At 38.5% G+C, this 71,508-nt stretch overlaps 4 protein-coding genes and 1 long non-coding RNA gene across 10 annotated transcripts in view; 4 read left to right on the forward strand and 1 right to left on the reverse strand.

The window, feature by feature from the left end:
- Positions 1-934: 934 nt before the first annotated feature.
- On the reverse strand, positions 935-10,440 carry LOC103448420 (phosphatidylinositol/phosphatidylcholine transfer protein SFH10-like). Of its 4 annotated transcripts, XM_008387686.4 has the most exons (15): positions 10,284-10,440; positions 9,888-10,045; positions 4,644-4,872; positions 4,440-4,539; positions 4,071-4,337; positions 3,832-3,909; positions 3,608-3,709; positions 3,474-3,523; positions 3,236-3,335; positions 2,726-2,923; positions 2,502-2,579; positions 2,175-2,318; positions 1,960-2,043; positions 1,794-1,859; positions 935-1,693 (listed from the first exon to the last, which is right to left on the reverse strand). In XM_008387686.4, exons 2-15 carry the CDS (start codon positions 9,922-9,924, stop codon positions 1,676-1,678), a joined length of 1,551 nt encoding a protein of 516 aa, XP_008385908.1. In that variant the 5' UTR covers positions 9,925-10,045; positions 10,284-10,440; the 3' UTR covers positions 935-1,675. The 4 variants fall into 4 exon arrangements, 3 of the variants coding, with proteins under 3 accessions (XP_008385908.1, XP_008385906.1, XP_017191467.1); XR_011581221.1 differs by lacking the exons at positions 9,888-10,045; positions 10,284-10,440 and adding an exon at positions 5,279-5,748 and having other exon boundaries at positions 2,689-2,923; XM_008387684.4 differs by lacking the exons at positions 9,888-10,045; positions 10,284-10,440 and adding an exon at positions 5,279-5,748.
- Positions 10,441-45,262: 34,822 nt separating this feature from the next.
- On the forward strand, positions 45,263-47,750 carry LOC139196384 (uncharacterized). Its single transcript, XR_011581222.1, has 5 exons — positions 45,263-45,469; positions 45,553-45,712; positions 45,818-45,886; positions 46,585-46,643; positions 47,633-47,750. It is a non-coding gene; the product is annotated as an uncharacterized lncRNA (long non-coding RNA).
- Positions 47,751-51,288: 3,538 nt separating this feature from the next.
- Positions 51,289-54,275, forward strand: LOC139196054 (uncharacterized). Its single transcript, XM_070821719.1, has 5 exons — positions 51,289-51,315; positions 52,169-52,289; positions 52,395-52,463; positions 53,162-53,220; positions 54,158-54,275. Exons 1-5 carry the CDS (start codon positions 51,289-51,291, stop codon positions 54,254-54,256), a joined length of 375 nt encoding a protein of 124 aa, XP_070677820.1. The 3' UTR covers positions 54,257-54,275.
- An 8,471-nt stretch (positions 54,276-62,746) lies between these two features.
- On the forward strand, positions 62,747-67,630 carry LOC103448417 (diaminopimelate decarboxylase 1, chloroplastic-like). 2 transcript variants are annotated; one of them, XR_001791533.3, is made up of 9 exons: positions 62,747-63,479; positions 63,590-63,764; positions 64,742-64,891; positions 65,361-65,522; positions 66,124-66,309; positions 66,811-66,933; positions 67,092-67,181; positions 67,280-67,419; positions 67,509-67,630. XR_001791533.3 is itself a non-coding variant. In XM_008387682.4 (8 exons), the coding sequence occupies exons 1-8, from the start codon at positions 62,980-62,982 to the stop codon at positions 67,358-67,360; spliced, it is 1,467 nt and encodes a 488-aa protein (XP_008385904.1). In that variant the 5' UTR covers positions 62,747-62,979; the 3' UTR covers positions 67,361-67,630. The 2 variants fall into 2 exon arrangements, 1 of the variants encoding a protein (XP_008385904.1); XM_008387682.4 differs by having other exon boundaries at positions 67,280-67,630.
- A 1,011-nt stretch (positions 67,631-68,641) lies between these two features.
- Positions 68,642-71,508, forward strand: part of LOC103448418 (bifunctional dihydrofolate reductase-thymidylate synthase-like) — a 4,824-nt gene continuing 1,957 nt past the window's right edge. Inside the window, exons 1-5 of one of the 2 annotated variants that reach the window (XM_008387683.4) lie at positions 68,642-68,967; positions 69,707-70,203; positions 70,286-70,685; positions 70,793-70,837; positions 71,033-71,098. In XM_008387683.4, coding sequence (XP_008385905.1) covers positions 69,767-70,203; positions 70,286-70,685; positions 70,793-70,837; positions 71,033-71,098 — 948 coding nt within the window. In that variant the 5' untranslated portion in view covers positions 68,642-68,967; positions 69,707-69,766. The remainder of the gene's footprint in view (positions 68,968-69,706; positions 70,204-70,285; positions 70,686-70,792; positions 70,838-71,032; positions 71,099-71,508) is intronic. The other variant, XM_070822258.1, reaches the window with a different exon arrangement.

The following is a 71,508-nucleotide window of genomic DNA, read 5'->3' on the forward strand; positions in this document are numbered from 1 at the left end:
TCCAGATACTTTCATTTAATTTTTTAAATAATAACACCAATCTTTATTGCGACAACAAATGCAGACAAATAAACGATATATACAATTTTCCTTTATTTTGTTAAACGAATACAACATGTGCATCCAGTCTCAACATTTCCCAGAGTTCTTGTGGGTTTTAGTTCTTATTTGGTATCGTCTGGGGTTAGATATACAATTTGTTACTTGCTGGAGCACTGTATGGTGGATGTCTTGGTCACAACTGCTCGTGGTATAGAGGAAGATCTCGTAAAATGCCTCGCAGCCTCCTTGTTACCGTGTCATTGCAGCACCTGATTATCACCTTCAGAAATGAAATCACAAATACAAAGCATGCTGTCATTAATTTGAACATATATTTTGGCTATGAACGGTGAAGTTCTGCATGTAACTCCACGAAAGACGGGAATAATCATCCTCGGAACGTCACATTTGCAGCGCCAATTGATTTCCTGATGGCATGGATTATGCTGTCTTTATCAATACATAGTGCAAATTCGATGACAGTTATTCTGGAGCTCAGCCTGATGAGGCTGTATCATATGGAAAAATAAAAGCTTCTGCATTAGGCGTTTAAGGTATACTAAATGATTTCCTCTTGCTTGGTTGAACCAGGTACATTCCGATGTTACTTAATTCAAGTTGGATGTATTTTGGGTTAGTACTTCATCACATAGCTTGAGAAAGACGTTTGCAGAATCATTCGCCGTCAACATCGAAGGATTTGCAGCTGGTACAGTGAACCTCTGAACTTAGACACCCAATTTTGTTCATAGCACCGAAGAAGCTCCAATGCCAATTCCGGTTCACTTTCTTGGCAACCAAGGAAGCGAGAACTGTTGAGGGAAGCGAGGAATCAAGAGGTTATGTACAAACAGCATGTCAAACCAAGCAAGCAAGAACAAAAACGCCAGCGTAGAGAAACTAAAAACCGCATCTAATCAAATATTTGATACAAGTTTTTCCTTTTTTACAAAAGATGAGTGGAAACTGTGCGCTAGATCCTAATTATTAGTTTTCTTTCATCTCAAAACTGAAATTCTGTTTATATGAAGACATTACAATTGCCGAAGAATTACTTGAAATGTACGGAAAGAGCCACAGAGGACTCTCCTCCATCCATATGTTCTCCATAATCACATACAATTGCAAACCAAATTAAACTAAATCCTGTTCCGCAGCCAAATCCTGCGATATCCTCTGCGAATTGTATTGTTTCCCTTTCCAAATAGCCCTGTAGTTCTATAGTTATCTTGTTTGTTTGTTGAAAAGTATACCCTTCTAATGGTTTTTCGTTAGCTGCCAACCCCGCGTCCTGTGAGTCTCTAATAGTTCTTCCAACTCCTAGGTGCATGTTTTTCCTTTCCTTGATAGCTGCATCTATATACATTGATCTTATAAAACAACCCGGGAGGAGGCTCTTACTTTTTTCTAGGAGTACTCTGCATATTCCGGAGGATGGTTTTCAGTTGCTAATTTGGAACACCTCAACTAATGACAATGCCTGCTGTTATAAACCATAGGCAAGGTAGAATTCCCGTCATTCCAAATAGTGAAACACACATAACATGCATTTCTATTTCATCCCTCCTGAGAACCACACAAGCCGGAGCCATTCAATCCACCACACTAGATAAATGCTTTTAGATCGATCATGTCACCAACAGAATAAGCTCTGCAATTAGAGTCCAAAACGCAAGATGGTCTAAATATAAACTTGCAATAGATCTGAGATACAAATAAGCTAAGCAAGTATTAGATATTTAGTTACATACAAATTTCTTTTCCTTGTCGACAGAGGCTAGAAGCTCCTCTTGTTTAAGACGGGCTTCCTCCAGTGCCTAAAAAAAAAAAAACAAACAACAAAAAAACGTATAAGTTTTCCTTTTCTTGCTTCAATTTTAACTGCAATAATAGAATTGAATAATATCAAGACATTACCTTCTTGGCTTCTGTCAGCTCTTGTTCCAAAGCATTGATGCGGTCAAGAGCAGCCTTTAGCTTTTCTTCTTTCTGCGTCTCAACCTTGAAAACCATTCGCACAAAAAGAAATGGATATGATTACATTTATTGTTGTCTTGATTTGGATCTTTGGATCTTTCTTTTTCTGGTATGCACACTTCAATAAAAGAATTCAAGAATATCAAGATGATTACTTGCTTGGTTGAAGACAGCTCTTTTTCCAAGGCACTGAGTCGATTGAGAGCAGCGTTCAGCCTTTCTGCCTCTCTCTCAGTTCCCTTGCAAACCATTGAATCAACATCGTCATATCCCATCGGATACATTCTCGGAGTTAAAAGCTGCACAAGATGAAGCAAATGAGCATATCATATAATAAGGCCCGGCAAGTGCCATGTCCAGAATTTTCTCCCTATGGAGGCAAAGTTGAACTATAATAAGACTAAATATTTCAAAAAAGACAGTTAGAGAGTTAGTGTTAACTGATTGATAAATATGCAAAAAAGATAAAGGGCCCTGCTTACTTCTTCAGGCAAAGAAGAGAGATGGTCTGAGTGCGTTTCAGCCTCTAAAAACGTATCTGAGCAGAAAGAATCCATTCTCTTCATGTGGTAGCATACCAAGAGAAAATAGCAACAAAATCAACATCAGGAAACTGAGAATTTTATAAAATCTGAGACAAGAAGGTTTGAAGATAGGCCATAAACACACAAAAATGAAAAGGCAACTTGAGCCAAGGTCTGAGTACGTTTGTGCAAGCCTTCGCGTCTTCGGGGATTAACTTCTCTTCAGAAACTTTTGTCTCCTCCTCATAGACTTTAGTCTCCTCTTCAGAGACTTTCGTCTCGTCTTCAGATATTTTCTTCTCCTCTTCCAATATTTTCTCCTCCAGATCGCCTGATGATTTGTTGCTTGCGCATTTGGCCTCATGAATACTCTGAACCATCTGCCTCATCAAAATAACAGATTTGGAGATCATTTTTCACATTACAATACAAATTAGGATAAAAAAAAATTCAATTACTTGCTGATAAAGTCAGTTGGTTTACCACTATCCCCAAAGGCTAAGCTGTTATACTGTTGGACAACATATATTTAATTCCAAAACTCTCCCTCACATATGGCCTCTCTCCAACACTAATATTGAAAGGTTGTAATTGCAGGCGTTCAAACTAAGGCTGTTGATTTTCCATTTTCCTAAAAGCTCAAGTTGTTAACGGGTCAAGAATTATTTCATATTCGAACTGTAGAAAATCACCTTGATTATTTCTGTATCGTTCCATGGGCCCTTATCAGAGAGCATGCAACCACCCTTATCAGCACAAGTGCAACTACCACCCAAAAACTCTGGTAGCTCACTGCAGGTTCAACATAACGAAGAGTATTATAACAGGAAGCTTGGTTAGCTCAGACTGAACAAGATACAGACGAAGAAATGTAAAGCAAGACGAAGAAGTGGATAGAAGAAAAAATAGTTTTCCTAGAACGATACTTACGTGGCCTCAATTATTTCAAGCAACTTGCTCTGATATTGATTTCCCAGAACCTGATGCAAAATATCAACAACTTTAGCACCAGTACTAGATAAAAAATTTCACTAGTTTAGAGTGAAGAAGGGATGAAAGCTTACATTGATTTTTGCAGTGGTCTTGGGATCAAGGAAAGATTTGACAGTGTTCCATAAGAGCCTAAATCCAGAACCAGCATTGATGATGAACATACGGTTCAGGGTCTACGTTAAAAAAAAGTTCAATCAGCACCACAGAACATGAAAACTACCTTTCATGACAGGAAAACAATCCAAGAATCTTGTTTCACGCAAAACTTGAAATCATACAGCTTTTTACAGGATACCTCAGGATAATTGTCACCATCAACCTTCTGAAGGCGCTGGATGAGTTCCCTTGCAGATTTATTTAAACTTGTAAGCCCCTGCGGATCAAGTAAACATATAAATATAACCCATCATGTTTGACACCACAATAGTTAGATCTAACAAGAAGATCTCCTTAATAAATGACTTAGAATACAAGTTTCTCCATAGAATAATTGGATATCTCCAATTAATCAATATTAAGAGAGTTTTCACATACCACTCCTTGGACATCAAGAATAGTGGTACTCTGATCGATGTGCTTTTTTGCTGCAACGGAACAGGCAGGGAATTTACAGATAAAGGTCCTCTCAAACTCCCGTACGTGGTACCTTACATACCGGTCCATTGTTGTTGCTTGCATCAGCTTATTAGAATCGACTTGACCCAGTTTCTCAATGTAGACAGGCCGTCCATCCTTATCAACTCCATGATGCCCTTGTGGATAGTATTTCAAGACTTCATCGACTTCCTTGAACTCAAAGTCCTTAGCGAAAAAACAAAAGGAAAAATTTCAGACAAACAATAGCTATTCCAACAAAACCAATCTCCACCGTATTCCAAGTTCAACATAAGCATTGAAAACTACCTCCATAATAGTGTCAGCACCGTATTCCTGCCTCCATTGGAGCATGTCAGACCACATTTGCTTTGTTTTCTCAACATCAAATTTCCGGGCCCTTAAAAATCTGCACCATCATACAACAGTATAACAAACAACCTATTCATAACCGGATATAGCAACTCGGGCATAAAAAATTGTTATGGCCAATCAAAACAGAGAATAGGTAACCTTAGCAACATATGAGTATCGTCATGTTTCGAGGGCAGTAGTTCTTCCGAAAGAAGTTTTTGCCGGAATTCCTGAGCTGCCTTGAGCTCCTCGGCATCAATGTCGTCCTCCATAGGGAAAGACATTACTTTACTGTTCCTTCGACCCTTATTGAAGGAGTTTGTAATCATGTTTGCTGCCTTCTTGAAAGACCCAAGCCTTGTTTTCCTCTCGTCCTCAGAGTTCCCATCTGCACACCGAAGTAATCAAAATAAATTGACCCACAAACACAAATGGGTCTTTCTCTCTCTTTTCCATCTTCTGGTAGACAGTTAATCTTCGCTATATCGTTCCAATTTTATCGGATTTCCGAACAAAATGCAAACAAAATTCACATAGAAAACACAAAATTCATATGAATTGGGAGAAACCAAACCAATATGTTCCTCTGGCAAATCAAATCAATCAAACTAAAACTATGAAATTATGAATATAACCCAAAACAATTTCAACAAAAAGAATATCTTTTTTTAGATTCCATTGTACTATTTTTGGCTAAAGAAGAAAATATCAACTTGTAAAGTAAAAGGTTTATTCTTGAACAATTTTCTCTATAAATATCTAAAGAAAATAGTGACTTTCAGGTTTCAACTCACCCAGCTGCTTTGAGTTTTTTTTATCAAGGACATCAAATCTTGATATTCTTCTGTCAAAAATGTATGGGACTGAAACCAAAAATCTGAATCCATGACCTCCAAACATGGTGGTTGATGGATCCCAAACTGCACTCCTCCCCTCCTCAGCCACAATAAGGAGACCAAGGCATGGAGGAAGGTACATTTTCCTACGTTACAGGTGGTCTGAATGCCACAAGGTGGCGCGTGGATTTCACAGGCCGCTCCTGGCGCATGGAAACGAGATCAAAGCGGCGTCAACGCAGCCCCACGCGCGCGAAATCTGTTGTTCTTTTGTTTTTTGCTATGATCTAGTCGTAAGTTATATTCTTCAAATTATTGTATTTTTATTACATCTTTTGTGATGCATTGTTTCGAATTAGCCAAATTATTACAAGATTTAAATGTCAAAATGGTCCTTGACTCCTTGTGTTATGGTTATATGACTAATTTAGTTTCTATGTTTTTGATTTGGTTAATTTAGTCCATGTTTTTATCTCTGTTAACCAATTAAGGTCATTTCATTCAATCTTTATTAAAAAATTTATAAGAAAAGCTATAAGAGATATAATTATCCTTTTTACTTTACATAAAAATGCGAATTAATGAGAAATAAAACATCCCATTTGAAAAATTATTAAGGTTGTGACATAGAAAAGATAGGAGGTAATGTTAGGGAGGAGGCCGGGCGAGTTGGGTGGAGAATAATTTTTCTTTTAGTTTTTAATTGTATTTCATTTTTAAATATTTTAAATCAAGTAAATATAATATTATAAATAAGTTTATAGTAATTTATAAATTTTTACAGAAATTAGATGGAAATGTCGTTAATTGGCTAATCGAGATCAACTCAAGGACTAAATTGGCCAAATTGAAAACAAATGGACTAAATTGACCTACTGACTAAAACAAATGGACCATTTTACCATTTAAGCCTTATTACAATGATGATGTTGTCATGTGATAATTTGAGACTGTTATTTGAATAGCTAACAACGCTTTTAGATAATTAAATGTGTTATTGATCCAATTTGATAGTAAATCTTAAAAGTGTTTTTGCATCGTAAAGCACGTTTTGGAAGCACATAAATATTAGGCAATACTTTAAATGCTTTCTTAAGAAGCACTAGGATTTCTACGAAATAAATTATGAGAAAAAAAAAAGTACTTCTCATAAAAGCAGTACCAAACAGGCCCTAACAAAATGAGAAATTTAAGTTTTGAACACCAAGATAGTAAAGTAGGACATGTATACCTCTAGTGTTGGACGAAAACAACACGTAAATTCTTAATGTGTCATTTCGTCAAAGAGCTAGTGGGCCATAATCCCCTGACAAGCTATTGTGGATGTCGACAAATGCCAACAACTTTCGAACGAGTCTGTCAACAGATGTCAACATACTCAAGAAAGTCTATCACTAGATACCGACAGCAATGCATGCAAAGACGATGCCAAGGCTCTCAGGCACTTTGTCGAACAACTTATGTGAACGAAGTAGTTACCACCCCGATGAACACTGTGGCCAGTCAACAAGCATTTTACTTAACATGAAATGTCTCATCATAGTATATGCTAAGACCAATTTCAAGGGAGAGACGCAAATTCAAATATTTGGGTTTAATCCCAAAAAATGCAATTCAATGGGGAGACCTAGCCCCAAAAGGTTAGACCTAGTTTGGGAGTGAGGTGCTTAAAAAAAAAGCACTCATGAAAAAAAGTTGTGAGGGTTTTAGGTGTTTGGTAAACTGAAAAAAAAGGCTTATTTTGGAAGCTGCTGTGAGAATAAGCTGAAATCAAAGAAAAAAGCTGAAGCTGCTATTTGCAGCTTTGGAAAACTGGCTTTTTTTCAAAGCACACGGAGCTACAGTGCTTCTTTAATGAAAATACCCACTATTAGACTGTTTTTTTTTTTTTTCCAAAAGCACTTTTATAAAAAAGTTTATCAAACACTCTGTTAATTTATTTCATAGCCGCTTATTCTCACAGCACAGTCACTTATTCTCACAGCAGTTTTTTTTCAAAACACAGCAATACCAAACCAGCCCTTAGGCGTTGGACCCAAACTAAAACCCAACAAATTTTTTGGGGGCCACACACTTTTTAAAAAAACAATGCTGATGATGAACTATATTAGCCGATAGATGGGCCCCAACTGGCAAGGGGACCCAGTTACAAAACGTTAACATTTTATGGGCCTCAATGGCCGTTCGATTTTTGTCCGTTGGTGTTCAACGGTCCAGATTGAAATCCTTTTTTTTTTTTTGCATCTAACGGGTCATGTTTTTTATCAAATCCAACTGTAAAAGTAAAAATCCAACTGTCAAAATAATAAAATAATCTTTTATAGCAGATCCACTTTAAAATAAATTGGTTGATTGGTTGAGTGTTGTGGTTTGTTTGGTTTTGATAAATTTTGTCAGAATTTAGTTTCTTTTAGTTTAAAACATTCGTAAAATTAAATTAAAATTACATTTCTCAAAGCTACAAATAAAAAATCCTTCCCAAAAAAAAAGTAGGATTATAACCACTATTCTAAAAATTCCCACGTAGCGCCGTTTAGGCTTCACCTAAGTGCTAGGCAGATGACCGCTGCACCAATTAACCCCTAGGCATTTGAAAATTAAGAAAGGGGCGCCTAGGCCTGCTTAGGCACCCACCTAGACAACCTAGGCGCTTGCCTAAACCGTGTAGACCACCTAACCACCCGCCTAGCCCGCCCAAACTTGCATAGGTCACAACTCTCACTTATACAAAAATCGATAACTTTCATTTTGCATTTTAATTTTTTCAATAAATTGTAGGAGACTTGTTGAATACTTAGGTGAACATGAATTATATGCTTGTTTCTAATGCTTTCATTATGTTTTAATACTTTACAATCTAAGTCATTCAATTTTGCAGTTTATTACGATATATAATTAATTTACTTAAATTCACCTAGTCCACCTAGGCCCTTGCCTTGGCCCCGCCTAGGTGCTAGTCCGAGGGTCTTTTAGAACCTTGGTTAAAACCATTCCACCACAACTAATACATTTTGGGTCCTTAATTTTAGATCTTGAAGGTTACGTGACATTCACTTTTCAAAGACCTAAATTGTGTCTTTTTGTGAACCTAAATATTTAGGTTTAGGTTCAAGGGTTGGGGCTGGTCTAAGAAGAGACTAGAAGAGAGCTAATCATAGAGAATGTTCACACTTATGAGACACAAGTCAAAAATTAAAATTAATTTCCAAAACAAATTTGTCATTATTTGGATATATTAAGACTTACCTTGGAAATTGAAGATTGTCGACGAAGAAAGTAATGGAAAAAAGGAAACAAGAATTGGGATGTGGGGAAGAGAAAGTTTTGGAGTTTGTAGGATAGAAAGGTTTGGAGTTTGGGGGAGAAGAAAATGAGGGGGTTTGGGGAAAAAGATGAGGAAGAGATTAATGAGGAGAAAAGAGTGGATTTGGATTTTTTAAGAATCCTAGTGAACCCTTTGCACAACGAAGTATTTGTCACCTAAAGTTTGCATTTACTTGTTGGCTTAAATGTCTCACTAACCATTTCAAACACTTTGCACGACGAAGACTATTGTTCGTCATGCAAGAACCACACTGCGACGAAGCTTTCCCTCATGCAAGAAAAGGTTTGTCACACGATAAATTGCCGCCAAATCTTCATTTTATTTCATTTCCCCCCACATATTGGGCGACGCATTATCCAGTTCATCGTGCAAAATCCTCTTGCACGACGAATATCTTTGTCGCCTAAAGTTTTCAATTTTTTTTTTGCCGGGACGATTGCGCACAACAATGGCCTTATTGTATTGTGCGACGAAAACTACTTCAACACCTAGAGTTTTGTCGCGCAAGTAGTTTTTCTACTAATGTAGCTTGAAACTTGGGTATTACACTTGCATATTGGACTAGAATTCGTATAGCGTATGTTTACCTCATGCCCTGTGAGATATAGTTATATTATTGACCCTAATATTTAACTTAAATTATGCCATCAATATGGTACTTGATATCTTTACTTTAGCATGTTTACTGAGAAAAATATATATGTTAAACAAGAGAACTGCAAGATCTTTTGTGACTCACGTAGCTAGTAGCATTTTTATCAACATAACCTGTAATTTATTGTGAGATTATCTCTTAATTTAACTAAAAGGAAGATATTAATTAAGTAGATGAAGAATGAGGAATTACAGTTTCTTCTCTGGAACCTTCATGCCATTCTAGTACCGTTTACTAGTTTGGATTCAAACGTATGCGAATACTATTTGTGTGTGTATTGACAGGCTCTTACCCTGCATGCAAACGAATCTATTCTATATATCCATTTGCAATTGCTCCACGCAAACTCTAACCTAAACATAAAGATAAACCCTAACCTAAATATGTATTGTATGTACTATTTGAATATTTATATTCAAATCCCTAATATATACAAGATGAAACCCTAATTAAAAGAACTCAAAAATTACTGTGTGTAATTCAACGTCCAGAAGATCACAGATATACATAAACATCGATCAAAATATATATCCATTTAAGTATTAGATGAAGATCATGTCAAATATTAATTGGATTGTCGTAATTACCAGGTTTAAGGTTTTGGTCAACATCAGCTCCAGACATAGTGCCACACGGGATTGATCAAGTGTTTGAGACCGCCAAGGGGTAGTAGATCCGTCAAGCACTTGTGTATATATATCACAAGGTGCTCAAAACTAGCCCCCCTCGGGGGATATACCTCTACCTATAACGTAATTGTACACCAAAACAAAACACAGATTAAAAAACTACAAAAATCAAAACAATTGTGTCATTAATATGCATTCAAATCATTTAGAATGAAACTAAGCACGCATGAAAATCATTTAGAATGAAACTAACATGATCGTTACTGAAAGAAAAAAAGGGTAATTAACCATGGAGGTTGAAGATTTTGAGGATTAATCTAAAGCAAGAATTCGAGAATATGAGAGAATTAATACCGTTTGACAAGAATGTAGGGGGTTAAGTGGGGCTAACAACTTCAGTGATGGAGCACTACGTACACCCCCACATTCATGGTCAGAGTTCGACTATCGCCCTTCCCCGCCCTTGTTCCTGCTTTAGACCTTCTTTGTATCCCCCCCCCGAAAAAAAAAGGGAAATGTAGAGGGTAAGAGATCAACGTGGTAGGCATATATATGATCCGGATTAATCTCTGAAGTTGTACGGCCAGAGAGGAGCAATGAGGATAACATGACTGATATAGAAAAGAAAGAGTTAAACAAGAATGGAGCTTTTTTGTTTCATTTTTCCATTGACATGTGGTCTCTTCTCTGTGCCATGCATTTGCATGCCCGCTTTGGGTTTCTGTTGGCAAAGAAAGAGAGCATGCGAAATGCAAGCCACCCCATTCAATCTCATTCTTTAGCTTTCCACGCTAGCTAGTTAACCAACTTTTTACAAATGGAAACTGCATCTCCCTATTTCCACGCAAAATTACTATAAATTCCCTCTAATTTTATCAAAAAAAATGTCAATTGTGACCATATTAACTGACTACGTGACATGGAATGTGTTAACTTTTGATCTGCACTTAGTGCTGTAACTGTTTGACCGTAGGAACCTTTCACCTGCTCTCCCGCTCTCCCATGATCCTCAGAAAAAGAAAAGTTTAATTCTTTGAGTATCTTGTACCATATGCCTGTAAATCGATAAAAATAAAACGCCTTCTTCTTCCTTTCATGTAATAAGAATTTCCAAGAAAAAAAATCTTCAACTTTAAGTTTTTAATTTAATTTCGGCCATGGACAACAAAGAAACTAAGAGCACTCATGTTATATCGATCTAAACAGGGCCGGTCCTGAGTTTTTGGGTGCCCAGTGCGAAAACTCAAAATGTGCCATTTTTTAATATGGAAACATATGCTTAAAAAAAAATATTTAACAAGAGCTGGAACCTAGTCGAAGCTGGGGGGGCTAGACCCTCATGTGCAAATTATATTACTTGAGAAAATATACAACGGGGGGACATAATACCTAAACACCGACAATAAAAAATACAATCATATATAACCACTCCTAGCAAAGCTCCTTGAAATTTCAACCTTTAAGAAATTGTCTTCTGGCATTTTTTGAAGCAAAATCATCAATTATATCATCATTCTCCATGTCTTCAATCTCATCATTTTCAATGTATAAGATTGCTAATCCATTTAGCCTATCTTGAGTCATAGTGGCTAATATGGCTTGTCTTCATGTTCCACCGGCACCAACGATGATTGTGTGGCACTCATCATCTGCATAGCTTGTCTTGTTCCATTTATTGGTGTGCAGTCCTCCTCCCGTGCCATTAGAGTAACTAGATCTATAGTTGTGATCATAACCGGCCATTATTCAACCCAAAGTTTTAAACTATATGATTTACTTGGATCTCTAGGACTTCTTTCACACCTGCAACATTTGAAGCTTCTTTTTGTTTATATAGAAGGTACAATTATTTTTACCTTTATATCACATATGCTTCTCTCTTTCTAATGCATTCCAAGATTCCTTTCAGGTTCTTCTATTGCGAAAATAGTTGAAAGAATCATATTCCCACCAATCCGTGGATTTCGACCTTCATCATCTTCCCTTCCATTGACTGAAATATTTTCTTCCGTTAAGGAATTGAGTATTGAGAGAAAAGAAAAGGGAGTTAGGGTGGGACTGGGACGGCAGGATAGTGGGGGAAATGGGGAACAAAGGGGGTTAGGGAATCAGTAAAGGGTGAATGTATTTGTTGGAAGTTAGGGTTAATGGGACCGAGTGGTCCCTGTTATGATTTTTTAATGCCCAAAACTTGGGCCCTTTTTTCATCTTTTGTCAAACTTGGGCTTTGCCCTCCAGCCTCTTAGGCTCTGGTTATATTTTTTTTTTTTTTAATACCTAGTTACTTCGGTTTTTTTTTTTTTTTTTTTGTGCTTCTTTCATTTTTGGGCTTTGGACAGTTGCCCTGGTGGCACTAGGCCTGGGCCAGGCCTGGATCTGAACTCCAAAAGTTCGGAGCATGTTATTCTTCATATCAATTGCTCACGTCAGAGACTGATTCTATTGATAAGTCAGATGGGTGGAGGGGTGGGAGGGGTGGGAGGGGGAAGGGGTGGAGGGGTAGAGGGGGGACTTTATGAACCAAAAGATTCCTATAATTTAGAGAAGGATAATGCTAGGGAGACCAAAATTTTAAACCAAATTGTGTAAACCAAATTAATGATGTAGTTGTTGATGATTAGATTATTAATTAAATGTCGATTAACATGTTATTTCTTATTAATGATACATAATTTGTTTTGCAAATCTAATTTAAAAATTTAGTCTCCTATCAATATCCTTTAGAGAAAATAGTTTTACAGTTACACAATTTTCCTTGGATCTCGAGAAGAATCAAATACAACATTACAATTGAGGGAGGAGAGAGAGGAGGCAACGGGAAAGGCTAAAAACCTACAAACTAGGGTTTATGCGTAAAACGTATAAAGATGTTTATAGATGCATATTTTAATTTAATATTTGCTGAAGTTTAGAACCACACTACTGTTAGCTCATTATGAGACTAATCACACTTCCTCTCTTTTAGTGTATATAATATCGTTTGTTAAAACATAAAAAATAAAGGGCAAAAGACTGTTTACTACCCTCATGTTTCGTGGTTTTCAACATTTAGTACATCAATTTTTTTTCATCCCAGAGTCATACCTAAAGTGTAAATTTTGGGACAGTCTCATACATCCGTTAGTCAAACTGTTAAGTTTCCAGTTAAGTGATGATGTGGCGCCCATGTGAACAATAACTGAGCGCCACGTGGGTCCACGTGGATTTTTTTTTAGGGGTTCAAAAAAACATTTTCCCGCCAACGTTTTCCCCACAACCATGTACCTACATTTTTTCCCGCCAAAAGTTTTTGAAAAAAAAATCATCTACTTTTTTTTTTCTTCTTCTTCTTCCTCGAGGGGACGAATTGGGTTCCTGATTGTTTTTTTTTTTTCTTCCTCCTCCTCCTCCTCCTCCTTCTTCTTCTGGGTTTTAGGGGTGGGTTTTCTTCTTCTTTTTCCTCCGAATCTGGGTTGCAGATTCGGGTTTTTTTTTTTCCTTTTTCCTTCTTCTTATTCTTCTTCTTCTTCTTCCTTCTTATTCTTCTTCCTCTGAATCTGGGTTGCAGATTCAGTTTTTTTTTAATTTTTTTTCCTTTTTCCTTCTTCTTCTACTTCTTCTTCCTCCGAATCTGGGTTGCATATTTCGTTTTTTTTCTTTTCTTCTTCCTTCGAATCTGGGGAAGATGAAGGTTTTTTTTTTTTTTTCCTTCTTCTTCTTCTTCTTCTGGGTTGCAGTTTCAGTTGTTTTTTTCTTTTTTCTCTTCTTCCTCTTCCTTTTTCTTTTTCTTCTTCTAGGTTTTTCTTTTTGTTCTTCTTCTGGGTTGGCGTTGAGGAGGTCGAGGGAACGGACGACGGGGGAAGAGGAGGGAGGGAGAGGTTGGCGCTGTCGGACTCAAACACCGGAGGGTTCAGGTGTGCGTGGTGAGATTGGTGTCGGAAATGGCGGAGCTTGATAAAATTGGGTGGTGGGTGTCTTGATAAAATTAGGGGATGAAATGGGTTCTGCTGTGTGGGTATCAGGGAAAGGAAGGGTGTCGGTGGGTAGGGGTGAAAAGGATGGAGGAGTGGAGACGTGGAAGGGGTGGGGGGTGGGGAAGACGAAGGGGAACTGGGAGGGTGGGATTTGGGGAAGACAAAGGGGTGAGTGATGGGAGGGTGGGATTTGGGGAAAACGTTGGAGTTGAAAAAATCCAAACCTTGATTGCAGTCAATAGCCCAAATGTCAAAGCCGCTTGAATTTCCTAAAAAAAATGGTAAATCTATGAATCAAAATGGAGAGAGAGGCAGAGAGAGGGATGGGAAATTACTCGGTGGTGGAGGTGATCAGTGATGTGGGCAGAGAGGACGTGGACGGCGGAGGTGCAGATGACGAGGTAGGAGAAAAAACCCCAAATGTCGGCCTCCCTCTTCTATCCTCCCTCAATAACAAGCTTTATGTATCGACCCAGATCAAAAATTCCATAACCATGGGGATTTTTTCAGCTCTAAAGTTGGTCAAAGCCACAAACCCATTTTCAAAGAATTAAAGGTATGGAAATGGAGCATCATTCCAATTGAGCATCATTCCAATCCATTTTCAAAGAATTAAAGGTCTGGAAATGGAGGCGTACCATGTGGGTCCCTGCATCGCGGATCTGGAACTCGTACTCGTACTGGGTTTTCATTTCTGAGTGAGATGGAGCGAGTTGAGGAGGACAGATGGGGTTGGGTTTTTTGGGAAGGAGAAAAGGCTTGGTGGTAGGGTGGGTATCAGGGAAGGGGAAGGGTGTCGGTGGGTGAGGGGTGGAGGCGATGAAGGGATGTCGGGTGGGGAAGACGAATGGGTAGTGGGTTTTTTTTTATTTTTTTATTTTTTATTTTTAAATATATATATATATTTTTTTTTTAATTTCCACATAGATGACACGTGGTGCCTAGTCATTGTCCACCTGGACGCCACGTCACAGTTAACGGGAGACTTAACAGTTTGACTAACGGATGTATGAGACTGTCCCAAAATTTACACTTTAGGTATGACTCTGGGATGAAAAAAACTTGATGTACTAAATGTTGAAAATCACGAAACATGAGGGTAGTAAACAATCTTTTGCCCAAAAATAAAATATTTGCTAAAGTTTAATAAAAATCAATCATTCTATGCATGCTTATCAATTATTGTTGCTAAGTCTGTATGTATGAATAGTTGCTTTAAGTTTTGATGTGCAAAGTTCTATAGAATGAAAGCGTTCTACGGTCCATCTGGGTTGCAATGCTGGAGTCGGAAATTTTTCACCAGTGGGCAAGCTTAAAGACTTCAATCTTCATACATAAAGAAACTTGACCCTGTATTTTTCATAGTATCATCTAGCTTAATAAAATTTTCACAAGGGAGCCAAGAATTTTCGTTATTAAACAAATACGTATTAAAATTCAAATGAATTTTGTTTGTACCATACTTGACCAATCCCGAAACTACTGAGCACCGATCAACGTTATACCGTCAAGGACCCAAAAGAGCTTCCCTCCAATAAGGAGGCCAATCACAGCGCGACACGTGTCGACATTAGAAGCCAATCATAGCGCGACACGTGTTAACATCAGAAGCCAATCACAACACGACACGTGTCAATGTCAGATTGAAACTAGAAACTCTCTTCTATAAATAGAGATCATTCTCTCACAATATTTCCTAATGTCATTTGTACTAAATCATTCACTAGTACTCACTAAAGGAGAGCTTGAACCTATGTACTTGTGTAAACCTTTCACAATTAATGAGAACTCCTATACTCTGTGGACGTAACCAATCTGGGTGAACCACGTACATCTTGTGTTTGCTTCCCTGTCTCTATCCATTTACATACTTATCCACACTAGTGACCGAAGCAGTCTAGCAAAGGTCACAAACTTAACATTTTCTGTTGTACCAAAGTCCTCACTGATTTTGTGCATCAACATTTGGCGTCGTCTGTGGGAACGACACTTATTCGCACTCTCTTCAGCTTTGCCAAGCTTGTTTCCACCATTCATACACTCTCTTTTAACCAGACATCCCTCTCCAACATAGGGAGCGAAGGAAGCCACAGTACACAGAATGACACCCATCTTGCACCTAATGCAAAGCAACGAAATAAGGAAGGAAAGAGGGTTGCTCTTCAAGCTAAAGTCGATGAACTAGAAGCCTAGAACAACAAGATATCAATGAAGAATGAGGTCCTCCAGGAGCAGTATGAGAAGCTCTTTGAGACGCTCCACGAAACTAGGCGAACTCAAACACGAGAGCTCGTTGCCCCTGTAGACATCAACCATCATCTGGGTGCCTCCCAACACGGAGGGTCACCTCTTTTCGACATGGGTATCCTGATGAGGAGTGAGCTAATCATCAAAACATTGATCAACATAAGACTTCTCTCAACCCAGATGCTTCGACCTGAAGTAGAAGAAGTGGAGGAAGACACCTCCTTGCAGAAGGGTTGGAAGGATCGAAAGCTGTTTATCGTGACTGCCGAGATTTCTTAAAGCAACGTCGAGAGAATCCCCTCCACATATGCTCGAAGATCAATGACCCAAAAGTTTCCGAAAGACTCGGTCCCCTCCCACGGCCCAGGTCAGCTGCCAATCTAGGGAAGGAACGACAGGTCCCAGAGGAACATGAAGGTATAGGGGACTTTGAGGTATTCCGACAGACTTGCCCTAGAAGTTAGTACGGCGAGTCCAAGAAAAAATCACACGCCCTTGCTCAAACTTTCCTACTTCTAAGAGGTGATGGAGACTTACGAAAGAAAATTCTAGTGGTACATGACTCCACTTAGGACCCCCTTGTCCTACGGCTCATTGAGGAAGTAAACAAGTTGAAGGCCTAACGTCAGGCTGAGATACCTGACTGGAACCAACCCAGGCCTGGCCCTCTCACAAGAAGGATCATCGACACCTCCTTCAAGAGAAGACAAAACAAAAGCTTAGTTTACAACTCTATACTAGAAGGGAGGATCCAATTGAACACATTAACCTCCTTAAGTCCACTATGGCATATCGGATGCACATCGACAAAGAGCGATGTCTTCTCTTCCCTTCCACCCTCTCTGACGGAGCTCTAAACTGGTATTGCCGTCTTCGACCTGAGACAGTAGACTCATTTGAGGAATTGAGGAAACTGTTTATCTTTTAACACATCTTCCAGATTGATCACTTGCATTATGCAGATGACTTGTACACTATTCACTAGAAGCCGGACGAGTCACTACGAGAGTATGCCGGTCGCTTCAGCCATGAGCATTCTTACCGCGCTAAGGCAGATGACAAGACCACCCTCAAGGCCTTCACAACAGGCCTACATGATTGTTTCTTCAAGTACATGATCAATGCCAACACTTGGAAGACTTACTCTGAGGTGATGGCACATGCTTACAACCACGCATCCGCCGAAGCAAGGACATACCAAGGGAACCCCTATATGGTTAACCCCTATCAACAAATGGGAAGTGGAAGTCAAGTTCTACTAAGTGAGGAGATATTGGCCATTTAGACACCCATTGCATCATCTCCTACCTCATTTAACTACTCACTAAGTCACCAAACGTATTTGTCTCTTAGTAAGAGGAATGATTTTTACACTCAGCAAGCCCATTACAACAAGAGGGATAAAAGTTCGTATCAAGACAACCAGGGTTGAACGTACCGTCAACTATTATGACTATGGGGCTAAGCCTCACTTTTTCAAAGTGGAGGACTAGGTACTGAAGGAAATGCTATTATAAGAAGGCATACACATTACAAATGTTTTGACTCTTAACCGCTTGAGATCTTTTATCACATAAGCCATTCGGCAAATATTTAAAGAAGTGAGAATTCAGACAACTTCTTCTGAGTCTTTTACGTTCCTAGTACTGGAACACTTGGTCTACGCTGACCTACCCTTATACTCTAACTCAGAGCTTCAACATGCGTACTTTGACACAAAGTATGTGATACTAAGTGTTACAACCAACATGGTTCACATATCAAAAGCATGGATCCCTTCATGCATAGCAAAACATTCATAAGCATCACTCACATCAATCAACATAAACATTATACATTCCAACACATTCATACATAAACATCATACATTCCAACATATCCATACATAAGCCAACTGTGCTTCGAAAGGGTTCAACATACTTTGTGTCTTCAACACTTGCTACAATGTGCCTCAACACCTTGCACTTATTCTCACCAACCAAGTGATGAAATATGAAGAAGGAACTTATCTTCATGCCACCAACCAGGTGATGAAATGTACAACCCGTACTCTCTTTCATGCCATCAACCATGTGATGAAATATACAACCCGTACTCTAATATCATTTGGCAACTTGCCACTCATGCCACCAACCAGGTGAAGAAGGAACTCATCTTTATGCCACTAACCAGGTGATGAAATGTACAACCCGTACTCTCCTTCATGCCACCAACCAGGTGATGAAATGTACAACCCATACTTTAATATCATTTGGCAACTTGCCACTCATGCCACCAACCAGGTGAAGAAGGAATTCATCTTCGTGCCACCAACCAGGTGATGAAAGGTACAACCCGTACTCTCCGTCATGCCACCAACCAGGTGATGAAATGTACAACCCGTACTCTAATATCATTTGGCAACTTGCCACTCATGCCACCAACCAGGTGAAGAAGGAACTCATCTTCATGCCATTAACCAGGTGATGAAATGTACAACCCGTACTCTCCTTCATACCACCAACCAGGTGATGAAATGTACAACCAGTACTCTAATATCATTTGGTAACTTGCCACTCATGCCACGAACCAGGTGAAGAAGGAACTCATCTTCATGCCACCAACCAGGTGATGAAATGTACAACCTGTACTCTCCTTCATGCCACCAACCAGGTGATGAAATGTACAACCCGTACTCTAATATCATTTGGCAACTTGCCATTCATGCCATCGACTAGGTGAAGAAGGAACTCATCCTTGTGTCACTAACCGGGTGATGAAATATGATGAAGGAACTCACATTCGTACCACCAACCAAGTGATGAAAGCAACTCACCATTCATTCTACCTACCAGAAGACGAGTGGTACAACTTGTACATGTGAACTTCTAACATTCACAAATAATCAAAAAACCCTCAAGCTTGACAACTCAACTAGGGGAGCACTTATGCCCAACAAGAGTTATAGTCACCAACAAAGTCTTATTGCAAGCCAACAACAACTTCAGTGCATGGCGTACGAAGATCAAACTATTCAGCCTTCTTGCATCTGCTTCAGACATTTCCCATTTGTAACAATGCAAACACTACAACTCGTAGAAAGCTTCACACTCTTAATCAAGACAGTGTGAAGCAAAACCAATTTATGGTGCCAATAAGAGCTTCATCGAAGGAGTTCAACCACAATTCTCAAAAACTTCACACACTCTTGATCAAGACAGTGTGAAGCAAAACCAATTTATAATGCCAACAAAAGCTTCATCAATGGAGGGCAACCACAATTCTCAAAAGCTTTACACACTCTTGATCAAGACAGTGTAAAGCAAAACCAATTTATGGTGCCAACAATTCTCAAAAGCTTCACACATTCTTGATCAAGACAGTGTGAAGCAAAACCAATTTATGGTGCCAACAAGAGCTTCATCAAAGGAGTTCAACCACAATTATCAAAAGCTTCATACATTCTTGATCAAGACAGTGTGAAGCAAAACCAATTTATGGTGCCAACAAGAGCTTCATCAATGGAGGGCAACCACAATTCTCAAAAGCTTCACACACTCTTAATCAAGACTGTGTGAAGCAAAACCAATTTATGGTGCTAACAAAAGCTTCATCAAAGGAGTTCAACCACAATTCTTAAAAGCTTCACACACTCTTGATCAAGACAGTGTGAAGCAAAACCAATTTATGGTGCCAACAAGAACTTCATCAATGGAGGGTAACCACAATTCTCAAAAACTTCACACACTCTTGATCAAGACAGTGTGAAGCAAAACCAATTTATGGTGCCAACAAAAGCTTCATTAAATGAGTTCAACCACAATTCTCAAAAGCTTCACACACTCTTGATCAAGACAGTGTGAAGCAAAACCAATTTATAGTGCCAACAAGAGCTTCGTCAATGAAGGGCAACCATAATTCTCAAAAGCTTCACACACTCTTGATCAAGATAGTGTGAAGCAAAATCAATTTATGGTGCCGAAAAACGCTTCATTAATGGAGGGTGACTACAATTCTCAAACCTTCGAGGCAAATTCAAGACTGTTTGAAGCAAATTCAATTTATATGGTTCATCCAAACCTTCGACTACTACAAGGTGTGGATTGCATCACAATCTCTTGCTCAACAGTGTGGAAGCAAAATTTGTATATGTTGTCTCTCCCACATTTTCAAATTTCTAGTTTCCCAAAAAATAAAAAATAAAAAAAAATCAATGAATGACAACTACAAATTCTCAAAAGCTTCACACTATCTTGATCAAGATAGTGTGAAGCAAAATCAATTCATGGTACCCAACAAAGCTTCACCACAAAAGCTTCATCAATGGAGGACAACTACAAATTCTCAAAAGCTTCACACTATCTTGATCAAGATAGTGTGAAGCAAAATCAATTCATGGTACCTAACAAAAGCTTCAACTACAAAGCTTTACCTACAAAGCTTCAACTCCAAAGCTTCACCTACAAAAGCTTCACTCACAATAGCTTCACCTACAAAAGCTTCACCCATAAAAGCTTCACCCACCATAAAAGCTTCACTTACAATAGCTTCTCCTACAAAAGCTTCACCCATAAAAGCTTCACCCACCACAAAAGCTTCACCCACAAAAGCTTCCCCCACCACAAAAACTTCACCCACCCACAAAAGCTTCACCCACAAAAGCTTCCCTCACAACAAAAGCTTCACCTACAAAGCTTCAACACAAAAGCTTCACCTACAAAAGCTTCACACTATCTTGATCAAGATAGTGTGAAGCAAAATCAATTCATGGTACCCAACAAAGCTTCAACCTCAAAGCTTCACCTACAAAGCTTCACCTATAAAGCTTTATATATATATTTTCGGAAATTCGAAAATTCAAAAATTAAAAAAAAAAAAAAAATTGCCTAGGCCTCATCTTCTTTGGGCCTAACAACTTTCATAATAAATGGTGAAGTTTTGGGCTACCACTTAGAAAGGAAAATGGTGAAGTTTTGTTACTTTGGAAACTTGGCTACTAGCAAGACACCTCCTTCATCAACTCCCTCGACCGGAGACTTGGGGGATTCCTACCATGTGCTACTACACCTTGATACTTAGAAGTCTCACGACCACTCATTGACTTGGATTTTTCAAGTCTCCAAACGAGAAGTTTTCCTCACTCGGGAAATTAAGGGAGCACTACCTCAACCTACATGCTTCACTCACAAAGCTTCAATAAAAGGAAAAATTCAAAGAACTTAGTTAAGAAGGCCTTGATGTATTTAACACAATACATTGAAATGAAGCAAAGCTTGTTTATTGATATCTCTGATAAGTTACAAATATGTACATAGACAAGAATTAAAATAAACAAACAAGAGGGAGCCTTCACAAAGGTTGCTCATGAGAAGTCTCAGTAGTCGGCAGAGCCCCAGAAAAAGAGGAGGCACCAGAGGGTGATTATTCGGAGCCTCAGTACTAGGCAGAACCCCAGAAGGAGGAAGCACTGAAGGTTGATCATTTGGAGCTTCATTACGCGGTACAGCCCTAGAAGACGAAGGCAATAAATGCCTTTGGAACAAACCTCTAAACCTCTGATGATCAAGTAAAATCTGACCATCAGATTCCTGCAGCTGGTCGAGCTTCCTCTTTATGTTTGTAGCATAGTCATGTGCAAGCCTGTGCAACTGTTTGTTCTCATGCTTGAGCCCTTTAATCTCCTGTTTGAGACTTATCACTTCAGCCGCCAATGATTCAACTTGGCGGGTTCGAGCAAATAGGCGTTGGGCCATATTAGACACAGAAGATGCACACTGAACACTGAGAGCCAGAGAATCCTTAACAGCCAACTTATCAAACCGTTTGGAAAATAGTCTGTTATCTTTAGGAGTGAGAAGGTTCCTGGCCACCACCGCAGCGGTCATATCATTCTTCATCATAGAGTCCCCAATGGTAAGAAGACCAGTAGGGGATAAGAAGGATGGGCGCCATATGTTGTCTTGAGAAGGCATGGCTGCCTCTTCACCAAAGTTTAAGTCAAAACGATGGTCGGATGGGCCAGACATTCTCAGAAATGATGAAGGAGAAATGAGGTGCAATAAATCTCTGAAGTAAGAGGAAAATTCCTACAAGCAATAACTCTCTGAATGTACTTCTTGAACACAATTGGTGCCCTTATAAAAGAAAGGGCAACAGGGCAGTTGGTTCAAAAATCGAAGAGGCACCACTTTCCGGATTCCAAGGAGGCACCACTTTCCACACGCAACATCAGCTCCTCGTGTACCACAAATAACTTTGCCAGATAACTTTGCCAAAGATCTTTGACAAAGTTTAGACATATAAATTTTAAAGGTTCAGCTACCCTACTATTACCCACAAGGGTAAAGAAACAACACCACTGCTTGATAACTAGAAAGTCCTTATGTGTGTTAACCTCCGTGCTCAGTGGCAAGGCAGACTAGCAAAAATGCCCAACCTTTACTCACATTCGAGAAAACACTCCCAACAAGATTGCTTGCTCAAAAATCGAAGAGGCACCGCTCTCCGAATCTCGAGAGCCAGACTCCCAATAGGATTACTTGCTCAAAAATTGAAGAGGCACCGCCCTCTGAATCTCGAGAGCCAGACTCCTAACATGTTACTTTCTCAAAAATTGAAGAGACACCGCTCTCCAAATCTCAAGAGCCAGACTTCGAACAAGATTTCTTTCTCAAAAATCGAAGAGACACCATTCTCCGAATCTCGAGAGCTAGATCTCCGACAGGATTGTTTGTTTGAAAACCGAAGAGGCACCGCTCTCAGAACTTCGAGAGCCAGATTTCCTTGGATAAAGCTTGTTTGCATTCTTCAAACGCAACATCAGCTTTCCAGATACCATAGACCACTTTTTCAAAGTGCTCTGACAAAGTTAAAACACATGAAGCTTGCAGCTCCCACTACATTGCTATAACCAAGAAGGGTAAATGAATAACACTACTACTTGTTAGGGAGACTCCTATATACGTCGACCTCAATCATCCACAGCCAGGCAGACCTGCAAATAAAAAAAAATGCTCAACTTTTCTTCACATCCGTGAGGGCACTCTTAGCAAATTCTCTCGAAATACTCAATTTCTTTTCCTCTCGATAATACCTCTGCAAACAAGCCATACCAAAGCAAGAGTATCTCATATCATCAGGGTTAAAAGCAAGAGTATCCCATATCATGCTTTTTCCCTGTTTTTTCCTTTGGCCTTGTTCTTACCTGCAAGACAATAAGAAAGAGAGCAATCAGTCAGCACTTGGAATCAAGCTTTTAGTCAGGAACTGACTGCCTAGAACTCCTTGCCTGATTACTTACCTGACATTGCTCTCGAGTACTCATCTTCAACATCTTATGCTTCTAGAGAAGATACCACATCTGCTTGAGGAACAGATAGGGCAAGTAAGAAGGATACAAGGAAGCATGTGGAGACAAACGTAATAGAACACGTGCCGATACATCCACTACTTTGTCAACAGTAAAAGTATCTCATATCATCAGGGTCGAACGTACTCTAGATTTGATAGACTTGTTTTGACCCTTAAAATCTTGAGTCGGCCTTATACTCTAGAGGAAACCAGAAAACCCTTCAGCCTAGTTCAAGAATAAGCCTGTGGAAAGTTACTTATTCAAAAGCAAAAGTATCTCATATCATCTCTTCTCCATTTGCTTTTCATTATCCTTGTTGTTGTTTACGACGCAAGGAAAAGGAGAACAATCAACCGGAAGCCGAAGTCGAACCTCAAATCCAGGTTGCTTGCTTGGAAGTCTAATTGCTTACCTTGTCTGTTACCTCATTCGGTAAATCTCCTAGCTCGGCGACTTGGGAAACTTTTACTATAGGGTTTGTATCGCACTTGACCAAGCCCGAAACGATAAGTAAGCTTCAAGTGAAATTGATACATTACCTTGTGCATCTTCATTGGTTAAAGATACCCCCCAGGATGGTGGAAAAGTACTTCAAGAGAAGATACCACATCTATATATGAGACAAATAAGGCAAGTGAAAATGATACCACACTTCGGTACTTAGAAGTTTCGTGATTACTCAATAACTTGGATCTTGCAAGTCCCCAACCGAGGAGCTTCCCTTACTTGGGAACTTAGGGGAGCACTGTTTGTACCATACTTGACCAATCCCGAAACTACTGAGCACCGGTCAACGTTATACCATTAAGGACCCAGAAGAGTTTCCTTCCAACCAGAAGGCCAATCACAGTGCGACATGTGTCGACATCAGAAGCCAATCATAGCGCGACACGTGTTAACATCAGAAGCCAATCACAACACGACACGTGTCAATGTTAGAATGAAACTAGAAACTCTCTTCTATAAATAGAGATCATTCTCTCACAATCATTTGTACTAAATCATTCACTAGTACTCACTAAAGGAGAGCTTGAACCTATGTACTTGTGTAAACCCTTCACAATTAATGAGAACTCCTCTACTCCGTGGACGTAGACTATCTGGGTGAACCACGTACATCTTGTGTTTGCTTCCCTGTCTCTATCCATTTATATACTTATCTACACTAGTGACCGAAGCAGTCTAGCAAAGGTCACAAACTTAACATTTTATGTTGTACCAAAGTCCTTACTGATTTTGTGCATCAACAAATTCAAAATTGTACATGTACAAGAAGTAATGACACTAGTAGAAAAAACTATTTGCGTGACCAAACTTTATGCGATGAAAGGAACTCGTCACACAAAACAGGTTAGCGCGACAAATATACAATTTCATCGCGCAACTTCGTCAAAAATAATTTAATGGGACCAACAACTTGCATGACGCAATCTTTCGTCGCGCAAAACCACTTTGTGAGACAAAAAAACCCTTCGTTGCGCAGAGGTTCGAAGAAAAACACCCAGATGCCTGTATTTTAGGGCCAAAAATAGATACGACGTGTGTTACTTTGCGAGATCAATATTTGGTCGCGCAAAGGTTCACACATTTACTTAACTGTTAGTTGTTTATTCAAAATGTTGAATGCGTTATTTACTCCATGGTTTTGAGCAACGAAGGTTTCATCGTGCAAAGAAGCTAGAATTCCTTTAAATTGACAGTTTAGCTCAGTCTCAACACAATTCAATCTGAAAACTCATTACCTTCATCGAATTATTATTCCAATTTTTTTTGTTTTTTTGTACACAATGGCAGACTCTGGTGGTCCTTTGTCAAAGAGAGTTCAAGGTGAAGATTTTGAGAAAGGTAATGCGTACTAAATTTTGTTGGTTGTGTAAATTAATTAAATATTTAAGTAGACTAATATAAGTTTTTATTTTGTTGGTAGACAAGAAAAAGAAGAGAGTTGCGACATGTGTTCAATACACTTCTTTTGCTAAGAGCCGTTACTAAATCACTTACGCATAATTAGTAGGATATGAGAAGTCGGATATGGTGAACAAGTTTAGGGGTGACGTTGGGGTATTGGTGCGTGATAGATGCAGAGTGAATTGGGAGTCTTGGAGAGACGTCCCCAAGGAGATAAAGACGGTCATGATCGATGTGTTAGCAGTACATGTAAATTATTAATTAGTTAAATAATAATGTAGTTCTTAAGATAAAATATAATAGTGATATGTATAATTTATTTATGTTTGCATATCAGCCTGATTGGGACATTGACAAAAATGACACAAATCTGATAAAGTGCATTGACGTTGCGTTCAAATATCGTTTTCGGGAGTTGAAGTTTGATGTTGAATGTGACGTGGAACGACACGAAGTGGCTGGACCAGTAGATGATTAGAATAGTTTTTTTTTTTTTTTTTTTTTTTTGTATTAGTCTATTTATGGTTTATTAAATAATGACACTAAATTATTATTAATTTGGAAGAATAAATTTACATGGACTGTATTTATTTTGTTTCTTCTCAAGAACATATTTCTAAAATAATATAATATTGACTTTAGTATTTTGAAAAACTGTTTTCGAGACAAAATAAAATAAATATTTCTGATCGTCGCGCAATGATTTACGCAACAAAAAAAAATTGTCTCTAAAACCTTTGAGGGACGAGATTTCATCTCACAAAAACATTGTAAAATGGTAGGTTAGCGTTTATGTCGTCATATTTACTGCGTATTTACCGCTTAATTACGCAACAAAAGTTTGGTCGCCAGAACGTTGAGGGACGAGACTTTCAGAACTAAAGAGTCATGATTGCCATGTCTTTCTACAATACCTACTTCCAGTTGGTATTCGGCACTTGTTGCCCGATGATGTCATGAAGCCAATCATATTGTTGTCCGTATTTTTCCCCCCAATTGATTGCAAGGTTGTTGCGAAAATTAGACATTAATCAGTTGCACCACGACATTGTCCAAGTCCTCTGCAAGTTCAAACAAATATTTCCTCCAGCTTTCTTCACAAGTATGATCCATGTTATGGTTCACTTGTTGGAGGAGGCATTGCTTGTTGGACCAGTTAACTATCGATGGATGTACCCAATAGAAAGGTATAAACTCGTTATTCAAATGTTTATTCATTGTCATACAATATGTTTATCTAATTTATTTGCTAACGGTGTTCGCATTTTTCAATGCTTCTAGCGATCAAAAAAAGTGTACGAAAAAGGGCCAAACCCGAAGGATCCATTATAGAGGATTGGGTCGCATAGGAGTCCCTTACATAATCGTCCTCAGCACAATAATGACGGGGGTGTGCAAAAAGAAAAATTTTCTATTTTTGCCCAAGTCGCACAACCCTTTGGCAAGCCTGTTCGAGGGGAGGAATTTACCAAAAAGGAAATGGAGGTTGCACATTGGTTCATACTAAACAATTGTGATGAGACAATGATTTACCTGGATGAGCATGAACAAATGATGAAGCGGGATTATCCTTCACATCTATATGCGAAGAAGCACCACGAATTCTTTCCTCGGTGGTTTCTCGAATATGAAGTTTTTTGCTTTTGTATTGAACATGTTATAGTAATTTCATCAATATATTCGAAGTGGCTAAAACAAGAAGTTATTTTTTGCTATCATGTTAGGTAAATCAGTTAAAAGCATCAAATTCACCTACTTACACTAAAGAGTTATATAACTTGGCATTCAGTCTTATTCGGGTAGAATCGTACTCCAGTTGCCATGTTAACAGCGTCAAGTTTTTGGGGGCTAAGTGTGAAGACAAGTTGTGTACGTAAAACATCGGTGTCTATGTCCCAGGTGGTGGCGAAAGTACAGACATTAAGTTTTATGATAAATTATCCAATGTCGTACACGTGTTGTACAAAGACCGTTACCAAGTTATCGTTTTTAAATGTCGATGGTTTGATACAAACCCACATAGGCACCTTAAGAGGACGATTGCTTACTCTTAGTCAACACTACCAGAACTTGGTACGATGACGACCCTTATATTTTGGCAAGTATGGCAAAACATGTTTTTTATGTAGATGACCCTAAGGTCGGAAAGGGTTGGAAAGTTGTTCAAAGGATTAAGCATTGGAATATGTATGCTAACCAGACCGAGATCCTAGTTCTAATGGGGACGACATCAATGTCGCGAACCAACGACTTGAGTCTTCAATAGAAATTGGTGGGGAAACAGTACAGGATAATAATCTTATCCAAGAACCATTTCAGATACCAGGCGTTGCTAGTATTGAAATACCGATTGACTCACTTTCAATTGACCTTGGTGATCTTCCTCGATATGATCCACCAGAGGCTCTGAACGATGACGATGACATCAGGGCCGGTCCTGAGTTTCTTGGTGCCCATAGTGATCAGTCAAAATGTGCCCTTTTTCAATAGCGACCATATATTAAAAAAAATTTAGATAGAGCTGAAACCCAGTCGAAGCTGGGAGGGGCTAGGCCCTCACGCCTATATTATATTACTTGAAAACTATACATAGGGGATATAGTACCTAAACCTGACGATCAAAAGTATAATCATATACAACCACACCAAGCAAAACTCCTTGAAATTTCCACTTTTAAGAAATCGTCTTCTTGCATTTTTTTGAAGTGTAGCTTTAATAATTTTTTTCCTTTTCATATTACCATAAAGTTATTTCCTAAACGACATGGCTTCAATAATTTTCAATTTCAAATTATCATTCCTACATATATTATATATTATAAAGATACTAACATATCATTCAAACATATATTATAAAAAAATGAATTGAAATTTCAACATATATTCTTAAAATTAACTAATCGCCATTAGCCACTCGGGTTTTGCTACTTTGGCAATTGGCAGTCTTAATACGACACATTTATGGTTTTGGGACCTGATATGAAATTAAAATTGATTAAGTAATTTGTGAATATAAAATTATAACTGATTTATAAAAATTAAAATTAAGTTAAAAAAATTGAGGAAAATTGAATAAAAAAAAGGATTGAGCATATTTGGGTGAACTCAGAATTGTCCCTTCTGGGGCCGTGGACTGATTTACAAAGAATCAGAAGTGGAGACGACTGTCCTCCGGCACTGCCGGTCTGTGACTGAGAGAGACTGAGAGCCTGTGAGAAGAAAAATTTGCGAAGACGAATAGTCGAAGGCAGTTGGGAATTTGGGAAATTGCTTCGAAATTCGGGGTTGCGGCCCCTTGTGGGTTTTGCAATATACAGTCGTTGGTCGTTGAAAGAACCGACTCATGAATCATAATCCCTTTAATTAATTAAGGCTTGAAACTTGGTCGTTGGAAGTTGGAAGGCGTATTGAAGACTGAAGAATTTAGGGGCCTGTGCCAATTTTTGTTTCTTACCTATATATAAGATATGTGTTAAAAAAATTTTGTGCCTCTCTCAATTTTGGGCTGTGGACGAATGCCCTGTTAGCATTGGGCCAGGGCCCGTCTTGGGTGACATACCTATCGACGATGAGGAATGAAACATTGAAGATTATGATACTGAAGATTTTGAATTGTTTTGTAAATTAAATTGTAACGATCCATTCCCAATTTTACGGTTTTTATAATTTTAATAAGTGAATTTACGAAAATGCCCTTTGAGGCAAATGCATAGACTTTTGTTGACTGCCATGTCGTGCCACATATGACTCATTTTCTTGGCGTATCTTCCTAGTACTCGTCGCTACGAACGCGTAGGCGCAAACAGAGCGTAATTTGGAGTTATAATGAAGACTCTACGAACCTTTAAACGTCAAGGGCATTTGGGTAACTTGACAATTGAACATGTGAAATTGGTTGTGTGCCACGTGAGACCCACAGATTGATCCCCATTTTTCTGGATTCTTCTTTTCCTCTTCTCCTTCTTTCTCCCGTGACTCTTCTCAACTCACATATCTCTCTCTCGCCCTCAACTCCCTCCCTGTGACACTTAAGCACCAATCCACCTTCCCAACGAATTAATGACTTGAAAATCACCATATTCTTACTCTCCTCAGACCTAGAAACCTGAATCAAATTTTGGTTTCTCGGAATACTGTGCACGGATGCTATTTCAAGAACCTTCATTAGAGTCGTGGGTTTCCCTTCCGTTTCAGACAATTTCCAGCCATCTTTTGAACTCAAAACAGATTGATTCCTCTTGTTGATTAGATAAATTTTCATGTTTGGACCGTTTAATTTAGTGAAGAAATGAGAAAGTTATAATGAGGCCAAACCACGGTGATTTATCCGTCGTGCAAGGTACCAATCTCTTCGTCTCATTTAGAAATACGATTTCCGTTTTGGAATCACTTGATTTCGTTGAGTATTGACAAAGGACGTTGAAAGGTTGCCCAGAAATTCTAGCGAATTTCCCTATTTCCAGCGGACAGCCGTCTTTTAGGCCATTTTCTGGCCATCTCCTGCGACCATTTGGACTCCAAGTAGGTATAATTTTGTTCTACACTTCTCTAGCTTCGATTTGGTATATTATGGGTCGAATTGGGTTGAGAAACAAGTGAGATATGGAGTTCTAAAGATTGCCCAGGAAATCTGCAAAATATGCAGAATCTGGCGAAATTTCATTAAGGTTCGCCACTTGAATAGTATGGCAATCGATGATCCGACCGTTGGATCATCACTAAACATTAATACATTATATTATGTAATATTTGAGGACCAAAGGAACTTTCATATTGGAAATCCGACTTACGGATCTTCCTAAATTGGATTTGTAAGTTCGTAAAATAAAACGTCAGCTGCCACTTAATTTTGGCAATTGGCGGGGATCCGACAGTCGGATCGTGGTAATATTTTAATATGTTATTCTAGAAACATAATGTGTATTTTTGGAAGCTACGGATCGAAAATTTGAGAAGCAGATCTTTCGAATCGAATTACGTAGGGTTGTGGACCTTACCGTTGATCTTTGATCAATGGTTGACTTTTGGTCAATGAGTCTCAAATCATTCTAAAACGTCCTTGGGGATGTGTTTTTTGTAAGTTACGTGTTCTATTGATAAGGATTATGAGACGTGGGTTGATAATTATTCTAGGCGCCGATCGTTCATGACGCCTCGATATTTATGCTAGGGAGTTATAGCGCGGACTCCAGGTGAGTGGGCTTTTGGTTTTCTATATATACGTATATATGTTTTACATTTTCCCAGAAATGGTTTTAAATGGATTTACGTTTTTAAATGCCATGTCAATTGCATTACATTTTAGTATATGCATTAGTATAGATATGCATATTATTGCATGACGCTGTGGACGCCTAAGTAAGCTTCAAGTGAGTGCATATTGATGATAGTAACTGCAATGTGTATGGTTATGTTTAGATGCATTTAGTGCTCATTATCCTACACCCTGGTGTTAGTGCTCCTGCCCGTGGCCAGGGCACAGTCTTTCACGTGATGTTCACCTCCTGCACCGCATGCTTACCTTGGATCCAAGTTTGGTGCACAGCCCTGTCGTACATACCATATTAGGTGGTTCCGACTCGTAGGTGACTTGCGATTATTCGCACAGCCTTCACGTAATCGTAGCACTTGAGCGTACTTATTTACACCCTGCCTTGTCGTATAAACCATATTAAGTGGTTCCGACTCGTGTGCAGGAATTGGTAGATGAGCTATAGGCTCAGCCATACGGTCACATTAGGTGACTCCGGCTGACATATCAATTTGCATTGATTTATTTCACCTGGTTTACTTATTTCACTGCTGGGATACTTGACATGGCATATACTTGGTTTTCACTACTCTCGAGCATGATTTCTACATAAGTATGTATCACTATTTTTTGAAGGGGTTATTATGTTCAAAAAAGAGAAATGTGTTTTCAAATGTTTTGTTTTTGCCCACTCACCCTTCTGTTTTTCACCCCTCCAGGTTTTAGCTGCTGAAAGTTCGTATTGACGAGGATTCTTGGCGAATCTCAGTATAGGTGGTTACCTCTGAGGGTATGATCTTTACCCACACTATTGAACTTTACTTATGCTCTGACGTCGCGTGTGAAATGGGTCCATTCCCACTCACAGCGCACTCTTGTCTTTAGGCACTTTTAGGTTTAAATTTATTCACATTTTCCACATCACTACACTTTATGGCTTCGTCACCTTCCAGGTGTCGGCCATCACAGTTCGATTCGGAGTCCTAGTGGACATACCGGGTCGAGGTGTGTCAGTTTGGTATCAGAGCATAAGTTGGGCAGTATTGCATCCATCACACGCATGGTGAAAGCATTTTAGGTTCTTGAGCTTAATTTCTGAATCTTCCCACCTCGTCGAATACGAAAATGTATTAGGTTTTTCTAAGTCTTGAGTGACTTAGTCAACTTATTGACCTTTTAGAAGATTATTTTGGCGAACGCCTCTAAATTATAAGTGAAGAATTCCCCTGCCAAGGAAAGATGTAGATTTCAGATAAGTTGATGGCCCTGAAGCAAGGCTACTATATCAATAGTTGTGCATCATGGGAGAATTACCTACCAATTCCACTACCATCTAGTCATTTCTACCAACTCTTTCGAGAATGGAAGCTAAGAATAGTTTTGATCCCCTGGCAGTATTTGTTAGTATACTTTCTATCGGAATTCCTACGAAGTTGTACTTTCGTCAAAATTTCCAGAATATCTCTAGTGATAAGGTGGTGCTAAAAGGGTAGCACTTGACATAAGAACATCAGGGGGGACAATCATTTTTGGTCCTTGATAACACTATTCTTTCCAAACGTACTAGTGATTTTTTTGGATCTTCAGAGGGAAGATCAACTTTCGTCTAAGTCTGTCCTAAAGTAGATTATTAGAAAGAAAAAATTCTGGCCTTAGGACATTCCAGCCAACGCTAGTTCCTGAGTTTTCTTTTGGTGACATACTCGTCATTTCGACAAGCCTAGGCACCGATATACAAGTTGTTATACCTATAGTTAGTAGACATCCCTGAAGTATTTTCTTTAGAATTAACGAAACCACCTCACCTGGCCAATTCCTTACCAATCGTCCAAACCAATTATCTAAGTGGGCTCTAGCCTTTGATCAGCCTATGGTGGCATTAATAATTGACGACATTGTCTGATATCCAGGAACTGTCAACCAGTATTCCAGGGGTATAACTTTTGATATTGGACACTGGCTAATATCCGGGAGTGTTACCCTTATGCAAGGACACCAGTTTACAGTTTCAAGATATCGAATAATATCAAAATATAGAATATGCGTCAATTAACGGTGCGATTGGTAGACTGATTAACAGTGACTACTTGAGCCGAAGAAACTAAATTGTGAAAACTTAGGAGTAGACCTTGTATTAAGATAGTAAACTCATGATTATGTTAACCATATTACCTATTTAGATAATCAAAACCTCTTCGACTAGCACTTCTCGATCACTTTCACAGGTAGACAGTAGGATCAAAATACAAAATGACATCTCACTGTTAGAATGTTTGGGGTGTTGAGAAAACTGTGAAGACCTTTTAGTTCATGGAGTAGAGTTAGTTAGTAGTTTAGCACGGTTCGAGAAGGTATACCTTTGGCATCATTTCTCAAAATTCTACTTGGGATGCCATCGAATGCAAGAAATGGAATACACTAGTGATTCACCTTGTTAACACCACTATTTTCTGGGAAATTATATGGGTTTTACAGTAACAGGTTATTATGTTTAGAAAAGAGAAATGTGTTTTCAAACGTTTTGTTTTTTACCACTCACCCTTTTGTTTTTCGCCCCTCTAGGTTTTAGCTGCTGAAAGTTCGTATCGATGAGGATTCTTGGCGAATCTCAGTATAGGTGGTTACCTCTGAGGGTATGATCTTTACCCATACTACTGTACTTTACTTATGCTCTGACGTCGCGTGTGAAATCGGTCCATTCCCACTCACAGCGCACTCTTGTCTTTAGGCACTTTTAGGTTTAAATTTATTCACATTTTCCATATCACTACACTTTATGGCTTCGTCACCTTTCAGGTATCGGCTATCACAGTTCGATTCGGAGTCCTAGTGGACATACTGGGTCGAGGTGTGTCATAAATACAATTGTATTTATCATAAAATAATTTTAGTGAAATATCTGTAAATTTATGTATTTATTTAGATGCGGGGTTTACCAAATTGTTTTTTTAAATTCACACACTTGAGTGACGAAATATATAAATTCGTCACGCAGGGTTTTAATTTTACGCAGAGACACCATGTTGGGTCCCATAAATTCAATTTTTAAATTATTACACATTCTTGTGCAACGAATACCAAAAAATCGTCGCACGAAGCCTATTTGTGCGATGAACTTTCATGTTCAGTCGCGCAATTTTTAATATTTGGCGCATTATTAAATTTTGTCTTGAAAAATTTAAATTTCCACGAAAATTAAAAAAAAAACACCCGATGACTGTAGGGTTTGCGCGACAGATGGCTTTGTCGCATGGAAAACTAAGCGACGTCTGCACGACAAACCGTTTGTCACTCAAAGGTGTTCGTTTTAATTATTTCAGACAACCCTCATCCTTACCCCTCACATTCTTCTTTCTCTCGCCTAGTGCACTCCTTCTCTCAGACATATCCTCCCTCTCTCCCAGCCACCGTCCTCCTCTCTACCACCCACCCTCCCCCTCTCTTACTTGCTCTCTCCCTTAGGGCTGGGTTCAGTTTAAAACGGTTTGGTTTTTTGCCAAAATCGAAACCAAACCGAAATTTCGGTTTAGTTCGGTTCATTTTTTTTTCCCGTTCAATTTTGGTTCTATTTTTTTTAATTTTTTTTAATAAATTTTTATCTTTTTTTAATTCACATAGTAAAAAGAATAACTCTAAACCTGTAACCAAATAACCAAACTCCCCTACATTCCACTCACATCCGTCCCTCTCTCATCCCCAACCATGACACAGATCTCAAATCCAACCTAAATTTCTCCATTAATTTGTCTTCTCCATCGAACCCAAACCTGCCCACTCATACCCAAACCTCTCGTTAGCCATGACAGCCCGTCCTGAATTATTTTATCCTCGATAGCATGGAAATTCCTTTTATACCCTTGGACGTTGAGCACATTGTGTAGTGGTGTGGTTTGAGTTTGGGTTTGGGTTTTAGTTTTTGGACCTTAAAGTTAATGGTTTTGTTGTTGTTAGTAACCCAAAGCTAGACCACACACACTCACACACACACACACCCATACCCTTACCCGTTGACCTTTCTCTCTCCTCTCTCTCTCTCGATTTTCAACCATTATCCGTACAATTGTATGGTCAACTTGTCAACCAATCAATTCAGGCACATATTGAGGTTTTGGAAGCCATCTTCATGTTCCTTGTGAGCTGAGGAACACACCTATACCATTTTTAGAACGTGAATCCTTCGAAAACCCGAGAACCCATAAGTCCCAGATTTTGAGCACTGTTGATGTGATCGTGATCGTGGAATTTTTAGTGAGTTTTAAGGTCCTAAGAAGCTTTAGAACTTCTTCACGGAGCTCGGGGAAGAAAGTTGGAGTGTTTTGGATGTCGGGAAGCTTAGTTTGAAGAGTTTCAATTTTGGCCGGATTATCAAGGTTTCTCCGGCGAGATTCCGTGGATTTCAAAGCTTGAAAGTGGTAAGAATGTGTTCTACTCACTCTAAGCTTCATTTTGAGACAAATTTCATGGATTTTGGTGCAAAAATGAAGAAGATATAAAGTTATAAAGTTTTTCCAGAAACCGGTGATCGCAGCGGCGCCGACGATGGTCTCCGACGAAACAAGGAAGACAAAGGGGAATATTCCATCAAGTCTGACAGAATATTCTAACGGCGTCAGGTAACGCCATTAAATTCTGTTAAGGTTTTAACAAAATATTTTAAACGACAGTTAAGTTTCCGTCAGGGTTGGCTGTGCGTGGGGGCGCATCTAGCCGTGCCTTGGTAGGCGCGTGGATGGTCAGAAATTTTTTCTAAAAATATGGGGATGTTCCTGAGGTTGAGTAGGTCTTGGTGGTATATTCAAATACCCCATTTGAGCAATGTATGAGAAGTTATTTCCTAGTTTTGTGTATGTGTTTTTAATAACATTTATTTAGGAATTTCGCATATAGGTGAGACCTATCCGGAGGACGAGCGCCATCAATCAAGGCTTGGGGGCTACGACCTTTCGACATATCAGTGAGTGGGCTTTTGGTTTTCCGTATATACCTATATACTTGAGATTTTTCCTAGAAAATGAATTTGAATAATTATACGTTTTGAAATTCCATGCAAAGTATCTGCCTATTTTATTTATGCATTAGTAGTTGCTTATATTTATGATTGGTGCTGCAGATGCACAGGTAAGTGCTGGGTAAGTTCATAAATTAAAGATATGAGATTGCTTTAGTTATGCGAGATATGATGTGATGCATTGAGAGCTTATAAACCTGCACCCCGGTGTTAGTGCTACCGTCCAGAGTTAGGGCACAGTCCTTCACGTGATGTTCACCTCCCGCACCATATGCTCACATTGGATCCAAGTTAGGTGCACAGGCTTGTCGTACAAACCACTTTAGATGGTTCCGACTCGTAGTTGACCCACGATCATTCGCACAGTCTTCACGTGATCGTAGCACTAGAGCATATTTATTTTATACATAGTCCTGTCACACAGACCACTTTAGGTGGTTCCGACTCATGTGCAGGATTTATATGATTGAGATTGGTTATGAGCTATAGATTTAGCCGTGCCAGTCACGTTGGGTGGATCCGGCTGATATGATATCTGGCATTGATACATTTAACTGGATTACTTATGGCATTTCATTGAGATACTTTGGCACGGTATATTTCTATGGACTTTCATCCTGAGCATGATTTCTGATATAGCATATAGTATTATTTTTCTGGGAAATTATACCGGTGTTACACCGAGGGGTTAGAACTTTTGAGGAAATGATTTTGAAAAGCTTTGTTTTTGCCCACTCACACTTTCTGTTTTGTGCCCCTCCAGGTTTTAAGTAGAAGTGCTTTGGTGGCTCACGGAGATTTTGTCGGTGGTTTTGACAGAACATCACAAATGTAAGATCACCTTTGGGTGTTGTATAATTAGTACTTGTCTAGTACTCTAGTTGATTTGGTTTTTGTTTATTGCATTTCCTTATATCTCTATTGCTTCCGCACTGTGCACATGGCTACGTCACCCTTATGTGATGACCATCATGCCTCGATTTAGGTCGTGATGTGTCACATTCACTGGCAAAAGGCAAAAACTAGAAACCATCTCAAACTAGAAGAAGAAATAAAACAAGAAAACAGAAACATATAAGTAAAACAGAGGAAAAAGTCAGACCTATGTATCCCGAATTCCAAGACCGGCAGCCAAAAGAACCATAAGATCAAAACCTTTCATCAAAAAATTGCGATACCACTTCCTCTGAAACATTAAGTTAACTTGCTTAGTTAAAATATTTTAAGCATAAGAAGAATTAAAATTAAATATAGCTGCAAGCAGGATAAGCAAAACTCAAGTGTAGCCAAGGTTTTCCCCTCAAGATAAGAATGAGAACCAAATGCAGCAATGGGGATATCAGATATCTAAAACTTGAATTACCTGCAGACAAGTCCCTAAACTTATTTTGTTTTGAAACTGCCCGAATCTGGAATGAAACCTGAAATAGGAGTGACAGCTACGTTAGAATTTTACCAACAACTGGAAGCAAATGTCGGATGGAAAAAAGATTATCAGGATGCTTCGGTACAAACCAAGATTCCAAGAGGTGAAAACTGAAATAGGAGTGACAGCTATGGTTTGTAAACTTAAGAAATTTTATAAAGCATTAAAGATTAGAATACCTATAATACCTTACTCGTACAATTATAACAACACAAAGCCTACAGTCAAGATGGCTTGAAGCAACTATCCTCAACCTGGAGGGAAGGGGTTCTAGAAATGTTGTATAATTAAAATTACATTTAGTTCATGGTTGAGTTAGGAGGACCCGATATGGCACAGGCGCCAACATCATTAACGTCTTCAATGGCGCTTCCGCCTAGTGCATGTCATACTTACCGGCATGGCCGGACTCCCGACACGGCATTTGATGCCACCCACCCAGGTAAAATGACAAAATCCATTTAATTTAGCTAATTCAAATGTAGTTATTTGCTACTTTAACAAAAAAATTGGAGAAGAAAAATCTAAACATAGCTAAATAACTAGTTAAATATATGGGTAAATTACAAAAAACTATCTCAACTATGGGTCGAACGTCAATCTCATTCCTCATGTTTGAAAAATGACAATGTCATACCTCATCTTATGAATTTGTTTCAATGTCATGCCTCCGTCAGTTTTTCTGCTAAGTTTGATTGTTAAATTATAAGCTGGCAAGCGTGGGACCCACATTCTTACGCAACTAAATTAAAAAATTAATTAAATACTAATAAATATATTTCAACAAAAAATAAACTAATAAATATAGAAAATCATTTAAAAATTTATTAAGAAATTGTGGGATCCACCTCGATACCCCACCTTTTCCCATCCCCTACCTTGACCCTCTTTCTGCTCCAGAACCCTTTCCTTTTTTTCCTTTGCAATTCTCCCCCGCAGCCCCCAACAACACTCACTCACTCACTCACTCACTCATTCTCTTCCTCGCTCCCTTTTTATCTTCTCAACGCAACAAACCAACATAACATCATCATCACTAAAATCCTAAAATCCAAAGCTAAACCAAAAAGTTGCAGGTTGGACTTGAGAAGGAATTACCATGGTATTCACCTCTAACCCTTTATCTCTCAACGTCCCCGACCCTTTCTTCGAGTCATGGCTCCGTGATAACGGCTACCTAGAAATCATCAACCAGCAAACCTCCACCGCCATCACCATCTCCTTCGCCGCCACCTGACGTGGCCTTGATCACAAACGACTTCTTCATCTCACTTTTCTCTAGTATTTTCACCCTTCTCTCTCTCTTCACCCCTTCTCCAAGCTCACTAATGAGGACTTTGCCGCCCAGACACCGCTGTGACCACCGCCTTTATTGGGTCCTTTAAATCCTACTTTTTCCCTGTTTGTCCCTCTGCCTATTTGTGCTCTTCTTTGGTTGCTCTTTATATGCTCTCTCTTTGTATGTATATGTATGTATTTTTCTTGGGTGAGTTTAGAGGATTGGGTTTGGGGGGAATTGGGGTTTTCTGTTTGAAATTGGGGAATTAGGGTTAAGGTTTGGGTCTTCTTTGCCATCAGAAACTACCACCCTCATCACCTTCCAGTTAGACTAACTCATGAGACTTTGAGCAGGAAATCGAGAGGTCGAGAGCAGAGCCAAATCAGTGGGGATGATTATGTTGGACTAACGATGGTCAGATCTGTTGTGAATGGGGATAGGTGTGGGGTCCACGGTGAATCAGACGGAGGAGAAAGGTCGGATAAGGGACTGGGTGAAGAGAATGTAGGAAGGTGATGGGTGTGTAGGAGGGGAAGGGGATCTGGGTGTGGGTTTGGTATTTTTGGTCTTGTTTTTTTTTGGTGTGGGATCTGGGTGTGGGCTTGGTTTTTTTGGTTTCTTCAGGGGGTGGTGAAGATGGAGGAGACGGTGTGGATGTGAAGGATGGAGGAAGGTTAGGGGACGAGGCAGGGTTTGGTGGCTGTTAAAGAAAAAAAGAAAAAAGGTTGGTGCGGGTGGAGGAAAGGGAAGGCCGGATCCCTAGGCCATTTTTATTTTTTTTTTTAGTTTTTTTATATTTAATTTATTTAATATTTTAATATTTAATTATTTTTTTAATCTAGTGGGATTAGTGAGTGGACTTCGTCTCTAGCCATGTCAGCAGTTAACAGAGAAATTAACAGAAAAACTGACTGAGGTCTGACATTGGCACAAATTCGTAAGATGAGGTATGACATTGTCACTTTTAAAAGATGAGGTATGATAGTGTCGTTCGACCCATAGTTGAGGTAGTTTTTTGTCATTTACCCTAAATATATTTACAAAACTTGATTTTTGTCTTAAAAAAGATGTGTTCATAATTTTTCGTCCCTTAAAAAATTGTTCACAATGTTGCTTGCCTGTGTGCTTTATTGTTTATTACGGTTTGTGACACACCCCGACCTGGGATGTCCACTGGGACTCTGAATCGAGTTATGTTGGCCGACACCATGATGGTGACGAAGCCATAAAGTGTGGTGATGTGGAAAATGTGAATAAATTTAAACCTAAAAGTGCCTAAATGGAAAAGTGCCCTTGTGAGCGGAAATGAATCCATTTCACACGTGATATCAGAGCATAAGTAAAGTACAATAAAGTAGGATGAGAATTATACCATCAAAGGTAGCCACCTATACTGAGATTTGCCAAGAATCCTCGTCGACATGAAAGTTCAGTCTGAAACCTGGAAGGGCGAAAAACAAGGGTGAGTGGGCCTAAAAACAAACCTTTGTAAAAACCTTTTTAAAAACATAATAATCACTCGCTGTAAAATAAGTATAGTTTACAAAATATACATACTACGTATAGTAAGAAATTACTTATCGTGGCCTGCAAAATCTCAAGAATTCAATACAACACAAATTTCGTAAGTAAGCACATGAGGTTTGTTATCACATAATCTCGTACAAGCAAACATATCATAACGAATGATCATAGACACATGCTGACACATGAGTTCATGCATAGGTATTCTAACATGAACATGAGTGGGTGTAATAATGATTTACACTCTAGTAATACAATTACTTGAAGACTGACGCTATGTGCAGCACATATGAGTCTTAATTCCTTTGCAATCTAGGATATGACTAGCACCTACAATGGATCCAATGTGAGCATACAGTGCGATGTGCATATACACGTGAAAGACTGGCCCTGGCCCGAGCAAGTACTAACATCAGTGTAGCAAATGATGAGCATATAACATAAATATAATCATACAATGATAAATCGATAATTCACATCATTGTAATACTATTCATGGCCATAAATATAATTAAGGCATCAATAATAATACGCATACTTGTGCATCCCGTAGGATGTAGCATAACTTCATAATTTCTATTAATGTGCTAAATCTTATAAACGTCATGCTAATCTAGGCGTATTGTAGAAAACTCTTTATGAAATGTATAAATGGAAACTAACAATTATATATATATACTATAAAAAGGAAAAGACCCACTCACAGATACTGGCAAGGACATTAGTAAAACTCAATTAAAACATTTGAATTTGGAGAAACAGACTATGGATTCAGAATCAGCGGGTCGAAATACGCTAAGAAGGGTCCCGGGGAATTTTCGTAAAAATTCAATGAAAAGTCAACGGTCAACCCTAAAAAGTCAACCAAGATGCCCCGGTGGTCATCTACATTAAAACTTTGGAATTTCACTAAATGGATGTCAAAATGGACTCGGGACGTCGAAATTAGGCTAGGAGGGTTTCCGAGAAAATTTCGAAAAGTCAATAAAAGTCAACTAACGGTCAACAATTAACTTTAATAGAATATTCCATTCTCAAATGGAATATCCTATTAAAGTTAACAGAACATTCCAAAGGAAAATTCCTTCCAGATTTTGAAATGGGAATGGGCCGGAAAGGTTTATGGGCCAAAGGCTTGGATTAGGTTTTGGGCTTAAGGCCCTTTTTAAAATTTTTTTTTTTAAGCTGGGTTGGGTTGACCCGTGGGCTCACGGGTTGCACCCGCTGGACCCAGTGAAGGAAGACACCAGATTTTTGGCTAGAAAACTTCTCCGGCTTCCTTTAGCTTCGAAACTCAACAAAAATCCACCATTAAAAATACCAACATGAAGCTAGGAAAGTAAGGATTCAAATTATACCATCTTGCTTCTCAAGCATGGTTGAAAAATGGTCTGTAACTTGCAGACTCACCAGAATTTGGGGAGAAGTCCCCACATCTTCTTTGTGAAATTCACCTATCCAAAACACATCCCCCACGATCAATAATAACTATGAGGATAAAAAGGAAAACATTTAGAGAGTTCAGAGGCTTACCAAGAACATAAACTATGAAATCTCACCAGAGGGCTACTAAGATTATGGATGTTTCTGTGCAGTGGGCCGACGGTGAATGAGAGAAAAACATAAGAGGGAGAGAGGGTGAGACATAATGGTGTGGCCTGAGGACTCGTCAGAGTGTTCATCCTTGTATGTGGCTGGTGATGGTGGTTTGCCACATGGTATGTCAGTGTTGCAGGTTAAGGAGATAGCTAAGGGAGAAAGAGAAGTCGAGAGAGGAAAGATAGTTGAAAGGGTTAAAGGGAAGAAGGGTGAGTTAGCAGCCAATGAGTGGAGAAAGTAAGGTGAGGGAAATTTGAAAGAAAAATGGGATAGTCTTGAGACAGGGAGACACGGAAAAGAAGGGAAGGAATGGGGCATGAGACTCACATGGTACACAGGCTAAGCCAAAAGACAAAGTCAAATTATCTCCCATAAATGTGAAATTACTAAAACACCCTTTATGATCGTAGTTCCGTAAAATCTTCATCATAACTCCAATTTCAATTTCGCTTGCACCTACGCGTTTGTATCGTCAAGTGCTTCAGGAGTACAGTAAAGTAATAGCTTATACAAGTCACGAACCAATGGTCAACAAAAGTCAATAATCTCGCCTCTAGGGCATTTTCGTCAATTCACGCTTTTAAAATTTATAAAAACTTAAAATTAGGGACGGGTTGTCATAGTTTGCAAGTTATGGGAATTGGTATAAATGTAGGGGAGGTTATGTCGAAATTTTGGTAAATTTTTAACTTAATGTTTGACATTTGTTTTGTTGTTTTGCAGCTAAGAAAAACACCTAGAGACCTTGCCGATAGCTGAAGATGAGGTAGGTCACTCAGGTGACTGATAAGAGCATATTTATCCGCCTTAGTTAGCTAGTTCTTATGCATTTTCGTTATGTTTTCTTAGTTAAAGTAGTCTTTTAAGCTATTTTCATGTGTTTTTAGGTTTTAAGGGCATATTATACAAAATGATGCAAATTGGAGCTTTTTGGAGCAAAATGGAGTTTGGAATAGATGTCACATACTTGGAGCCAAAAGGTTTGGAAGAAATTGAAGATTTGAAGATTTGAGGATTCCTAGTCACAGTAGGAGTCCTAATTGAAGAAGGATTCCTAATCAATGAAGGATTCCTAGTTGAAGATGGATTCCTAGAAGAAGGAAGATTCTTACTCAAACAAGGTTTCCTACTTGAAGTAGGAAAGGTAAACCTAATTGGCCTTGAGTTTCAGCAACAAATAAGTTTTCCAAGTCAAAGAAGGAAAAGGTTTCCAAGAAGAAGAAGGATTGATCAAGCCAAGCTTTCCTATTCCTAATGTGCAAAGGTTTCAGTTACAAAGAGGAGTCCTAAACATTTTAGGACACCTTAATCCTTGTTCTAGAAAGATGTCAAACCAATTTCAGCAAGGAACCCTCCCATGCCGTGAATAACCTTATCTAGAACCTATTTTCTTGCCTTGCAAGGCTTTCTAGAAGCCTTATCCTACCCTATCCTTATCTGCTGCACCCTTTTAGCCTATTCCCTTGTGAATTCTAATTTCTAAGCTTTTTTCCTTATGGATTTGGGTTATCCAAGTCCATATCTGATTACCCTAGTGTTTTAGGTGCCTATATATACTCATATCTCAACCCTAGCCGAACCACCACCCCCTATATTCACAATTCACATCAGAAAACTCATCACATCCTTTGCCGCAGCCATCACTCATCATCCACCATAATTCCTGAACCTCAAACACCTTTGCCACACCTTCCATTCCCCCTAAACACTACTATACCATCTCCTACCCATTCATCCATACAAATAACCCCTAGAACCTGACCTTAGACCATGTGCCACAGCAAAGAGGAGGAGGATAAGCTTGGACGTGCATGCCATTCAATTGTGGAGTGCTAGACGTTTTAGGTGTTGTCTTTCCTTTGATTTCAATGTTTAAATTTATTTGTCTTTGCTTTGTGCGTATGAGGAACTAAACCCCCATTGGCTAGGGGGGATTCGAAACCATGTTTATGCTTGCTATATGATTTGATTACTTCTAATTGCGTTTCATAAGTTGTGAATTCAATTTACTTATCTTTATGAATTAAAATTGATTTGTGTGTGTTGGTTGAGAGTGCACGCTTAATTTTCATGCATAAGTTTGATGCTAGGATATAAGGAAATTTCACCTAATCGTTACGAACTTATATTCAAATGTAGTAAAGGTTGTTGATCACAATTGTGTTAAGTAAATTCTTGGCATAAGTTTCATGCAATTCATAGTAACAAGTGCCTCGCCAATGCTTATGATTTTCATAGAACTTAATGATCTTTGCTTGTATCTTTGTTATGCAATTCATGCAGGGAACTTGTGAGGAATGCTTTGGGTTGTCGTATGCAATTCATCCAATTCGATAACTTTAGGAAAATCTGAGGGTTAATTAGTGCAATTCACGGTTAATTTGGGTCGTTGGGAATTCATGGTTTATTGAGAAGCAATTGGAAATCGTTTTGTATGCAAGTGTGACATGTGTGGAGAAGAACCCCTTAGCTAGCTTTCCATCCATTCACTTTTATCAAATTCGTTTTAAAATCTGTTCAAGTTACAAAGTTTCTGTTTTGTTTTTAATTTCGTCAAAACCAAATCCCCCTTATTTTGTTGAGTCATCTTAGTTAGAAATCAATTTAATTTGTGTTTTTAAGTGTCTTGAGTCAAGTTATAACCTATTTTCGTCCAAATGTGTGTTTTGTGTTCAAAACTGCCTAGATTGTGTTTTTAAGGCAGTTTGGAGTGTTTTTGGGCTGTTTTGAGTCTTTTGGTTTGTTTTAGTGTTTTAGAGTTTAGTTTTGCATTCTTTGAGTCTAGTTTAGTGTTTTAAACTTTGTTTTTACATTTTTGAGTCAGTTTTCCAGTGATTTAGCAATCCCTCCTAATCCCCCGCCTAGAACGATCCCTACTTACATACTTTGCTACAATTGATAAAAGAGGGTTTAATTTGTGTGCTTATATATTTCGCATCAGTGACAAATGATCGTATCATGATAGGATACGACGAGAGGCATCGGGCTACACCTACAACGGCGTAACATAGTGCATTGGACCACGACGTGGGACATGTTGTTAGGACTGAGTGCCCTATGTTATGGAAATCGTGGCGTAAGATCCTAGCGAAGACGAAGAACCTGGTTCGCAACTGTTAATTGATAAGTTCCTAACTTTGGTTTATTCAATTATATGTCAAGTTTATATTTTTTATATTACTCTTTTTCCTTTTTCAACTTTGACTTCAATTTTAATTTTGGTTTTTTTTATATTTTAATTTAATACTTGGTAAATTGTAGACAAACTACAATTTTGACAACATAAACGAGTCGATTGACAACTACCTGGACAAGTTGTTTACGAGTGGTACAAGTAGTGGAAGAGCGACCTCCACAAACATTATGAGTTGTTTGATGATCCAGAGGTCACTTTAGAGGAGGGTTGCCCGCTGGAGTTGGAGGATCGGCCGGACTAGTGGGCGTCGCTCTACAGCCATTTTCAAGAGCCCGCCTATGTGGTACATTTTTCTATATGGAACTTTAATGAAAAGCTCCCAGTACTGTTCACTTTAATGAAAAACCATATTTTTACAATAAAAAGTCAATCATGGTACTATTCATTTTACCCTTTATTTTGTCCTTATTGTCACAGCCCGTTCCAAATTATTATATTCGTGGCTGTGAATGAACGAAATTGCCCTTAAGAAATACTAAATTTGTGAAGCTCAGGTTGCTAATTATCTAGGTTCCTAAGTTTGAAAATAAAATGGAATTTAATAAGGATGGAACTTAGATTTTTAGGTTAAAATGTTAAAGTTTGGTGTTTGGAGATTGGAATAAGGACCACGTGGGATCCCCACATCCCTCAAAACCCTCCTCATTTCCCGTTCACTGTCTTTCTCTCTCCTCCTTCACGATTTCTCACTCTCTCTGTCTCTCTCCTTCGAACTCACACGGACCACCACCAAAACCACCCTAAATCTATACCAACGTCAAGTTTGAGACCACCATTGGAATCCTGAGGACTTCACGATCACGTTGGTATCCATTTCAGGTAAGTTTTACTTCGGAAAACCTAGATTCTAAACTCCCCATGAAAGTGTACTGTTCATGAGCTTTGAATTGGTTGATTTTTAGGACAATCCAAGCTCATAGTGAGCTTAGTGAGGTCCCAAGGAAGCTCGGAGTGCTTCGTTGGAAGTTTTTGGACGTAAGAACACGGAGATCGACAAGTTCAAAATTTGGCCGGAGCTTTCGAGGCGTTTTCCGGCGAATCCCCGGCGATTTAGGAGTCGAAGTAGGTATCAATCTCTTCGTCTCGTCAAGTACTACAATTTTCCTTTTTGTTTCACTCAATTTCGTTGAGTATTGAAGAAGTTATACTCATTTGAAAAATACCCAGTTTCCGGCGACCTCCGAGGCTTTCGAGACAGTTTCCGGCCAAACCACGGCGAACTAGGTGTTGTGCAAGGTACCATTATCTTTGTCTCTTCAAGGGCTACAACTTTCGTTTTTGAATCACTTGATTTCGTTGAGAAATGACAAAGTTATGGCAATTTGAAAAACTGTTCAGAAAACGGCCGCCGGAAAAACCAGTCCGGCGACCCAAGGAAGAAGAAGGTGCTACAGTAAAAATAAAAAATAAAAATAAAATTATTTTAAAAATATGTCGACGTCCGTGACGTCGAGTAGATCACTGTGGTATATTCATATACCTAAATTGAACACCGTATGAGAAAGTTATTGAAGATTGTTGGTTAGGTGTTCAAATAACGTTTTATAGTTTTCACATTTAGGTGAAAATGTGAATTGATGATCCGACCGTTGGATCATCACCAAACTTTGATACGTTATAGTACGTAATATTTGAGGATTATTGGAACTTACGGATTGGGAATCCGAGTTACGGATCTTCCGGAATTGGAATTGTAAGTCCATAATATAAAATGTTAACCGTCACTTAGTTTTGGAAATTGACGGAGATCCGACCGTTGGATGGTAATGAAATTTTAGGATGTTGTCCTAGAGGTATAATGTGGACCTCTGGAAGTTATGGATTTAAAATCTGAGTGGCAGATCTTCCGGATCGATCAACGTAGTGACGTATTTTATATAAGTTATGTATTCTATCGATATGAATTCTGAGCCTGGATTTGATTACTATTCTAGGCGGCGATCGTCATGACGCCTTGATGTGTGGTGCTAGGGAGTTGTTGGACGAACTCCAGGTGAGTGGGCAGTTTTGTTTTCCGTATATATATATACTTGACGTTTCCCAGAAATTGAATTGAAATGAAAATATGTTTAAAATGAAATGCATATGAGTTATGTGGAAAAACGGGAAGTGAAATACCATGCATAGAATTGATATGAAAAGTATATAGAAATGTGAGTTGAAATGCCATGCATGAATTAATATATGATGCATATGTATGAATTGGTGCGGTGGACGCACAGGTAAGAATTGATTTATGATGCATATGTATGAATTGGTGCGGTGGACGCACATGTAAGAATTGATTTATGATGCATATGTATGAAATGGTGCGGTGGACGCACAGATGAGTATTTAATTACTGTTATGATGATGATGATATATATTGAGCTCAAATCCTGCACCATGGTTTAGTGCTTATAGTATTCACCGCATCGCACGCTCGCCTTGGATCCAAGTAGATGCTAGTCGTACAGTCCACGCGGAGTGGGTACGACAGACCAGTCGCGAGAGTGTTAGTGAGATTCCGACTGGTGGGTGACCTTAGATTATGTGCACAGATGATTTATGAGAAGCACTAGAGCGTAACTTGCGTGCAGAAGGCCGGACGGGTCACAGAGGTGACTCCGGTAGAGTGATAATGATAGATTTTGAGCTCTAGGTTCAACCGTATAGGGCTATTAGAGGGCCTACGGTTGATTACTTTCTTGCACCTGATATGATTATGTTGATGCATTCATACCTTATTACTGTTGAGATGATGTGGCATGGCATAATTAATATGAGAAATGTTGAGATGACATGGCATGGCATGATTGATAAAGAGATAATGTTGAGATAGTAAAAATGAAGTTTTGAGAATATATATGTATATTTATATTTTACATTTCTGGGAAAGTATACAGGTTTTACGGAGAGGGGTTACAACGTTTTGAGAAATGTTTGGATTTGGAAAAGAATTGTTTTACTGACCCACTCAATTTTGGTTTTGCGCCCCTCCAGGTTCAGGAATCACAAAGGTGTGGTGACTACGAGGAATTCGACGGTGTTCTGACAGATTGGACAAAATTAGGACTCACCTTCGGGTGTATCAACTTATAAATTGTATAATTAAAGCTTCCGTACTGTGCAAATGGTTACGTCACTCTCACGTGACGGCCAGCATGCCCTCCTTCGGGACGGGGTGTGTCAGTTGGTATCAGAGCATGGTTGCAATCTTGGACATTTTGAGAAGTTCTAGTGAATTCTGTCAGAACTACACCGCCTCGTAGCAAACCACGTAGTTAGAGGAACTTAGTCTCCCCGATTTAGCGGGTTGGGGGAAACTATTATTATGGTGATTCGGTATATTATCAAAATGGACATTTTAAGACGGGTTATGAGTTGAATTTGAATCACCTTATGAAATGATGAACCTGAGGGAGCGAAGTAACGGTTTAACCATTTGGAAAAGATGTTTCAGGTTATGCAAGTCAAAGGAAATTTCCTTCTGACAGGTGGGTCGAGACGACTACCTGGTTTTGGGTATGAATTTGCATCCTGGTGGAAACAGGAATGTTAATTGTTGTCACCAGAGGAATCAGCCGATTTAAAATTTTTTAAGGAAAAGTTTATCCCTCCGGCATTTATCGATGGTAGTAAACAAGAGTTTACAAATATGAGACAAGGAAGGTGATGATCGAGGGATATTATAGAAAGTTTTCAGACTTGCCTCGTTCCATCCAGATATTGTTGTTAATTTGGTGGAGGTGTTATGTTGTTTTAAGCTGGGTGGCAAAAAGGGAAGTGGTATTTTGGGTGACCACTATCCATTGTACTTCTTACCAGGAGTATACAAGATGTTGTTGAGCCTTGAGGACTCTGAGAACATGAGCAACGAGAATAAAGAAGAATAAGAAAAGAATGGGAATTAAAAGAAGACGATAAAGTTAATGATTCGTCATATCAAGGATATAGAAAGATTCAGAGCTTCGAAAGAAGTGAAGCTAGAGTTAATTTTTCCAGCTGAGGTTTTAATGTCGCTGGTCAGAATAAAAGTGATGGATATACTGGTAATCCCCGATATTTGAGACAAGGTGTCTCGAGTAAAGGAAATGTACTTTGTGCAGCATGTACAAAATTAACACTTTGGGAAATGTGAAATTAATGAATGTGTTTATGTGAACAGAAGGGACACAGAGTTGTGAATCGTCCCTAGAATCAGTTGTACTCAACAATTTTCCATGAAATCATAGTGTCGATTCAGCAGAGTTATGGATTTAGTAGTTTGGTCGGATTGACCGTGAGTACAGAGATATTTGATGAGTTATATGTTCAGCCGTACGGACCATGAGAAATGGATTTGACTGACACATGAGAAATTGGTGAGTTATAGGCTCGGCCGTACCGACCACGCGGAGTGGATCCGGCCGACGTATTATTGAGATAAGAGTTGAATCAGTCGTATTGATCATTCTAGTTGACTTCGGCTGATATATTTCTTATTATGTATGTTATTACCTTGAGAGTAGTAAATAAATGTAGTTGAGATGAATGTATGTATTTTGCATTGAGTGACAAAATAGTAATGTTATATCTTTGAGAGTGGTTGCCTACTTATCGAGACAACGATGATTTATCAGTATTGCGGGCTGCAGACCGTAATATTAATAACTCATTCGTGGATTCGTTAAGCAAGCAAACCGGTAGATTATTTTATGTTAGTATTGTACTTATTTGGAATGCTTAATAATAATAGAATATATATTGTATCAGTTAATTCTGTTCCATTAGATTGGTTGGTTATAATTGTGACAAGACGAAATGTTATGGGAAACCAGTACTTTCCATCGATCTGGATGAACAGAGATTACTTTTGTAAGTATGCAAAATGGATTGAGTCAGGCTGTTATTTATGCTGTGAGAGCAAAGAGATTGTTTTCGAAAGGCTGTCAAAAATACTTAGCTCATGTGGTGCTAAATGATGTTGTTTGGAGTAGTGTGAATAATGTCGAAAGAGTTAGACTTTTCTTGATGTCTTCCTTGAAAGTATACCTGGATTGCCTTCAGGCAGAGATATGAGGTTCATTATTGATTTGTTGCCAGGTATAAATTTATATTGGAGATTGGTTCAGGATGAGTTAAGGGAATTGGAAATTCAGTTGAGAGAATTGGTTGATAAAAGTTTTATTCAACCTAGTACAACACTTTTGAGGAGCCCAGTTTGTTGGTGAGGAAGAAAAATGGATCTTGAGACTGTTCATTGATTATAGACAATGGAGTCGGGTAACGATTGAGAACCGTTATCCATGGTGATGTACTGATGTTTATTTAACCAGCTCAGAAGTAATTGCGAAGATTCAAAGATTGAATTGAGATCTGGTTACTACCAATTGAATATTATAAGTGACGTTGATCATAAGATGGTTTTCTGGACTTGTTATAGTTTTTATGAAGTTTGGTGATGCTATATGGATACTCATGCTGTTTTATGAGTTATTGGATGAAGTATTCCAATAATGCCTTGATAAATAGATATCATTTTCATTGAAGATATTCTGGTATACTCTAAGCCTAGAGCAGAGCATGTAAACGTATTAAGTCAATGAAGCAAAGATTGAGAGAACGTTAGTTGTATGCTAAGTTTAGCAAAAGCTAAAGTTAAATGGATCAAGTGGCATTCTAAAATTTGTTATGTCTGCTTAAGGTATTCAAGTGAATCCTTAAAGGATAGCAGAAATTGAGAATTTGGAACAACCACGAGTCGTAATTGAGATTTGGAATTTCTTAGCTTACCAGGCTATTTTGGATGGTTGTGAAAGAATTTTTAGTCATTGCGTTGTCATTAACGAGACTGATGAGAAAAGAGGTTATGTATGAGTGGGAAGGAATTGTAAGCAAAGGATTCAACAACTGAAGTATTTCCTCACTCATGCACGTATTTTAATATTCCCAGAAGATAGCGATAATTATCGGTATATGGTGATGTTACATTAAATGTTCTTGGATATGTACTAATGCAAATGTTAGGGTGATTGCATACGTTTCACGACAAATGGAATCTCATGAGATGAATTACCCTACTAGTGATTTGGAAGTCACGATTACCATCCTTGCTGTGAAGTTATGGAGACATTATATTTTAGTGAGAATGCAAGATTTTACAAATCAAAAGAGTCTTCAATATCCATTACTTGGAAGGATTTTGATATGAGGCAGCGAAAGTGAATTGTATTGCTTAATGAACATGATTGTACGATCAGGGTGATCGTAAAGTTTGTTCTAGCTGAAGCACTTGATAAGAAGACTGCAGTAAGAATTAATATCTAGTACGCTTGCCAAGATTATCTTCTTGTGGATTGGAAATCAACTAAAGTAAAGTTAAGAATGGAAGATCGAGAAGAAGTTATACTTGTTAAGTAACAAGTTAGTACATTTACTCCAGTGTTGAGTAACAACCTTTCCCAGACAGTGCAACATTACTTATTTGTTTTATGGAAAAGAGAATTGGTTTAAGGAACTGCTGAGTTTCTTAAGTATGTTGGTTGTGCAGTTTCCGAAGTAACGCCATAAGGATCATGAAATGTGTCATGTGAGTCGGTTTTTGATGACTTGTGAATGGAATGTTTCTGGGTAGAGAAGGATTCGATCAAGAAAGAGTTTTAGTAGACCCTGAGACTATGGATGAGTTTCCTCAAAGTATTCAGGTGATTAAGTTAACCTGAAGTAACCAGGAATGGCAAAAGACATCAACAGATGGATATGCCACTAATCGAGTATATAAGGTAAATGGTTTTATATTTTAGAAGTGTTCACCTTAGAAAAGTAGAATTTGGATTGGAAAAAGAAGGTCCTGAGAGTTAAGATAGAGTAAATGGTAAAAGTTTTGTGAAGGAATCATTCAGTGGAAGAAAATTACGTGGGAGAAAAAGAATCGGATGAAAGAAACTTACCGAGGTTGGTATAAGTGTTGATGAATTGGTTGGTTGCTGGAATTTCGGGGACGAAATTCTATAAGGAGGGAAGATTGTCACAGCCCGTTCCAAATTATTATATTCGTGGCTGTGAATGAACGAAATTGCCCTTAAGAAATACTAAATTTGTGAAGCTCAGGTTGCTAATTATCTAGGTTCCTAAGTTTGAAAATAAAATGGAATTTAATAAGGATGGAACTTAGATTTTTAGGTTAAAATGTTAAAGTTTGGTGTTTGGAGATTGGAATAAGGACCACGTGGGATCCCCACATCCCTCAAAACCCTCCTCATTTCCCGTTCACTGTCTTTCTCTCTCCTCCTTCACGATTTCTCACTCTCTCTGTCTCTCTCCTTCGAACTCACACGGACCACCACCAAAACCACCCTAAATCTATACCAACGTCAAGTTTGAGACCACCATTGGAATCCTGAGGACTTCACGATCACGTTGGTATCCATTTCAGGTAAGTTTTACTTCGGAAAACCTAGATTCTAAACTCCCCATGAAAGTGTACTGTTCATGAGCTTTGAATTGGTTGATTTTTAGGACAATCCAAGCTCATAGTGAGCTTAGTGAGGTCCCAAGGAAGCTCGGAGTGCTTCGTTGGAAGTTTTTGGACGTAAGAACACGGAGATAGACAAGTTCAAAATTTGGCCGGAGCTTTCGAGGCGTTTTCCGGCGAATCCCCGGCGATTTAGGAGTCGAGGTAGGTATCAATCTCTTCGTCTCGTCAAGTACTACAATTTTCCTTTTTGTTTCACTCAATTTCGTTGAGTATTGAAGAAGTTATACTCATTTGAAAAATACCCAGTTTCCGGCGACCTCCGAGGCTTTCGAGACAGTTTCCGGCCAAACCACGGCGAACTAGGTGTTGTGCAAGGTACCATTATCTTTGTCTCTTCAAGGGCTACAACTTTCGTTTTTGAATCACTTGATTTCGTTGAGAAATGACAAAGTTATGGCAATTTGAAAAACTGTTCAGAAAACGGCCGCCGGAAAAACCAGTCCGGCGACCCAAGGAAGAAGAAGGTGCTACAGTAAAAATAAAAAATAAAAATAAAATTATTTTAAAAATATGTCGACGTCCGTGACGTCGAGTAGATCACTGTGGTATATTCATATACCTAAATTGAACACCGTATGAGAAAGTTATTGAAGATTGTTGGTTAGGTGTTCAAATAACGTTTTATAGTTTTCACATTTAGGTGAAAATGTGAATTGATGATCCGACCGTTGGATCATCACCAAACTTTGATACGTTATAGTACGTAATATTTGAGGATTATTGGAACTTACGGATTGGGAATCCGAGTTACGGATCTTCCGGAATTGGAATTGTAAGTCCATAATATAAAATGTTAACCGTCACTTAGTTTTGGAAATTGACGGAGATCCGACCGTTGGATGGTAATGAAATTTTAGGATGTTGTCCTAGAGGTATAATGTGGACCTCTGGAAGTTATGGATTTAAAATCTGAGTGGCAGATCTTCCGGATCGATCAACGTAGTGACGTATTTTATATAAGTTATGTATTCTATCGATATGAATTCTGAGCCTGGATTTGATTACTATTCTAGGCGGCGATCGTCATGACGCCTTGATGTGTGGTGCTAGGGAGTTGTTGGACGAACTCCAGGTGAGTGGGCAGTTTTGTTTTCCGTATATATATATACTTGACGTTTCCCAGAAATTGAATTGAAATGAAAATATGTTTAAAATGAAATGCATATGAGTTATGTGGAAAAACGGGAAGTGAAATACCATGCATAGAATTGATATGAAAAGTATATAGAAATGTGAGTTGAAATGCCATGCATGAATTAATATATGATGCATATGTATGAATTGGTGCGGTGGACGCACATGTAAGAATTGATTTATGATGCATATGTATGAAATGGTGCGGTGGACGCACAGATGAGTATTTAATTACTGTTATGATGATGATGATATATATTGAGCTCAAATCCTGCACCATGGTTTAGTGCTTATAGTATTCACCGCATCGCACGCTCGCCTTGGATCCAAGTAGATGCTAGTCGTACAGTCCACGCGGAGTGGGTACGACAGACCAGTCGCGAGAGTGTTAGTGAGATTCCGACTGGTGGGTGACCTTAGATTATGTGCACAGATGATTTATGAGAAGCACTAGAGCGTAACTTGCGTGCAGAAGGCCGGACGGGTCACAGAGGTGACTCCGGTAGAGTGATAATGATAGATTTTGAGCTCTAGGTTCAACCGTATAGGGCTATTAGAGGGCCTACGGTTGATTACTTTCTTGCACCTGATATGATTATGTTGATGCATTCATACCTTATTACTGTTGAGATGATGTGGCATGGCATAATTAATATGAGAAATGTTGAGATGACATGGCATGGCATGATTGATAAAGAGATAATGTTGAGATAGTAAAAATGAAGTTTTGAGAATATATATGTATATTTATATTTTACATTTCTGGGAAAGTATACAGGTTTTACGGAGAGGGGTTACAACGTTTTGAGAAATGTTTGGATTTGGAAAAGAATTGTTTTACTGACCCACTCAATTTTGGTTTTGCGCCCCTCCAGGTTCAGGAATCACAAAGGTGTGGTGACTACGAGGAATTCGACGGTGTTCTGACAGATTGGACAAAATTAGGACTCACCTTCGGGTGTATCAACTTATAAATTGTATAATTAAAGCTTCCGTACTGTGCAAATGGTTACGTCACTCTCACGTGACGGCCAGCATGCCCTCCTTCGGGACGGGGTGTGTCATTATCGTTAAAACTCAAAGTTTTCAAGCCCTTTTTCATTAGTTTTCCTTTTTATATATGTATCACTTATTTAATTTTAATTGTTTTAAAAATTATTCCTACTTTGGCTTATGCGTTTGTTTCATTATCTTTAAATATTACACTAATACGTTTATTTTATGTTTACAGAAAAAGGCGAAGGTGAACAAGATCAACCGAGAGAAGAAAACTCTTCTCCGCCATTTTGGTTCGAGACCTTTCTCCTATTAGATGGAGGTGCACCAACAGGTAATGAGAGTTTAATATGGGCACTTCCAATTTCTTATAAGTATTCCATTTATTTTCCGATATCTTTATGTTTTTTTGTTGCTTTTATTCCAGGGGGTTCTAAATTCCCCGAGATAGACGTCTTTAAGGATGTTTATGTTCTACCAGGGATGAGCTTGCCGAGCAGTTGCACGTAAGTACTTCTTTTCAATTTCCTATTTGACGCTTCCAAAAATTACAAAATTTTAAATAATATTAATTCTTACCAATCCATTTATTGTCATAGTTGACGATGGTGGAGAGGAGCAAGACCGTCCTTTAGGAGTCTGCATCCCGGCTTCTCCTAAGCACTCCTATCGAGTTCATGGCTCCGCCCGAGGATGTGGGGTTTCAGATCTTGATTGTGACCATTAGGCAAAGGTGGGGGAAGTATTGTCAGATGACGGGGTAGGCTCATCAGCGTTTTATTGGGGCCTTATCATCATCATAACCACAGGGCCCCGGTGTCACTGAACTAACGCATAAAGTGGCCGACCTGAGGAGTAAGCTCGTGTTGAGCGTTGAGGCCCTCAGCTCGAATGGCATTTGTCTCTCACTCGACGTTGCTGGTCCCCTCCACCTCCGAGCCACATAACCCGTCGACCTCCGAGCCCGTCCACTAGCTCGACCGTCATCTTCCCCAACACACTGATTAATAACCCATCCAGCAGCACGACTTCTAGCCCGACCCGCACCCCTACCTGCAGACGACCCTATTTAATGACCAAATATTTATAGGTTTCTTTTTTCTTAGTTTTAAACTTTTTACTTGTACGTACATTTTTATTTGATATCTAAATGTCATTTTTTTCCTCCATTCATTATAGTTGCAATTTTAATAAAAAAGAAATTATTATTTACATAAATTATGTAACCAGAACAAAAAAAAATGAAAAAAAGAAAAAGAAAAGGAAAACAATTAAATTAACAAAAGAAAAAAACAAATAAATTATCCTTGCGCGACGACATGTATCTACAATTTCTTATTTTTTAACTTAAAATTAAGGGTAAATTACATAGTAGCCCCTCAGGTTTGATATCTATTACAACCCCATACAACATCTTTAAAACATTTCACTTTCATACCTCATGTACTATTTTATTTCAAAATAATACATCTGTTACATTTTCATCTATTGATCGGTTAAATGCTGACGTGGTTGCCACATTTGTGCCACGTGGCTGCCAAATGTATGCCACGTGGCAAAAAAATTTTTAATTTTTTTTATAAAAAACCTTAATCTTCTAAATTAAAAAAACCAAAAAAAAAAAAAAACAAAAACAAAAGCTGAACCGCAACCCAGAAGAAGAAGAAGAGGAGAGGAAAAAAAAAAAACATCCTCCACCTCTTCTTCCACACCCACTACCTGCAACCCAGAAAAAAAAAGAAAAAAAAAATCCATCTCTCTTTTCCTGCAACCCAGATTCTGTCTTCCCCAATGAGTGTGGATTTAAGGCGGAGGGTGGGTGTGCTGGGTTTTTTTGTTTTTTTTCCTCTTTTTTGGGTTGCATGTGGGTAGCGGAAGATGGGAAGATGGGTGCGTGGAAGATGGGAAGATGGGTGCGCGGAAGAGGTGGAGATGGGTGTAGAGGAGGAGGTGGAGGATGGGTGTGCACCACAGATGGAAAATGATTTGGAGGGGGGCGTTGCTGAGATCTGGACTTCACCGTCGGGGGGGGGGGGGCGGGGGAGGGGCGTTTTATGGGATTTGGGTTCGCCCCGGGAGGGGGATGGGCTTTGCACTGGGGCAGGGGGGAAGGGATCTGGGTTGGGCTCCTCTTCATTGCCACGCTCTCTGTTATCCTCACCACAAATCCTTCAACTCCACACCACGACTCTGTATGTATTGCCCCCTCTTCCCTAAATCCATTCTCTCCCAATTATTTATTTAATTAATCGATGTTTAGATTGAAATTTCAAAGCTTTAGCAAAACCTAGATGTTAATTTCACTGATTAATCACAACCCACGTTCTAATTTTCACATCTAAACAAATCCCAGATTGGAAACAAAAAGAAAACGCATGTGAAAATCTTGGAGTAGTACAAAACCTAGATGTTAAATTTTCAATTAGATAGGATTGAAGTTTTAATCTTGATGTTTAATTGATTGCGGGCACTTCCAATAACTGGGATATGGGTTTCACCGACGGGATCATGGTTCTAAGTTTTATGGTTGTTCTCCTTCTTCTTCTTCTTCTTCTTCTTCTTTCAAGGTTCAGGTACGGGGTGATGGGATTTGGATCTTCTAACCTTTTTTTTATTATTTATTTAGAAGATTAAGTTTTTTTTTTAAATTAAAAAAAAAAAAAATTTTGCCACGTGGCATACATTTGGCAGCACGTGGCACAAATGTGGCAGCCACGTCAGCACTTAACAGATCAATGGATGGAAAATGTAACAGATGTATTATTTTGAAATAAAATAGTACATGAGGTATGAAAGTGAAATGTTTTAAAGATGTTGTATGAGGTTGTAATAAACCTCAAAACCTGAAGGGCTACTATGTAATTTACCCTAAAATTAATTAAAAAAATTGTTACTGCACAACGAACACTTGGTCGCGTAAAGTTTTTATGAACTAGTGTCCTATATGAAGTATTCGTCATGTAGAATTATTGGCCACCAGACTCACCATCTCATGTACTGTATCTCGTTTAGCTCACTTTGTTGCATCAGGTTACATGCGACAAACTCATTTCGTTCCTTTATATTCTGCGTGACAGCGTCTATTTCGTCACACTTGTTCATTCTTGCGCAGCAAAATTTTTGTTCTTGTTGCGCAAAGTCTGTTTTCATGACCCTTGAGCGACGATTTATGCGCGACGAACTTTTTGTCGCAAAAATTCCAATGGGACGCTATGTCGTTTTACACGACGAATTGCCCTTCCTCGCGAAAAGTGTAAAATGTAGTAATGTGAGGAAAAGGATGTAAGAAAAAGAGATGATTTGTAAATTGTATTACATAACTTTATATAATTAAACCGAGAGTATTCTGATTAGTGACTAAATATAAGTGCCCAGGGTAGCCCTTAACGTGGATGTGCCAGTGTTGGGTTATGCGTAATCTTGCACCCATTGGCAACCAACTGGCTTCTTTTTGGGAGGCAAAGGTTGGAGTGTCCAAGTACCATTAGCCTCTAAAGCATCAATCTTCTAACATATGGTAAGACGCCATTGTGGATGCTACATGGCCTGCAAAAATGAGATTAGTTCAACCTCCATGGAAATGGAAGTAGTGAAAGCCCGATGTTAAGGAGATAACATATCATAAGAAATCACATATGCTAAAGGGTAAAGACTACCTGGTGTATGGACTAATGCCAAGGTAGATGACTGGTGGGAGCATGAAGGAAGAGGGACTCCAACTTGGTAATCTTGCAGATAGCGAGGTGGCTGTGTGTGACGAGTAAGGCAAGGTGGAGACGTCTCAAGTACTGTATCAGGTGCACCAGTTGTCGTAGTCGGCGTAGAAGGTGTGGCTGGAGTAAACGGTGCTGTTGTGGAGTTGTCGTCTGGCACCATTGGCACAACGGTAGTTGTAGGCAAAAGAGAACGGATAACATTATCAAAATAGGCAATGAGATCAGATGGTGGAATGGCATCAGATGGTGGTTTATATGATGAGTAGGGAAATATTTGCTCATGGAATAAAACATCTCTAGAAACAAAAACTTTTATAGTATGAAGTTTGTAGAGACGGTATCCCTTTTGTCTGTTAGGATAACAAAAAAAAATGCATTGTGTGGCTCGTGCATCAAATTTGGTGGGTCCCTTGTCATCGGTAAATGCAAAACTTAGGTAGCTAAAGACCGTTAAGTGGTTAGTTATATGTGGAATGTTTGTGGTGGAGAAATTTGTAGAGTGTTTTGCCTTGAAGGAATGGTGTAGGTGTTCAGTTCAGAAGGTAGGTGGCTGTTAAAATGGCATCCCCTTCCCAAAAATTTTTAGGAAGTTTTGCTTGGAAAAGAAGTGCATAAGTATTGTTGAGAAGGTGATGGTGCTTTCTTTCTGCCACCCCGTTTTGTTGAAGGGTATTGACACAACTGGTGTGGTGTATGATTCCTTTGTTAGAGTAATATTTAGCCATGGTGAATTTGGGACCATTGTCACTACGAACAATTTTTAGTTTGGTAGAGAATTGGGTTTCCACAAGGTTGATAAAGGTTGTTAAAAATTGAGATGTGTTAGATTTGTGGTGCATTAAGTAAACCTAAGTGCACTGTGTGGAGTCATTAACAATGGTTAAGAAACAACGATTGCCATTGTATGTTGCTACATGATAACCACCCCAAATATCAACATGAATAAGTTTAAAAGGTGATTTGGAGTTGAAGGAACTCGTGGAAAAAGGAGAATGAGTATGTTTAGCCAAAGAACAGGAACAATCATTAATCTCATAAAAATTGACGTCTTTAACAGAATGAGATAACAAACCAAAAACTTTATTGATTCCAAAGATGCCCCAACGTACATGCATGCTGCCTTGTCATCTTTGATGGTAAGATAGTAGAGTCCTCTTGTTTAGTTCTCGTCCCAATCATCATCCCAAGTTTAGGTCCTGCAACACAAACGAGTCTTTAGCAAAGATGGCAATATGATCTGAATGCTTAACCAACTTAGTGACAGGGATCAAGTTTAATTGGAATGAGGGAACACATAGCACAATGTAATATAAAATTAGGAGAAAAGAAAATGCTCTTTATGTGTGTCACAGTAGGCTGTTGGGAAGGTTCACGATCCAATTTTGCATTGGTAAGCAAGTGGTGGACAGATTCAGGGACCACACTATGTGCTCTATCGCCTCTGACTCCAAAATCCAAGTTGTTTTTCCAAAGAGCAATACCTCGAAGTGATTTCCCTAATAAGTTGTTAATGCTGGAAGTGTCACCTACAAAGTTGGCCATGGTTGTGATTTGTTGTTGCCTAGCAACACTAGGAGATTTTGGTATTGCTCGGTAGTCAGGCTGAAGAGACTTGATTATGAGGACGGTGCTTCCTTGGACTGGACATGATATACCTTGGATGTATGTCGATCTTGTGAATCACTCGTCTCCTTGGCCTTATTGAGCTTCTAACAAACATCAATTGTGGTCATTTCCAACCACAAAAGTCACACTTAATATATGATTGACAAGTGTTTGAAGTGTGTCGACCATATCGCATCAGTCACATTTTAGATAAGGATTATGTGGCGTGAAGCCTCTCCTAGAGTTATGGTGCCGTCTCAAATTGTGAAGGTTACAGCATCAAGTTTGGCTGTTGTGGTAGAAGAAACGATACGCTGTTTCTCATCTTATAGGATAAGTGAATGTGTCTTGATAACTGAAGGTAGAGGGTCTCTAAGTAGAATTTGACTGGTAACAGCAGCATATGATTCATCAAGTCCTATGAGGAATTTCAAAGTCGTTTGGTTTTCACGATATTGCATGACTTTCTTCATAGTTCCACACTCGTAGGTAGGAATGCTGCATAGTGCATAACGCTCTTCCTAAATGCCCTTGAGTTGGGTATAGTAAGCACTTATGGTCATGCCTGATTAAGTACAATCAAGAATTGTTTGCTCTATGTGAAAGAGGTGAACATTGTTGGCATGAGAATAACGATTTTTCAAGTCATTCTAGATTTCAGCGACCACTTCATTGTAGATCACACTTGCTCGAATGTCCTGTGAGATTGAATGTATCCACGATTTTACGAGGTTATTGTAGCAGCTCCATTGCTGCAATTCATAGGTGGAGGATTTGTTTGGTCTACTCATAAAACCATCGATTAAGCCTTCCTTGTTCTTGGCGCTTAGAGCCAAGGTCATGGCACGACTCCTAGTTTGTCACACCCCAACCCATGAATAAAGACTATTCACGAGTTAGGGTGTGAGCCATATTTTAGCTATAAAATAAATTCTACATCTAGTATATGGGGGAAAATAAAATAAAATAATTTGTAACAATTACTTAATACATCATATAACAAAATTTTACATACATAAAATTTATTGAACAACGTAATAAAATAGTGTACAAATTACTTTACAACCGAAGCTACCAACCAAATAATAATTAAAATGTGACAATTTTTGTAAATACATAAAATATATGCAAATGAGGTGGATGAATGTACTCACTCCCTTCTAACCTCACTAACACATACCTAAGGCATCCAAGCCTGCACGTCCCATACCGTGCTTATACCACTTGGCACTGAATACCTTAGAATATAAGTTAACTCCCGTTAATCCCTTAAACCCAGTTTTCATAATTAAATTCTCAATTTCCACTTTATTTTATAGGCACTTCCCCCGATGCCCAATTGTATTTTTAAGTCACCCTTCGCAATGGAGCAAGCATACCTTTGATCGTCGTGTAAAGAATGATCATATTACTAACAATATGTCATAATCATTTAAATCGATGGTGAACAAGTGGAGAGGAAAACCAATATTAATGTAGCTCATGCAGGTAATGATGAGGTAATATTAATGTAGTTCATTAATACAATTAGGGAAAAAAAATGATGAGGCAATATCTAAAGAGGCGTGCTAGAGGGATATCATGGCTTACTAGGCTAACTGAAGGCGCAAGAAAAAAGTTAAATACGAATGTGCGAGAATGTAAGAACATTATAGTAGCTCATGCAGATGCAGGTAATAATTGTCAAATTGTTTTTGTTTATTCTGTAGTCTATCTTTTTTTTTTTTTGAAGCACTTAGCATGAACTTTTTTATTGGACCAAGTGAAGACGAGTTTGAAGTGCATGACATTTCTCAAAGGCACATTGTGCAATTGCCTACAAGCTACTGCAATTGTATGGAATGGCAAATTAGAAGGATTCCATGTAAACATATGTGTGCATGCATTATACGGAAGCGAGCTAACCCAAAAGACTACTGTCATGAATTCTTCACCAAAGAGAAGTATGTGGCATCATACTCATATCATATTCACCCTGTTCCAGATGAGAGATACTGGGTGGACGACCCTTATGATGTCATTTATTCCCCACCCTTAAGGAAACCCCATGGGAGGCCCACAAAAAATAGGAGAAAAGAGGCAAATGAACGTAAGAGCAGGGGAAGGAGAAAGAGATCTTATGCATTATCATGTAAAATTTGTGGAACATTGGGTCATAATAGAAGAAGGTGCCCAAATGGAAATCTTGAAATGATTCAAAGAGGAGGTGTGAATCTTGCAATGGGAACGAGAAGAGCGAGTAGCAGAGTTGATGCACCAAGGAAAATTGGTAACACTAGGAAAGTAGGTCAGGATCTATTTTCATATTTACTAGCTACTACAATGTGATATTTTATTTTTTATTTTCAATTTTTACATATGATTTCGTTTTTCATAATTACGTTTAATTTTGGTATTTCTATTGATAGTTCCAAATGAGGGAATTCAAATTGGTAGCACTCATGCAGCAAGCCAGGAAATTGAAAGTCAAGCTCCTGAACCAAGTCAAGAGATTAGAAGCCAAGCCAATGCAACAAACCACGTTGTCGACAATCAACCATTTTGAAGAAGTTGCTATAGTTGGATTATGACTTTTTTTATTTTATATATTTTGGGAAGAATATGACAATATTATGTTTGGTTGTACATTGTTTTTAAATTTATCATGCTAAGTTTGATTTTGAATTGTTGCAATCTGTTGAAAATATTGGATTGTTGAATGTTGGATTGTTATTAAATGTGTCGTGTTAAGTTTTATTTTGATTGTATATTGTTTTAATGCTTGAAGCTCATAGTCATAGAGTTGGCTATTAGTAGAGGGGAAGAATATTGTGAACAAGAAGAAGATGATCAAGAAACGCATAGAAAACATTACTGGAACACAAGGAATTTCTTTAATACTTAAGAAATTTCTTGTATCATGTGAAACACAAAGCCACTAGGCTAGTCTAACTTGAATAATATGAGAAATATTATGTTTGAGCTACAAGTGGAATATCATATTCTAGTTGGAGTATCATATTCCTAACTGGAATATCATATTTCTAATTGGAATATAAATAAGGTTAATTTTGTCATTTAATTTTTTTTTTGTTGATGTCAGCATAAAACTAATGAAACCCTAACGAAAAGGGTTTTGTGAAATGATTTTAAAACGTCATAGGATGTTTGTGATATGCCAAGAACCTGAAGGTGCATGTGTAATTAACCCCTTGAATTTATTAACCCCTTGAATTTATTAGTATTTTTACTAATTATTCTGCGCAGTTAGATTAAAGTATGAAAATCTAACCGTCAGAAAATAAACGAAAGCACTGGTTCAAAAGTTTTCCCTGTCAGTAAAACAGCAGGTCTCGTAGCAGTCAGCATTCACTCTGCTTCTTCTTCCCCTTGAGCTTTCAATGGCGGCAGCACAGGCACAGCTCCATTTCCATGCCCCATCATCCTTCTCCAAACCCCTGAAAAACCCTTTAACCCGAAACCCATTTTTCCAAAACCCCATTCTACCCCTCCGACCCCGCACCTCCCTAAAACCCCTTGTCCTCCGAGCCGCCGTCGTCTCCCAAAACCCATCCACATCCCTGTCCCAAACTACGCCGTTCGAGCACTGCTTCTCCAAATCCTCCGATGGGTTTCTCTACTGCGAGGGCCTCAAGGTCCAGGACGTCATCGATTCCGTTGAGCGACGCCCTTTCTACCTCTACAGCAAGCCTCAGATCACCCGAAACGTCGAGGCCTACAAGGAGGCGTTGGAGGGGTTAAACTCCGTCATCGGATACGCCATTAAAGCCAATAACAATTTCAAGATTTTGGAGCATTTGAGGCAATTGGGTTGCGGTGCTGTTCTTGTCAGTGGGAATGAGCTCCGGTTGGCTCTCCGAGCCGGGTTCGACCCCACCAAGTAAAAATTCTGCATAACCCAGTGTGTGTGTGTATATATATATTTATATATTATTTATAATTGTTTGTGTGAATATTTGAATTCATGGTTGTACAATTGTGTGAGTGCAGGTGCATTTTTAACGGGAATGGAAAATTGTTGGACGACTTGGTTTTAGCGGCCCAAGAAGGTGTTTTTATCAATATCGATAGTGAATTTGACTTGGAAAACATTGTTGCCGCTGCGAGGATTGCTGGCAAGAGGGTCAATGTTCTACTTCGGATCAACCCTGATGTAGATCCTCAGGTATGCATACTTAAACCACGATGTGTCAATGTTCATGAATCATGGCAGTGAGGAAATTAGAAATATGAGATGTTTGATATGCTTTTTAGAAAAATTAGGACATAAATCTTTAACTGAAAGTCATTATTTGATATTGTGACGCTTGAGCTAAAATTATATGAATGAGAACTTAGGAAGGTTCTTGATGCATAACTCGAGAATCACGTTTCCTGAATATTTCAAGATATAGAATGTGTTTGATGCGTAATATGGTTCATGGTGAGATAATTTTTTAATAATTAACAAGGAATTTGATAAGAATCAGAATTCCTATTGAGTTATATTTGATACCAGTTCATAATAGTTTTTCCATGTTAACTTTATAGAATGATTAATATCATCTGTACTTTAAGTTTTGTTCTTAATTATGTAGCTAACCAGCAGTGTTCTTGCCATGACTGCATACTTTTAGTTTCATAATAATGCTACATCCATTATGGCAAGTTTGATATTTTCCCTAGTCCCACATAGTTCTGTGGCTGTGAAGAGTGTTTTCCAACTACCAGGGGAGCAGTACCCATGCTACGTAGCTTTGGCAATGAAAACTGTTTATGATGTTACACGGAGGCTGACATGAAAAACCTAAAACTTTGGACCATGAGCACCACATATGCACTTCTATTTTTGTAGAAAGTGAATTCAATTTTACCAATGGTAGTGCTTCAGATAGTTACACTTATTTGAATGTGATGCCCTTTTATATTTCTTAGAAACAAATGTAGACAGATGCTTGGTATGGGCCATGCTGGACAGATCGTACCCAAATCACCATGACTCACCAGTTCCTCCAACTTCAATTGCAGATTTAGGCTAGTGTTTGAATATTTTTGTAAAGGCACATCCTTTGAATATTATTGTAAAGTTCTCTGTACTGAGCATTTGAACTTTAAATTGATCTTAATTCATTTATGTTCTGTTTTAATGTGTTGTTTTCATAGGTTCATGCTTACGTTGCCACTGGGAACAAGAATTCCAAATTTGGTATTAGAAATGAGAAGCTGCAATGGTTTTTGGATGCTGTGAAGGCACACCCTGATGAGCTAAAACTTGTTGGGGCCCATTGTCATCTTGGATCCACCATTACCAAGGTATGCTGATGACTTGTGCATATGCTTTTATGTTATCAATATAATTTTTCAACTAGGATAAATTTTTCAAACCCATGTTTGTTTCTGGTCATTCTAGAACACATTAAGAAGAAACATAAATCAATTGGTTTATGCTTCATAATGCAGAGTTACAGCTTTAAATAAAGAACCTTTTTGTGAATAAAGGTTTAATTTGTCCAATTCAAATTCAGCTGGTAAGTGTTGGTTGGAAGGCATTATAAGCTGCCCTTCTCTTTCGCCTTCTTCTGTTCAGGCTGGTTGACTTTATGATTCTTCGTTTTTTTTTTGCTATGCTATTTTAGTATATGTGGATTTCTTGTTAATATTCTGTGACAGACTACACCCACTTCTCAGATTACAAAGTCTAAGTATCTCTCTCTCTCTCTCTCTCTCCCCCCTGTCTCTCTCTCTCCCTCTCTCTCTTCCCCCCTCCCTTTTGTATTACCAGGTGGATATATTCCGGGATGCTGCTGTTCTTATGGTTAAGTACATCGATGAAATCCGGTCTCAAGGTTTTCAAGTTGATTACTTGAACATCGGTGGTGGACTTGGGATAGATTATTATCATTCTGGTGCCATACTTCCGAAACCCAGAGATCTAATCAACACTGTGAGTTTGATCTCTTTTGAATCTTGTTTTCTATCTTTTTTTTGAGAAGAATCTTGTTTTCTATCTTAGGTATGCAATTCCTGCGTACATGAGTGATGGGATAACACCTTAATGTAGTATTATAAAAAAGGAAGTTATTAATGCTGCAGTACGCACATGCATGTTACGGTGCTCCTTGAAATCTCAAGTGTAGACTACTGGCTTTTTCCTATCCTTTGGATCTCACAGATGTTAAATGTGATGTGTTTAGAATGAGTCTTTAGAATGTTGAGTCCATGTATGACCATTGCATCTACATTTATTACAAGAATGTATAGCCTCTTTATGGAGTTGGTTCATGAAGATCATGTAAGTGCTATAAGGGATTAAGTTGCCCATACCATTCTGCGAGCTTTTTGTTCCCAAATAATCAATAAGCATACCATATATGCCAGGTCTAGTATTGACTATTTTTTCCTGAAACACTTAAGACTTTCTTCAGGGATTTTCCTAGGGCTTGCTCCCTTATGGTTATTCTACTGAAGAGAATCAAAAGTTTTTTCTATCTTGATTGATGTGAACTTTCACTAACATTTATTCAATGTTGATGTTGAGGGTGTAGGTTCGTGGCGTGGTCCTATCACGAGGTCTAAATCTTATCATTGAACCTGGTAGATCACTTATTGCAAACACCTGCTGCTTGGTCAACCGAGTTACAGGTGTCAAAACAAATGGCACCAAAAACTTTATTGTGATTGATGGAAGCATGGCCGAACTTATTCGTCCCAGTCTCTATGATGCTTATCAAGTAAGTTTTCAAGTGTAGTCAACTGCTTGTCTTGCTTTTGATGTCAAAGTCATTAATGTTAACCGGAGATGATGAACAATTGAAATCCTTTCATTGTGCGAGAAAAATTTCAATGTAATCCATGGTGTAAACTCTTGGATCTTATTTTGTGTTTTGTATGTATGCAAGTAATTTTCTTATAGTGGCTTACTGTGTGCCCTTGTTACTTTGTTATGGAAACTTTTCTCAGCTTCATTCACTAAAAAATTACTGTTATCAGTTTTGTTTCTCTGTGTCTTATTGTGCTTCTGTTATACCATTTGGAATGCATCATTCTTGATTTACCTTTGATCAAATGTCGTGTATTTCAGTTGCCTTATCTCACACTCCTTTCCTTATTTGCTATAATGTTAGACTCAAATCATTGACTGTCGCATAATAATTAATCATGTCCTTCTTTTAAGACTTGCCATTTTGTTATTGGCTTGAAATCTCAGTTGACTTGTGGGAGTTTTCTTGCAGCATATAGAACTAGTTGCTCCTACACCACCTGATGCTGAGATTTCGACTTTCGATGTGGTGGGCCCTGTCTGTGAGTCTGCAGATTTTTTAGGGAAGGATAGAGAACTTCCAACGCCACCGAAGGTAATTGTAAACTTCTTATTGGAAGGTCAGAGCTATAATCATTTGTTGTCTTGTATAACTAGGAGATCAAACGACGATGATGTTCTCAGTTATTCTGTTCTGGAGGTTTTCTTTTTGGATTTTGGTGCTTGATTGCTGAACTAAAGTTGCCATTTCAGGGAGCTGGTCTGGTGGTTCACGACGCAGGCGCTTACTGCATGAGCATGGCTTCAACTTACAATCTTAAAATGCGTCCTCCAGAATATTGGGTGTGTGATTGTTACTGCAAACAATCCCTACGCCGTAACCCCAGTATCTATCCTCTTTTCCAGTAACTTGTTTCTAAGAGTTTTTACAATGTTTTCAGGTTCAAGAAGATGAGTCAGTGGCCAAGATCCGTCATGCAGAGACATTTGAAGACCACATGCGATTCTTTGAGGGTCTTTGATTGCGAGAGATTGGAAGTTAGTGCCAGCTAAAGAGGCCCGAATCTCCCCTTAATTCATGGTGGTTTGTTGTAACTCTGGAACTTTTGTATTGGGATACGAAGTTAGCTTTTATTGTGATTTTTACCTCCTTATTTTGTTGTTTACTAGTTCGACTGTAGCTATCATGAGAGGAAAAGGAACAAAAGATTGATAAGCAGTGAAGAGTTTTATGCAACTATTTGCAAACCTTTATCAACTGCACAATCAAAGTTATGGCATTTCCAGTTGCAGAGCCATTTGCATTACGGTATCGAAAACACGGATCGCTTGTTTCTTTAACAATTCTGAATCACCTTTTTTTCTTGAACAATTCTAAATTGAGTGCATCGTTTTTTATGAGCAATTCATGGTCTAAACAACGTCAGGTTACAAGAGAATTTCACCTTGTTTTCAGTTGAAGATTTGATACGCAACACCCAGTGCTATTGTTGTTTAAGTATGATATAGGTAGAAATTTTCTTTTGACTACGCTCGAATAAACAACGGACGCGTTATTGATTTTGAAACAATATTTTTTATAATGTACTGATAACATATTGGTATTTGTAAGTTTTGTTGAAAACAATGGCACATACATTATATAAGTGGAATAACACTTGTAAAAATTTCTCTCTGACTTGTAGATAATACATGGCTTGTTGACCGAGTTTCGGGCACATAGATAAAATCTCTCCTTGGGTACGGTTGCCTTGTAAATTCTTATATAACAGAATTTTATTGTTCTTTTCACTTTTTTCTTAGTTAGGAAGAATGTCACTATTATGTCACTTCTTACCCAATGGACTCTCGCCAACTTAGAGAAGCTTCTTTGACAATTATAGTCATGGTATAGTAGTGTGATGGCCTGTCAAATTCTTACATGAACATAATGCTTAGCGCGCGAAATTGATTAAATTTTATATCGAAGATTAAAGTTAAAATGATCTTTTATTATATTTTATTTGAAAAAAAAACCTTTTAATATCAATTGCTTGGCAATTCATTTAATGAAAATACATTCAGACAAGTAGTATTCATTTAATAACCTTTTAATATCAATGGTCTTAGTTTAGCTAAAAGTGACGTTTAATAACCTTCTCAATTTTCGAACATAGAATTGAATGAATTCAACGAAAATTAATGATAAAAAATTAATAAAGATGTGAAACGTAAAAATGGGGCTTTAGAATAGCACTATGTTGATAATATTGTTCTAGTTGGCATATCAGTGGAATTGTGGGCAGGGGCATTTAAGTAGGCCCACCCACCTTCCGCAAGCAGAGTCCTTGGCGGTACTCCGCGTCAACTGCCCTTTTGCATTTGGATTATACATGTCACTCAATCGCTGTTGATTCCAATTGTTTTCTTTTCTTTTCCTCTTTTTCTCCCCCCCCCTTCTCTACATTTTCGCCCTTTTTTCTCAGTCCCAGAGTTAAAAAAGAAAGAAGAAAGAAAAGGATTGAAAGCGAAGAAAGCGGTTTCAGCCTTATCCAATTCCCTCCCTCGCTCCTTCCGCTCTCAAACCCTAGATTGCCGCTGCTCTTGGCAGCTCCCCCACTCCAAGATTTTGCTCTTCGCGTTACGATCGGTCAGTTGCTTCTCGCATTCCATTCCAATCCATTCCATTTATTTATTTATTTATTTTATCTTTATTATATTACTTATTTAATTTAACTTGGTGTGATTTTGTTGTTTTTTTGTATGATCTATTATTTTATACTTAGATTTCTATTTTTTTTGTTTGCTTTACTTATTTTTTCTGTATTTTTTCCGTCATAGGGTTTAAACTGCTTGAAATTAGTGGCATTTGTGTTTTTATTGGACTAATTATTTGATTGGGTCTGATCATAATTTCTCTATTTTGTTTTCACATTTCCATGCAAGTTTTACCATCAGATTAATATGTCAAAATTGCAAATGTTCTGTTTTTTTTTATTTGTATTTTAATTAATAAATAAATTAGTTAATTTACAGTATAGCATTTAAATCCACTAAAATCTTAACTAAATGCTTCGCCTGAATTGCACTGATTGACGTCGAAGTGGGCGGTAGCAGCGGTAACTGTGTTGTATAACCCTTACGCTTCTGTTAATGGTTTATATATTGATTTATAGATAATCGAAATATTGAATTTGGCGGGTTTTGATGTAGATGCCCCAATTGTTTGAAATTCGATAATTACGAATACAATGTACCCAATTATCTTATGCACTTTCTCTGATCTCTTTTGCTGTGTTGTTTTCTCGTTCGATTGCTATATGCTCGTGTCTGCACTTTTGTATTTAGTTTTATTTTGTTATTCGTAACATATTTATGCTACATTGTAGGGTTTACTGCACTTCCGGAATAATTGGCTGTGCGGCTCTCATTTTGGCCAGTTTCGGACTATGGGTTCAACTATGGCTGGTGAATTGTTGGTGAGTGCAAATGGAAATGGTAACGCCCAACCCAATCCACAGAGGACGTACCAAGTTGTTGTGGCTGCGACTCGAGAAATGGGTATTGGAAAGGATGGGAAACTACCTTGGAGACTGCCGTCTGATCTCAAGTTCTTTAAGGACATCACTGTGACCACGTCAGATCCTGCGAAAAAGAATGCAATTATAATGGGTAGGAAAACATGGGAGAGCATTCTACCTGAGCATCAACCTCTACCTGGCCGCCTTAATGTTGTTCTGACTCGTTCCGGGAGTTTTGATATTGCTACTGCAGAGAATGTTGTGATATGCGGAAGCATGGCATCTGCTTTGGAATTGTTAGCTGCTTCTCCTTACTGTCTGTCAATTGAGAAAGTGTTTCTCATTGGAGGTGGCCAGATATTAAGGTGTGACATTCTTGTTAATTTCAATATTTTAAACCATGTTTCTTTATTTTTCTTTTCTTTTTATTAAAATTTCTGTATCCAGGGAAGCTCTCAATGCGTCTGGCTGTGAAGCCATTCACATTACAGAAATAGAGACAAACATTGAATGTGACACTTTTATCCCTGCAATTGATTCCTCTGTATTTCAGCCGTGGTATTCATCCTTTCCTAAGGTTGAAAATGGCATTCGTCATTCTTTCACAACTTATGTTCGTGTAAGAAATTCTGCAGTTGAATCCCTTTGTGAAAACAATGATCTGAACTCTAATATTAAGTCAGACTCTGTGAAGTGTGAGGTGAAGAATTTTTCTTATCTGCCGAAGATGATTTTTGAGAAACATGAGGAGCACATGTATCTAAGGTTGGTTCGAGAAATACTCTCTGATGGCACTGCTAAGGATGACAGGACAGGGACTGGTACTTTGTCAAAATTCGGTTGCCAGGTAATCTTAAATTAAGATTTTTAAGAAAGTCCTGTTATCCTTCATTTAACAGTCGATTGATTAAAATGGATAATTGATGTTTACTCATTTACTTTGTATCTCTACAGATGCGGTTTAATCTGCGAAGAACTTTTCCCCTTCTGACAACTAAGGCATGCATATTCTCCCTTTTCAGATTTCTGTTTTTCTCTCAACCTACTCTGTGCCACTAAGTTTGTTCTTCCACGCAAGTGTTGCTTCAAATTTATTAGATTCCATTTTACTCTCTTGGCATGAGGTTAGATTATTAGGTACTTGATTCTCTATCCTTTTCAAACTGACATACATTGTGACAATTTGGTCCGTAGAAAGTATTTTGGCGAGGGGTTGTTGAAGAACTTCTGTGGTTCATTAGTGGTTCAACAAATGCCAAGGTATTACGATTTCGTTGAACCTTTTCCTTTTGAATGCTAGGTATATTTTTCCTTGTTTCTTTGTCTTTACATCATATGGGACTACAGCTGAGCGAGTTGATTTTTCTAGCTTATTAAAAATTTGTCCAAAAGGTCATGGGTTCGATTCGTGGAAACAGCCTCTTTGGAAAGCAAGGGTAAGGTTGCATATGATAGATGTTCCCCCCGACCCTCGCAAAGCGGGGAGCCTTGTTGGCTTGGGGTCCCCCTTTATTAAAAAGTTGATTTCTGTACGAAGTCGAGCATTTTGAAATTTGTGTTTGTGGTTTCTCCACAGTATATTTAAAACAAAAAGATGACTCATCTCGATGCTTTCAGGACTGTGGCTTTGAAAATGTTTATAATTTTATGAATTTACAGCAGTTGAAAGG

This window comes from Malus domestica, chromosome 05, assembly GCF_042453785.1.
Source record: "Malus domestica chromosome 05, GDT2T_hap1".
In the NCBI taxonomy this organism is placed as follows: Eukaryota; Viridiplantae; Streptophyta; class Magnoliopsida; order Rosales; family Rosaceae; genus Malus; species Malus domestica.

Coding starts and splice junctions, on each gene's coding strand:
- LOC103448420 (XM_008387684.4), bottom strand. CDS start 5,462: ATGTACCTTCCTCCATGCCTTGGTCTCCTTATTGTGGCTGAGGAGGGG. Junction 3,336..3,473: donor CTTGAAATAATTGAGGCCAC/GTAAGTATCGTT, acceptor TTGAACCTGCAG/TGAGCTACCAGAGTTTTTGG. Junction 2,044..2,174: donor AGCTGTCTTCAACCAAGCAA/GTAATCATCTTG, acceptor ATGGTTTTCAAG/GTTGAGACGCAGAAAGAAGA.
- LOC139196054 (XM_070821719.1), top strand. CDS start 51,289: ATGGATGAGTTTCCTCAAAGTATTCAG. Junction 52,464..53,161: donor CGAACTAGGTGTTGTGCAAG/GTACCATTATCT, acceptor TTACTATTCTAG/GCGGCGATCGTCATGACGCC. Junction 53,221..54,157: donor AGTTGTTGGACGAACTCCAG/GTGAGTGGGCAG, acceptor GCGCCCCTCCAG/GTTCAGGAATCACAAAGGTG.
- LOC103448417 (XM_008387682.4), top strand. CDS start 62,980: ATGGCGGCAGCACAGGCACAGCTCCATTTCCATGCCCCATCATCCTTC. Junction 63,765..64,741: donor ACCCTGATGTAGATCCTCAG/GTATGCATACTT, acceptor TTGTTTTCATAG/GTTCATGCTTACGTTGCCAC. Junction 65,523..66,123: donor CCAGAGATCTAATCAACACT/GTGAGTTTGATC, acceptor TTGAGGGTGTAG/GTTCGTGGCGTGGTCCTATC.